The sequence below is a fragment of the Grampus griseus genome, assembly GCF_964374135.1.
Source record: "Grampus griseus genome assembly, chromosome: 2".
In the NCBI taxonomy this organism is placed as follows: domain Eukaryota; kingdom Metazoa; phylum Chordata; class Mammalia; order Artiodactyla; family Delphinidae; genus Grampus; species Grampus griseus.
This window is the reverse complement of record NC_139018.1, coordinates 39,823,898-39,888,755: the sequence shown is the minus strand read 5'-3', so window position 1 is coordinate 39,888,755 and position 64,858 is coordinate 39,823,898. Positions and strand designations below refer to the sequence as shown.

At 41.6% G+C, this 64,858-nt stretch overlaps 1 long non-coding RNA gene across 1 annotated transcript; it reads right to left on the bottom strand.

Annotated features, from left to right (window-relative positions):
- Positions 1-19,321: 19,321 nt before the first annotated feature.
- On the bottom strand, positions 19,322-53,868 carry LOC309818188. The gene is made up of 3 exons (XR_014296315.1): positions 53,748-53,868; positions 20,087-20,273; positions 19,322-19,417 (listed from the first exon to the last, which is right to left on the bottom strand). It is a non-coding gene; the product is annotated as an uncharacterized lncRNA (long non-coding RNA).
- Positions 53,869-64,858: the final 10,990 nt, after the last annotated feature.

Here is a 64,858-nt window from a genome sequence, read left to right as displayed (position 1 = left end):
GACAAAGATACTACAAAAAAAGAAAATTACAGGCCAATATCACTGATGAACACAGATGCAAAAATTCTCAACAAAATACTAGCAAACTGAATCCAACAATGCATTAAAAGAGTCATACACAACGATCAAGTGGGATTTATCCCAGGGATGCAAGGATTTTTCAGTATATGCAAGTCAGTCAGTGTGATACACCACATTAACAAACTGAAGAATAAAAACCATCATCTCAGTAGATCATCTCAGTAGATGCAGAAAAAGCTTTTGACAAAATTCAACACCTATTTATGATGAAAATGCTCCAGAAAGTGGGAACAGAGGGAACATACTTCAACATAATAAAGGCCATATATGACAAATCTATAGCCAACATCATACTCAATGGTGAAAAGCTGAAAGCATTTCCTCTAAGATCAGGAAGAAGACAAGGATGTCCACTCTCGACACTTTCATTCAACATAGTTTTGGAAGTCCTAGCCACAGCAATCAGAGAAGAAAAAGAAATAAAACTGTCACTGCTTGCAGATGGCATGATACTATACATAAAAAATCCTAAAGATGCTACTAGAGAACTAATAGAGCTCATCAATGAATTCGGCAAAGTTGCAGGATACATAATTAATACACAGAAATCTCTTGCATTTCTATACACTAACAACAAAAGATCAGAAAGAGAAATTAAGGAAACAATCCCATTCACCACTGAAACAAAAAGAATAAAATACCTAGAGATAAACCTATCTAAGGAGGCAAAAGACCTGTACTCCAAAAACTATAAAACACTGGTGAAAGAAACTGAAGATGACACAGATGGAAAGATATACCATGTTCTTGGATTGGAATAATTAACACTGTCAAAATGACTATCCTACCCAAGACAATCTACAGATTCAATGCAATCCCTATCAAATTGCCAACGGCAATTTTCACAGAACTAGAACAAAAATTTTTTTTTAATTTGTATGGAGATACAGAAGACCGTGAATAGCCAAAGCAATCCTGAGAAAGAAAAACAGAGCTGGTGGAATCAGACTCCCTGACTTCAGACTATACTACAAAGCTACAGTAATCAAAACAGTATTGTACTGGCACAGAACCAGAAATACAGATCAATGGAACAGGCTAGAAATCCCAGAGAGAAACCCACACACCTGTGGTCAGTTAACCTATGACAAAGGAGTCAAGACTATACAATGTTAAAAAGACAGTCTCTTCGATGACTGGTGCTGGGAAAACTGGACAGCTACTGTAAAAGAGTGAAATTAGAACATTCTCTCACACCATACACAAAAATAAACTCAAAATGGATTAAAGACCTAAATATAAGACCGGATACTATGTATCTCTTACAGGAAAACATAGGCAGAACACTCTAACATAAATTGCAGCAATATCTTTTTCAAGCCATCTCCTACAGTAATGGAAATAAAAACAAAAAAGAAACAAATGGGAACTAATTAAACTCAAAAGCTTTTTCAGAGCAAAGGAAACCATAAATAAAATGAAAAGACAACCCACAGAATGGAAGAAAGTATTTGTAAACGATGTGATCGACAAAGGATTAATATCCAAAATTTACAAACAGCACGTGAGCTCAATACTTAAAAAAAACAAACAAACAAATCAAAAGATGGGTAGAGGACCTAAATAAACATTTCTCCAAAGAAGACATACAGATGGCCAAGACACACGTGAAAATATGCTCAACACTGCTAATTATTAGAGAAATGCAAATCAAAACTATAATGAGGTATCAGTTCACACCAGTCAGAATGGACAGCATCAGAAAGTCTACAAACAAACAATAAATGCTGGAGAGGGTGTGGAGAAAATGGAACCCTCCTACGCTGTTGGTGAGAATGTAAACTGGTACAGCCACTGTGGAGAACATTATGGAGGTTCCTTAAAATATTAAAAATAGAGCTACCATATGATCCAACAATCCCAGTCCTGGGCATATATCCAGAGAAAACCATGGTTCAAAAGGATACATGTACCCCAATGTTCATTGCAGCACTGTTTACAATTGCCAAGACATGAAAGCAACCTTAATGTCCATCAACAAAGGGATAAAGAAGATGTGTTACATATATACAATAGAATATCATTCAGCCATAAAAAAGAATGAAATAATGCCATTTGCAGCACCATGAATGGACCTGGAGATTATCGTACTAAGTGAAGTAAGTCAGACACAGAAAGACAAATATCATATGATATTGCTTATATGTGGAATCTAAAAAAAAAAAAAGGATACAAATGAGCTTATTTACAAAACAGAAACAGACTCACAGACTTAGAAAACAAACGTATGGTTACCAAACAGGAAAGGTGGGGGGAAGGGGTAAGTTGGGAGTTTGGGATTGATATATACACATTACTATATTTAAAATAGGTAACCAACAAGGACCCACTGCATAGCACAGGGAACTCTGCTCAATATTCTGTAATAACCTAAATGTGAAAAGAATTTGAACAAGAATAGATATATGTAAATGTATAACTGAATCACTTTGCTGTACACCTGAAACTAACACAATATTGTAAATCAACTATAGTCCAATATAAAATTAAAAAATTTTAAAGAGTTCCAAATAATGGTCATAAATATGCACACCAAGATCAGGAGAACAATGCATGAACAAAGTGAGAACTTCAACAAAGAGATGGAAAATATAAGAAAGTACCAAACAAAAATTACAGAGCTGAAGAATAAAATAACTGAACTAAAAAATTCAATAGAACTGTTCAATAGCAGACTGTATGAAAGAAAAAAAAGCATCAGTGTATCCAAAGACATGGCAGTGGAACTCACCCAATCGGAGGAGTTAAAAAGAAAGAAAGAAAGAAAGAAAGAAAGAGTGAAGAAAGCTTAAGGGACTGATTGCATATATCAAGTGAACCAGTAGGCACATTATAGAGATCCCAGAAGGAAAAGAGAGAGAGAAAGTGTCAGGAAACTTATTTGAAGAAATAATGGCTAAAACAGAAGGAAACTTGGGGAAGGAAACAGACATCTGTATCCAGAAAGCCCAGAGAGTTCCAAATAAGATGAACCCAAAGAGATCTGCACCAAGATACACAATAAATTGCCAAAAGTTAGAGACAAGGAGAGAACAACTTATGTACAAGGGAACCCCCATAAGACTATGAGGAGATTTTTCAGTAGAAACTTCGAATATATGATGCCACTCTCTTCTGGCCTGCAAAGTGCTGGGGGGTGGGGGAAGCTACTAACTAAGAATACTCTACCCAGCAAAATTGTCTATCAGAATTGAAGGAGCGATAAAGAATTCCCCAGACGAGCAAAAGCTGAAGGGTTTCATCACCAATACATCAGCCTTACAGAGATGTTAAATGGACTTCTTTAAGCTAACCAAGTGTATTAATTAGTAGCAGGAAAACATATGAAAGTATAAATCTTGCTGGTAAATGTAAACATATAGTTAAATTCAGAATACCCTAATGTTGTAATGTTGGTGGGTTAATCACTTGTAAATCTAGTATGAAAGTTAAAAGACAAAACAAGCAAAAACAACTATACAATAATGTGTTAAGGAATACACAAGATAAAAATAAATTGTGATGTCAAAAACATAAAATGGATAGAGAAGGAGAGTAAAAATGTAGAGATTTAGAATGCACTTGAACTTATCAATATAAAATAGACAGTTACAAATATAAGATATTTTATATGAGCTCCATGGTTACCACAAGCAAAAACCTACAGTAGATACATGAAAGATAAAAGAATATAAGCATATCACTACAGAAAATCATCAAATCACAAAGGAAGAGAGCAAGAGAAAAAAAGGAACAAAGGAAATACAAAATAGCCAGAAAATAATCAACAAAATGGCAATAAGTCCAGGCCCATTAATAATTACTTTAAATGTAAATGTATTACATTCACCAATCAAAACAGAGAGTGGCTTAATGGATTAATAATGTTAAAAAAAAAAAAGTCCCAACTATATGCTGTCTATAAGAGACTCACTTTGAAGGACACACACAGACAGAAAGTGATGGGGTAGAAAAAGATATTCCATGCAAATGGAAACCAAAAGAAAGCTGGGGTAACTACACTTACATAAACAAAATAGACTTTAAGGCAAAGACTGTAATAAGAGGTAAATAAGATCATTATATAATGATAAAGGGGTTAATCCAACAAGAGATTATAACATTTGTAAAGATTTATGCACCCAAATAGGAGCATCTAAAGCAAATATTAACAGACCTAAAGGAAGAAATAGACAGCAATACAATAGTAGTAGGGGACTTCTATATCCCACTTTCATCAATGGATAATTCATCCAGACAGAGAATCAATATGGAAACACTGGCCTTAAGTAACATGTTAGATCAGATGGAATTAACAGACATATATAGAACATTCCATTCAAAAGCAACAGAATAGAGGGGGGACCTTCAAGATGGCAGAGGAGTAAAAAGTGGAGATCACCTTCCTCCCCACAAATACATCAGAAATACATCTACATGTGGAACAACTCCTACAGAACACCTACTGAACACTGGCAGAAGACTTCAGGCTTCCCAAAAGGCAAGAAACTTCCCACGTACCTGGGCAGGGCAAAAGAAAAAGGAAAAAAAAAAACAGAGACTAAAGAATAAGGACGGGACCTGCACCACTGGGAGGGAGCTGTGAAGGAGGAAAAGTTTCCACACACTAGGAAGCCCCTTCACTGGCAGAGACTGGAGGGGGCGGGCGGGAAGCTTCAGAGCCATGGAGGAGAGCGCAGCAGCAGGGGTGCAGAGGGCAAAGCGGAGAGATTCCTGCACAGAGGATTGGTGCTGACCAGCACTCACCAGCCGAGAGGCTAGTCTGCTCACCCGCTGGGGCGGGTGATGGCTGGGATCTGATGCTTGGGCTTCAGAGGTCAGATCCCAGGGAGAGGACTGGGGTTGGCTGCATGAACACAGCCCAAAGGGGGCTACTGTGCCACAGCTAGCCAGAAAGGAGTCTGGGAAAAAGCGTGGAACTGCCTAAGAGTCAAGACACATTGTTTCGGGGTGCGCGAAGAGAGGGAATTCCTTCCCTGTCTGCCCATAGAAGGCAGAGCACCGCCTAAATGAGCTCCAGAGATGGGTGCAAGCCACGGCTACAGACCCCAGAGATGGGCATGAAACACTAAGGCTGTTGCTGCAGCCACCAAGAATCCTGTGTGCAAGCACAGGTCACAATCCACACCGCCCCCCTGACCCAGGAGCCTGTGCAGCCTGCCACTGCCAGGTTCCCGTGATTCAGGGACAACTTCCCCGGGGTAACACACGGCATGCCTCAGGCTGTTGCAATGTCACGCCGGCCTCTGCCCCTGCAGGCTTGACTTGCATTCCAATTATAAATACCCCTCCCTCCACCGGCATGAGTGAGCCAGAGCCCCATAATCAGCCACTGCTTTAACCTCATCCTCTCTGGGCTGGAACAAAAGCCTGAGGGCAACCTATACGCAGAGGTGGGCCAAAGCCAAAGCTGAACCCCAGGAGCTGTGTGAACAAAGAGAAGGGGAAATTTCTCCAGGCAGCCTCAGGAGCAGTGGATTAAATCCCCACAATCAACTTGAGGTACCCTGCATCTGTGGAATACCTGAATAGACAACGAATCAACCCAAAATTGAGGCAGCCCACTGCCTCAATTTTGGGAGTAACTGTAGCCTTGGGGTTTGCTCTCTGTGACTGACTTTTTTCTGATTTTAATGTTTATCTTATTATAGTTTTTAGCATATGTTATCATTGGTGGATTTGTTTATTGGTGTGGTTGCTCTCTTCTTTCTTAAAAACAATTTATTTTAATAATTAAAAAAAAATTTTTTAATTTTAACAATAAAAAATTTTATTTTAGTATTTTTTTCTTTTTATTATTTTTCTTCTTTCTTTTTTCCTCCCTTTTCTTCTGAGCCATGTGGCTGAGAGGGTCTTAGTGCTTTTGTCTGATGTCAGGCCTGACCCTCTGAGGTGGGAGAGCCAAGTTCAGGACACTGGACCACCAGAGACCTCCCAGCACCACGTAATATCAATTGGCAAGAGCTCTCCAAGAGATCTCCATCTAAACGCTAAGACCCAGCTCCACCCAATGGCCAAGCTCCAATGCTGGATGCCCCATGCCAAACAACTAGCAAGACAGGAACATAACCCCACCCATTAGCAGAGAGGCTGCCTAAAATCATACTAAGTTCACAGACACCCCAAAACACATTGTTGGGTGTGGCCCTGCCCATCAGAAAGACAAGATCCAGCCACACCCACCAGAACACAGGCACCAGTCCCTGTCACCAGGAAGCCTACACAAGCCACTGAACCAACCTTACCCACTGGGGGAAGACACCAAAAACAACAGGAACTACAAACCTGCAGCCTGTGAAATGGAGACCCCAAACACAGTAAGTTAAGCAAAATGAGAAGACAGAGAAACACACAGCAGATGAAGTGGCAAGGTAAAAACCCACCAGACCAAACAAATGAAGAGGAAATAGGCAGTCTACCTGAAAAAGAATTCAGAGTAAAGATGATCCAAAATTTTGGAAATAGAATGGAGAAAATACAAGAAAGATTTAACAAGGACCTAAAAGAACTAAAGAGCAAATGAACGATGATGAACAACACAACAAGTGAAAGTAAAAATTCTCTAGAAGGAATCAATAGCAGAGTAACTGAGGTAGAAGAATGCATAAGTGACCTGGAAGATAAAATGGAGGAAATACCTACCACAGAGAAGAATAAAGAAAAAAGAATGAAAAGAATTGAGGACAGTCTCAGAGACCTCTGGGACAACAGTAAACGCACTAACATTTGAAGTATAGGGGTCCCAGAAGAAGAGGAAGAAAAGAAAGGGTCTGAGAAAATATTTGAAGAGATTATACTTGAAAACTTCCCTAACATGGGAAGGGAAATAGTCAAGTCCAGGAAGCACAGAGAGTCCCATACAGGATAAATCCAAGGAGAAACATGCCAAGACACATATTAATCAAACTATCAAAAATTAAAAAGAAAGAAAAAATACTAAAAGCATCAAAGGAAAAGCACCAAATAACATACAAGGGAATCCCCATAAGGATAAGAGCTGATCTTTCAGCAGAAACTCTGCAAGCCAGAAGGGAGTGGCAGGGCATATTTAAAGTGAGGAAAGGGAAAAACCTACAACCAAGATTACTCTACCCAGCAAGGATCTCATTCAGATTTGATGGAGAAATTAAAACCTTTACAGACAAGCAAAAGTTAAGAGAATTCAGCACCACCAAATCAGCTTGACAACAAATACCAAAGGAACTTCTCTAGGCAGGAAACACACGAAAAGGAAAAGACCTACAAAAACAAACCCCAAACAATTAAGAAAATGGTGATAGGAACATACATATCAATAATTACCTTAAATGTAAATGGATTAAATGCTCCAACCAAAAGACATAGACTGGCTGAATGGATACAAAAACAAGACCCATATATATGTTGTCTACAAGAGACCTACTTCAGACCTAGGGACACATACAAACTGAAAGTGAGGGGATGGAAAAAGATATTCCATGCAAATGGAAATCAAAAGAAAGCTGGAGTAGCAATTCTCATATCAGACAAAATAGACTTTAAAATAAACACTGTTTCAAGAGACAAAGAAGGACACTACATGATGATCAAGGGATCAATCCAAGAAGAAGATATAACAATTGTAAATACTTATACAACCAACATAGGAGCACCTCAATATATAAGGCAAATGCTAACAGCCATAAAAGGGGAAATTGTCAGTAACAAAATCATAGTAGGGGACTTTAACACCCCACTTTCACCAATGGACAGATCAACCAAAATGAAAATAAATAAGGAAACACAAGCTTTAAATGACACATTAAACAAGATGGACTTAATTGATATTTATAGGACATTCCATCCAAAAACAACAGAATACACTTTCTTCTCAAGTGCCCATGGAACATTCTACAGGATAGATCATATCTTAGGTCACAAATCAAACCTCAGTAAATTTAAGAAACTTGAAATGGTATCAAGCATCTTTTCCGAACACGATGCTATGAGACTAGATATCAATTACAGGGAAAAAGCTGTAAAAATACAAACACATGGAGGCTAAACAATACACTACTAAACAACAAAGAGATCACTGAAGAAATCAAAGAGGAAATCAAAAAATACCTAGAAACAAATGACAATGAAAACGTGATGACCCAAAACTTACGGGATGCAGCAAAAGCAGTTCTGAGAGGGAAGTTTACAGCAATACAATCCTACCTCAAGAAACAAGAAAAATCTCAAATAAACAACCTAACCTTACACATCAAGCAATTAGAGAAAGAAGAACAAAAAAACCCCAGAGTTAGTAGAAGGAAAGAAATCATAAAGATCAGATCAGAAAAAAATGAAAAAGAAACAAATAGCAAAGATCAATAAAACTAAAATCTGGTTCTTTGAGAAGATAAACAAAATTGATAAACCACTAGCCAGACTCATCAAGAAAAAAAGGGAGAAGACTCAAATCAATAGAATTAGAAATGAAAAAGAAGTAACAACTGACACTGCAGAAATACAAAGAATCATGAGAGATTACTACAAGCAACCATATGCCAATAAAATGGACAACCTGAAAGAACTGGACAAATTCTTAGAAAAGCACAATCTTCCTAGACTGAACCAGGAATAAACAGAAAATATAAACAGACCAATCACAAGCACTGATATTGAGACTGTGATTAAAAATCTTCCAACAAACAAAAGCCCAGGGCCAGATGGCTTCACAGGCGAATTCCATAAAACATTTAAACAAGAGATGACACCTATCCTTCTCAAACTCTTCCAAAATATAGCAGATGCAGGAACACTCCCAAACTCATTCTATGAGGCCACCGTCACCCTGATACCAAAACCAGACAAAGGTATCACAAAAAAAAGAAAATTACAGGCCAATATCACTGATGAATGTAGATGCAAAAATCCTCAACAAAAACTAGCAAACAGAATCTAACAGCACATTAGAAGGATCATACACATGATCAACTGGGGTTTATCCCAGGAATGCAAGGATTCTTCAATATACACAAATCAATCAATGTGATACACAATATTAACAAACTAAAGGATAAAACCATATGATAATGTCAATAGATGCAGAAAGAACTTTTGACAAAATTCAACACCCATTTATGATAAAAACTCTCCAGAAAGTGGTCATAGAGGGAACCTACCTCAACATAATAAAAGCCATATATGACAAACCCACAGCCAACATCATTCTCAATGGTGAAAAACTGAAAGCAGTTCCTCTAAGATCAGGAACAAGACAAGGGTGCCCACTCTCACCACTATTATTCAACATAGTTTTAGCCACAGCAATCAGAGAAGAAAAAGAAATAAAAGGAATCCAAATTGGAAAAGAAGAAGTAAAACTGTCACTGTTTGCAGATGACATGATACCATACATAGAAAATCCTAAAGATGCCACCAGAAAACTACTAGAGCTAATCAATGAATTTGGTAAAGTGGCAGGATACAAAATTAATGCACAGAAATCTCTTGCATTCCTATACACTAATGATGAAAAATCTGAAAGAGAAATTAAGGAAACACTCCCATTTACCATTGCAACAAGAAGAATAAAAACCCTAGAAATACATCTACTTAAGGAAGCAAAAGACCTGTGCTCCACAAACTATACAACACTGATGAAAGAAATCAAAGATGACACAAACAGATGGAAAGATATAAGATGTTCTTGGATTGAAGAATCAACATTGTGAAAATGACTATACTACCCAAAGCAATCCACAGATTCAATGCAATCTCTATCAAATTACCAATGGCATTTTTCACAGAACTAGAACAAAAAATTTTACAATTTGTATGGAAACACAAAAGACCCTGAATAGCCAAAGCAATCATGAGAAAGAAAAATGGAGCTGGAGGAATCAGGCTCCCTGGCTTCAGGCTATACTACAAAGCTACAGTAGTGAAGATAGTATGGTACTGGCAGAAAAACAGAAATATAGATCAGTGGAACAGGATAGAAAGCCCAGAGATGAACCCACACACCTATGGTCACCTTATCTTTGACAAAGGAGGCAAGAATATACAATGGAGAAAAGAAAACCTCTTCAATAAGTGGTGCTGGGAAAACAAGACAGCTACGTGTAAAAGAATGAAATTAGAACACTTTCTAACACCATACACAAAAATAAACTAAAAATGGATCAAAGACCTAAATGTAAGGCCAGACACTATAATACTCTTAGAGGAAAACATAGGTAGAACACTCTATGACATAAATCACAGCAAGAACTTTTTTGACCCACCTCCTAGAGTAATGGAAATAAAATAAACAAATGGGACCTAACGAAACTTAAAAGCTTTTGCACAGCAAAGGAAACCATAAACAAGACGAAAAGACAACCCTCAGAATGGGAGAAAATATTTGCAAACGAAGCAACTGACAAAGGATTAATCTCCCAAAAATACAAGCAGCTCATACAGCTCAATGTCAAAAAAACAAACAACCCAATCCAAAAATGGGCAGAATACCTAAACAGACATTTCTCTGAAGAAGACATAGATATTGCCAACAAACGCATGAAAAGATGCTCAACATCACTAATCATTAGAGGAATGCAAATCAAAACTACAGTGAGGTATCACCTCACACTAGGCAGAATGTTCATCATCAAGAATCTACAAACAATAAATGTTGGAGAGGGTATGGAGAAAAGGGAACCCTCTTGCACTGTTGGTGGGAATGTAAATTGATACAGCCACTGTGGAGAACAGTATGGAGGTTCCTTAAACAAGTAAAAATAGAACTACCATATGACCCAGCAATCCCACTACTGGGCATATACCCTGAGAAAACCATAATTCAAAAAGATACATGTACCACAATTTTCACTGCAGCACTATTTACAATAGCCAGGACATGAAAACAACCTAAATGTCCATTGACAGATGAATGGATAAAGAAGATGTGGCACATATATACAATGGAATTCTTACGCAGCCATAAAAAGGAACGAAATTGAGTTATTTGTAGTGAGGTGGATGGACCTAGAGTCTGTCATACAGAGTGAAGTCAGAAAGAGAAAAACAAATACTGTATGCTAACTCACATATATGGAATTTTAAAAAATGGTACTGATGAACCTAGTGGCAGGGCAGGAATAAAGACGCAGACATACAGAACGGACTTGAGGACACAGGGTGGGGGATGGGGAAGCTGGGACGAAGTGAGAGAGTAGCATTGACATTTACACACTACCAAATGTAAAATAGCTAGCTAGTGGGAAGCTGCTGAATAACACAGGGAGATCAGCTTGATACTTTGTGATGACCTAGAGGGGTGGGATAGTGAGGGTGTGAGGGAGGCTCAAGAGGGAGGACATATGGAGATATATGTATACATATAGCTGATTCACTTTGTTTATTGTACAGCAGAAACTAACACAGCATTGTAAAGCAATTATACTCCAATAAATATATATATTTTTTAAAGTGTAGTATTGGCACAAAAACAGACACACAGGTCAATGGACCATAATAGAGAGTGCATATATGGTCAGTTAATTTACTATAAAGGAGTCAAGAACATACAATGGAAAAAGGTCTCTCTTCAATAAATGGTGTTGGGAACCTGAACAGCCACATGCAAAAGAATGAAACTGGATCCCTATCTTCACCATACACAAAAATCTATTCAAAATGGATTAAAGACTTCAACATAAAACCTGAAACCACAGAACTCCTAGAAGGAGACGAAGGGAGCAAGCTCCTTTACATAAGTATTGGCAATAATTTCTTTTTATTTGACAACCAAAAACAAAGGCAATACAAGTGAAAACAAACAAGTGGGACTACATCAAACTAAAAGTTCTGAATAGCAAAGGAAATCATCAACAAAATGAAAAGGCAACCGACAGAATGGGAGAAGACATTTGCAAATCATATATCTGATAAGAAGTTAATATCCAAAATATAAAAACTCATACAACTCCATAGCACACGAAAAATGTCTAACTGAAAAATGGGCAGAGGATCTGAATAGACTTTTTCCCAAAGAATACATACAAATGGCCAACAAGTACATTAAAAAGTTGCTCAATAGCCTTAATCAGGGAAATGCAAATCAAAACCACAGTGAGATACACCTCACACCCCTTACAATGGCTATTATCAAAAAGACAAGAGAATGTTGGCAAGGATGTGGAGAAAAGACAGTCTCTTCAATAAGTGGTGCAGCTACATGTAAAAGAAGGAAATTAGAACATTCTCTAACACCATATACAAATATAAACTCAAAATATACTAAAGACCTAAATATAAGACCGGATACTGTAAAACTCCTAGAGCAAAACATAGGCAGAACACTCTTTTGACATGAATCGCAGCAATATCTTTTTGGATCGGTCTCCTAGAGTAATGGAATTAAAAACAAAAATTAAATTAAACTTAGAAGCTTTTGCACAGCAAAGGAAACCATAAACCAAATAAAAAGACAACCTACAGAATGGCAGAAAATATTTGCAAATGATGCTACTGACAGTGGATTAATTTCCAAAATATACAACTCATACTGTTTAATATCAAAAAAACCCAAACAACCCAATCAAAAAATGGGCAGAAGACCTAAATAGTCATTTCTCCAAAGAAGACATATAGATGGCCAATAGACACATGAAAAGATGCTCAATATGGCTAATTATTTGAGAAATGCAAATCAAAACTACAATGAGGTATCACCTCACACCATTCAGAATGGCCATCATTTAAAAGTCTACAAATAACAAATGCTGGAGAGGGTGTGGAGAAAAGGGAACACTCCTACACTATTGGTAGGAATGTAAATTGGTGCAGCCACTATGGAGAAATGTATGGAGGTTCCTTAAAATATTAATAAGAGTTACCATATGATCCAGCAATCCCACTCCTGGGTATATATATCTGGACAAAACTATAATTCAAAAAGATATATGCACTCCTATGTTCATAGCAGTACTATTTACAATAGCCAAGATGTAGAAGCAACCTAAATGTCCATTGACAGATAAATGAATAAAGATGTGATGTGTGTATATATATATATATATATATATACACACACACACATATACACACAATAGAATATTAATCAGCCATAAAAAAGAATGAAATAATGCTATTCAGCAACATTGATGGGCCTAGAGATTACCACATTGAGTGAAGTAAGTCAGAGAAAGACAAATATCATACGATATCACTTATATGTGGACTCTAAAAAAATTATACAAATGAACTTTACAAAACAGAAATACTCACAGACATAGAAAACAAACTTATGGTTAACAAAGGGGATAGCCCGGGGCAGGGCAGGAGATAAATTAGGTGTTTGGGATTAACATATACACAGTACAACAACAAGGACCTACTATATAGCACAGGGAACTATACTCAATATCTTATAATAGCCTATAGTGGAAAAGAATCTCAAAAAGAATATGTATATATATTCATTTATATATACATTATGTAAGTGAATCACTTTGCTGCACAGCCGAAACTAACACATTGTAAATTAACTATACTTCAATTAAAATAAGTGGTAAAAAAACACACAACACAGTAAGATATCACCTCACATCCATTAGAATGGCTTTATAAAAACAAGAGGAAACAAGTGTTGGCAAGGATGTGAAGAAAAGAGAACCTTTGTGCACTGTTGGTGGGAATGTAAATTGGTGCAGCCACTATGGAAACATTATGGAGATTCCTTTAAAAAGTTAAAAACAGAACTACCGCGTGTGATCCTGCAATTCCACTTCTGGGTATTTATCCAAAAGAAACAAAGTTACTAACTTGAAAAATATATACATTCCATGTCAATTCATTGCAGCATTATTACAATAGCCAAGACATGAATTTAACCTAATAGTCCACTATTAGGTGGATGAATGGAGATGTGGCATACACATATGAGGAGGGAATATTATTCAGTCATAAAAAGAAGGAAATTCTGCAATATGAAACAACATGGATGGACCTAGAGGGTGTTATACAAAGTGAAATAAGTCAGAGAAAGACAAATACTGTATGATCTCAAATATATGTGTAATCTTAAAAAAAAAAAAACAACTCACAGATACAGGGAACAGACGAGGGAGTGGCAGTGAAATGGGTGAAGAGAGTGAAAAGGTACAAACTTCCAGTTATAAGATAAATAAATTCTGAGGATGCAGCATGGTGACTATAGTAAACCATAGTGTATTGTATATTTAAAAGTTGCTAGGAGTAGGACTTCCCTGGTGGCACAGTGGTTAAGAGTCCGCCTGCCGATGCAGGGGACACAGGTTTGTGCCCTGGTCCGGGAAGATCCCACGTGCTGCGGAGCGGCTAGGCCCGTGAGCCATGGCTGCTGAGCCTGCGCATCTGGAGCCTGTGCTCCGCAGCGGGTGAGGCCACAACAGTGAGAGGCCCGCATACCGAAAAAAAAAAAAAAAGTTGCTAGGAGTAAATCATAAAAATTCTCATCATAAGAGAAAAATTGTAACTATGTGAGGTGACAGATCTTAACTTATTGTGGTGATCACTTTACAATACACACGTGTGTCAACTCTTTATGTTGTACACCTGAAACTAATACAATGTCATATGTCAATTATATCTCAATGATATATAGGAAAATGATCAATAGACAATAACCTTTTAAGTTACCAAATACTTCTCAAATTAAAAGTTTTCTTTAAGGGCTTCCCTGGTGGCGCAGTGGTTGAGAATCTGCCTGCTAATGCAGGGGACACTGGTTCGAGCCCTGGTCTGGGAGGATCCCACATGCCGTGGAGCAACTAGGCCAGTGAGCCACAGCTACTGAGCCAGCGCGTCTGGAGCCTGTGCTCCACAACAAGAGAGGCCGCGATAGTGAGAGGCCCGCGCACCGCGATGAAGAGTGGCCCCCGCTTGTCACAACTAGAGAAAGCCCTCGCACAGAAATGAAGATCCAACACAGCCAAAAATAAAAATAAATTAATTAATTAAAAAAAAGTTTTCTTTAAAAGAAAAAAAGAAGGCTTTGGCAACTTATCCTGAGAGGTTAAGACATGCTGCTCTGTTCATTCTGTTCGTCCTGTGTTACAGCACTGGGGCGAGCCCTGTGAGGACCACTAAGATTCTGGTCACCAATTCAGTGAGGCGGGGTGGGAAGGGTAAGTTCCCCACAACCAGCAAGTCCCTGACTCCAGCTGTGTCTTATAATTCAACTCAATTCAGACACCTACCTGGAGATAGTGGCAGATCCCTCAGGTTAAGTCCTACAACTCAGATTATCACCTGTGCTTCTGACCAACCACTTATAGATTATAGGAGGTTCCCATAACCTCCTCCTGGGGTTCAATTAATTTGCTAGCGCAGCTTACAGAACTCAGAGAAACATCTACTTACTAGATTACCGGTTTATTACAAAAGAATGTAACTCAGGAACAGCCAGCTGGAAGAGGTACTAGGGCAAGGTATGGAGAAAGGGCACGGAGCTTCCATGCTTCTCAGAGCACACTACTCTGCCCAAATCTCTGGGTGTTCACCAACCTGGAAGCTCTCTGAACCCAGTCCTTTTGGGTTTTTATGGAGGCATTATTACATAAGCATGGTCGATTACATCATTGCCTTCGGTTATTGAACTTAATCTCCAGCCCCTCTCCTCTCAGTGCAGAGGGAGGGGTGCAGAGGGAGGGGTGGGACTGGAAGTTCCAGCCCTCTAATCACATGATGACTCTACTGGCAACCAACCCCATCCTTAGGTGCTTTCCAAATTTGCTTCATTAATATAACAAGACATCTTTATCACTCTCATCATAGGAAATCCCAAGGGTCTTAGGAGCTCTGTGCCAGGAATAGGATCCAAGACCAAATGTATATTTCTTATTATAAATCACAATATCACAACCACATGTGCTTCTTGCAGACCGACACTGAGACAGAGCCACAGGCACAGCAGAATTTTCTGCTTGGTCTGTATCTTCTCAGAATGTTGGGGCCCTAATAAAGTTAATTCATGTATCAGGACCCCCCCAAATGGAAGCTGCCCCCGGGGGCCAGCCCACATCACAAATCTAAACCTAAGTCAGCCAGCACTTATGGGAAACACCTGTCAAGGAAACCTAACTACACCAATCAGAATCCTCCAACTCAGCTGTAGCTAGCTCACCTGAGCCTAGAAAAATAGGATCCAGTAGCCTTATAAGGAAGTCCCTGACCTCCTAGCCAACCATGCCTTGCTTCAGCGTTGCCTCTTCTAACACACTAAAGAACTCCCTCTTGCCCAAAATCCCTCAAGAGGAGCGCTTGGGGCACTGTCCTCCTCCAATCTATGGATGTTTCTCCCTTGAACAAAGCACATCAAACATGTTACTAGACTGTTTTCGTTTTATCATTTGACAGACCCCGAGTGTGATTCTAGGGACTGACTTTCTGAGGCTCAGAGCTGTCTCCTGGACTCCAAGGGGCTGCCAACAGTAACTGCTGAGTCTATACTATGGATCTTGAAGAATATGGACTTTGAGTCAGGAGACATGGATGTGAAACTTGACCCTGCATTCTCCCCGGGCCAGTTGTTAAACTCTCCCAAACCTCGCTCCCTTCATTGATTAAGCAGCAACAATACCCACTTTATATGACTGTGACAAGGATTTTTAAAAAGGACGACTTAAACTCTTACCTCTCCACACAAATTATAGTTACATTTAGCATAACGGAGGAATTAGGTTTAAAAGCAGAGACCTTTAGGGGCTTCCCTAGTGGCGCAGTGGTAGAGAATCCGCCTGCCAACGCAGGGGACACGGGTTTGATCCCTGGTCTGGGAAGATCCCACATGCCGCGGAGCAACTAAGCCCATGCACCACAACTACTGAGCCTGCGCTCTAGAGCCCTCAAGCCACAACTACTGAAGCCCGCACGCCTAGAGCCCGTGCTCTGCAACAAGAGAAGCCACCGCAGTGAGAAGCCCTCGCACCGCAACAAAGAGTAGCCCCCGCTCGCCACAACTAGAGAAAAGCCCGTGGGAAGCAACGAAGACCCAATGCAGCCAAAAATCAATCAGTCAATAAATTTATTTTAAAAAAAAATGCAGAGACCTTTAGCTAAGTCAGCATTTCCCCATCTAAAGGCTCCATAAGCATCAGTCAAGGAGGAGGGAGGGGGGAGGGAAGGAGGAAGAATCATGTTCCAGCTCATCCTAGAGGAGGTGTGGAGTTCAGTCACTGCTCCTAAGAGCAGGGCCTAGTTCTCAGCTCCATCTGTCTTATTCCCCAGACACCTCCACTCTCGTTAGCTCTCCACTTGCCGAGGAAGGGATAAGTGAAGTGGAACTAAGGAGCTCTATTTTTTGTTTCCCACTGCAATCTGTCTCAGAGGCAGAATGTGAGAAGCCCAGAGTTTCTCCTCACCCCTCCCTGCAACTCCCCAGCTGCACCCATAGGGAGTTCATCCCAAATAGGAGCCAGGACCTTCCAAAAGCAGGAGAGAGACTTGGATTCTCTTTGTATCTCTCTTATGGGGGAAACAGACACCAGGGTCAAGCAGGGGCACTTCCACACCAGTTCTTACTTCTGAGGAAAGGCCAAGACTGATCCAGCATGAGACATGGCGGCTTTCTATTCAGACAAGCTGGAGAGCTGGGCAGGACCAGACAGAGAATGGATCTTTGTGAAAGGCTAGGCAAAGCCGGTGCAAGGCCCTGCTCTTTACTCAGCTGACAGTCCCGTTTTGGGAATCAGGCCAGTCCTGCACTTCCTGGATGACCTGGAACCACACATGGACTTCCACATGACTCCAGGGCCAGCCAGACAACTGCATGGCCCCACTAAGAAAGTCCAGAGGCATGGGGTTGATTGGACCAGGTCTCAGGAGGGATATTAAGGCAAGTTGGAAACAGTGTGTCTGGAATCTCATGTCCTTGACTGCTCATGAATGCGTGGTTTGGGTAGCTTTCTGGTTTGACTTACAGGAAGGTCTGATGGGGATAGAGCAGGAATGTTGTAACAGCTCTGGATCACCTTGGAAAAATATCACTCATTTGCAGCCTGACACTGCAATTCCAGGAAGCTGCTGTTGGTGAATCAGCAACCTCCTCTTTTCCTGTGGTTTCAGGAAGCTTATCCAGGGCCTCACCCATCTCCTCTCCAGGAAGAGAAACACCCACCAGGCACACACGGGCTTTTCTGGAAGGGACTGAAAGGGGGTCTCCATGGCAGCTCCCCATTCCTAAAACTGGAAGAATAGGGATGACATGAGGAACCTCACAGCCCCAGACCCTACCTGAGTCTTTTTTTTTTTTTTTTTGCGGTACGCAGGCCTCTCACTGTTGTGGCCTCTCCCGTTGCGGAGCACAGGCTCCGGACGCGCAGGCTCAGTGGCCATGGCTCACGGGCCCAGCCGCTCCACGGCATGTGGGATCTTCCCGGACCGGGGCACGAACCTGCGTCCCCTGCATCGGCAGGCGGACTCTCAACCACTGCGCCACCAGGGAAGCCCCTACCTGAGTGTTTTGAAAACATTCTCAGGCTTTTGCTGTAGAAAATCTATCCCAGGTTTCTGATTCTCTCTTCTAGAGTTCATCACAACACAGAAGCTACGTAGAAGTCTCTGCATTCTGAGTGGCATGGTGTGCTTTTGCCTCAATGTGTTATCAGTCTCTTAACTACAGAGCCAGCCAGGGTCTGCGAAGCTCCCAGAAGCCTGTTGGTTGGACCTCTGTGGGTCACTAAGCAGCTGGACAGGGCTTAGGAAAAGGGGGGGGCGCACAGCTCCCACTGTCATCACCCTGGGCCCTCTCGTGCCTCTACCCCAAGTGGAGGGTTCCTGCTCTCTGCCTTTGCCTTGGCCAATCTCTGGCCTCCTCCTGAGGTTACTGCTAGCCCTGGCACAGCTTTGGGCCACTGGACATAACATTTGTGCCTTATTTTTCCCACAGCCCTGTGGAGGTCGGCAAACAGTGAACAGATTTGGAGAGGGGGGTCGCTCCTGGGTTTTCACACCCACACGAGAGCTAATTCTTTTTTCCTGCGTGTATATCTGGCTCCCCTCCATGCTATTACATTCAAACACAGGTTGAGACCTCAGTGACCCACATTCAGATCCAAGGATTAAGAAAGCAAGTCCATGTTCCCTGATGATTCAGAAGAACTTGAAAGATGAGCTGAGGCAACGCGGCTGTGGAGTTTATTTAATCCCTCCACCCATCTCCTTGCCATGTATGCACCTCCTTACCTTTCTCTGAGAGTCAGCAGCCTTGATCCGCCAGGGCTCATGTGAGCGCACCACGGAAGCCAGAGAGAGGTGACTGAGTTGTCCGCAACCACCTTCCAAGACTCTTCATTCTCATGGCCTTTGGGACATGAGCCCTCGGGCTTCAGGGGAGGCAGGTAGCTGTGCAGCCTGTAGCTACCTGAACAAGGAAGAAGCCGTGAGGCATGTTGGGAGAGCAGCCAGCTCAGGGCTTTTTAGCTCCAGCTCTAGGAAATCTAATAATCTAAGTGGAGGCTTAGGTTACCTCACCTGTGGGCCAGGTTCCCTCAGCAGTCAGGGGAGGGATTTAAAGGATACTGTGAAAACTTCTAGATAAGCCTGAAGTCAGGATGGACGAGGAAGAGAAAAACAAACCTCCCAAAACCATTCCGTGGACCTCATTTCTTGCCCTAATAAACCATGTCACTCCTACTCCTTTCCTTCTTCCTACTTTCCTTTACTCAGCTTCCATTCTTTCTTTCCCTGCTGCTTTTTGGTCATATATAGGCTGGTCCAGTGGTTCTCATCAGCTACACCCGGACACTTGTTAGAAATGCAAATTCTCAGACCCCACCACAGGCCTACTGAATTAGAAACCCTGGGGGAAGGGCTGGCAATCTGTGTTTTAACCAGCCCTCCAGGGGATTCTAAGCACTCTAATTTGAGAACCCTGCTCTAGTCTCTTCTTCCCCATTTGTGGTGGTCCTGGGAACCAGGGGCACAGTCCTGCCCAGAACCTGTAGTAGGAAGCAGAAAGAAGATCAAGAAGGAAACCTGGAAATAATCAGAACCTGGGTTCTGATTGGGTGGCCCTGGCCAGGTCACTCACCTCTTGGACTTTTAGGTTCCTCTTCAGAAGTGTAGACAGGAAGAAGTTAGTCTCTGAGGTTGGGTTGTTCTCACGTCTGTAAGTCCTGATCTGGCCAATGCCTGCTTCATTATTCTTCTCTTTCCTGCTGACTCCCTGCCTAGCCCTCATGGCAATCCTGAGTTTTGTCTTGTCCTTGGTCAATTAACTGTGAGAGAGACAGAGAAATCCAATCTAGAAATGAAGTAGAAACACATGTAGGAGAGGTCATAGCTTCCAACAGAAATGGGCCCATGCTTTGACTGTGTGCTCCCAGAAGGGAGGGAGCTGGAGGGGTCCCCCTGTTGGGAGCTCAGGTGGGAAAGAGCAAGCGGGCTATGCTGTCAGGGGTCCATGTAGCCAATTAAAGCAACAAGCTTTTAATCACTCACTGTGATGGCATAAATGAAAGTTCTACAACTGGAGAAAGTACACATCTTCCTGTTCCATTTTCCCTCATGGAACTGAACACCGGCCCAAGGTCGGGTGGACCAGCATAGATGTGGGGGTCATCTCTCTGTTGAGGGAGCCCCTGAGAAAAAGGCAGTTTTATGGATCCTAATGTTGGGTGGGGGGAGGAGAAGGGCTAGGTGTGGAAAAGAAGTGAGTCAGAGGAGGGGAAGAGTCTTCACAGTTTCCTCCTCCTCCCCACCGTAAGGAGGCCTCAGGAGAGACAGCACCTGAAGAGGACCTCTGCCCAAGGCCTCAGTCATAGAAACCTAGGAATGAAGGCGCTTCTGAGCTAGGAATGTAAATATGCGAAGCGCATGACCAGCGAGTGGGGCCTGGGTCCTTAACTGCACCTCTCGGGCTATGCACCAAAGCACGGGAAGCTGCCTGCAGGCCTGCAGGCAAAGCCTTTGTAATTGCTGATGGTCAGGCCTGAGAAATCACACAAATCACCCACAGGTTTTTAACCAGGAGCCAGACTCCTCACCTCCTCCCAGGGAGACATTAAGCGGCCTCTGCTCCCACCTGCCTCTTCTGAGTCAACTCCTCCAGTTTTCAAGCAAGGATCAGGGCACATGGCTCTGCACAGAAATGCCATGACTTTCTCCAGGTGGAAATCACTTTTCACCCACCTTTCTAGGCTTGAACCTCTTGGTTTCTGTCATTTTAAATCACAAGTATCTCTGGGAAATAATTGAGAGAACTAAGTTCAAACTGTAATGAAAAGTTCACATTATTGACACAGATAAGACTCTAAGATGAATCCCAAAGTCACTAGAACTGTCTTCTGAAAGATGTCTAGGTGTGGGAAAAAGATATTTCAAAGGAAAGAAATCATAAAGATCAGAGCAGAAATAAATAGAAACAAAGAAAACAGTAGCAAAGCTGGTTCTTTGAGAAGATAAACAAAATTGATAAACACTTAGCCAGACTCATCAAGAAAAAAAGGGAGAGGACACAAATCAATAAAATTAGAAATGAAAAAGGAGAAATAACAACTGACACCACAGAAATACAAAGGATTATAAGAGGCTACTACAAACAACTCTATGCCAATAAAATGGACAACCATGAAGAAACGGACAAACTCTTGGAAAGGTACAATTTTCCAAGACTGAACCAGGAAGAATTAGAAAATAGAAACAGACCTATCACAAGTAATGAAATTGAAACTGTAATTAAAAATCTTCCAACAAACAAAAGTCCAGGACCACGTGGCTTCACAGGCGAATTCTATCAAACATTTAGAGAATAGGTAAGAGCAGTCCTCAAACTCTTCCAAAAACTTGCAGAGGGAGGTACACTCCCAAATTCATTCTATGAAGCCACCATCACCCTGATACCAAAACCAGAAAAAGTTACCACAAAAAATGAAAATTATAGACCTATATCACTGATGAACACAGATGCAAAAATCCTGAACAAAATACTAGCAAACAGAATCCAACAACATATTAAAAGGAACATACACCACGATCAAGTGGGATTTATCCCAGGATGCAAGGATTCTTCAATATATGCAAATCAATGTGATATACCATATTAACAAATGAAGGAATAAAAACCATATGATCATCTCAATAGATGCAGAAAAAGCTTTTGACAAAATTCAACACCCATTTATGATAAAAACTCTCCAGAAAATGGGCACAGAGGGAAACTACCTCAACATAATAAAGGCCATACATGACAAACCCACAGCCAACATCATTCTCAATGGTGAAAAACTGAAAGCATTTCCACTCAGATCAGGAACAAGACAAGGATGTCCACTCTCACCACTCTTATTCAACATAGTTTTGGAAGTCCTAGCCACAGCAATCAGAGAAGAAAAAGAAATAAAAGGAATACAAATTGGAAAAGAAGTAAAACTGTCACTGCCAATGACATGATACTATACATAGAAAATTCTAAAAATGCCATCAGAAAACTAGTAGAACTAATCAATGAATTTGGTAAGGTTGCAGGATACAAAATTAATGCACAGAAATCTCTGGCATTCCTATACACCAACAACAAAAAATCAGAAAGAGAAATTAAGGAAACACTCCCACTTACCATTGCAACAAAAAGAATAAAATACCTAGGAACAAACCTGCCTAAGGAGGTGAAAGACTTGCACTCAGAAAACTATAAAACAAACACTGATAAAAGAAATCAAAGATGACATAAACAGATGGAGAAATATACCATGTTCTTGGATTGGAAGAATCAATATTGTGAAAATGACTATACTACTCAAAGCAATCTACAGATTCAGTGCAATCCCTATCAAACTATCAATGGCATTCTTCATAGAATTAGAAAAAAATTTTTTACAATTTGTATGGAAGCACAAAAGACCCTGAACAGCCAAAGCAATCTTGAGAAAGAAAAACAGAGTTGGAGGAATCAGGCTCCCCGACTTCAAACTATACTACAAAGCTACAGTAATCAAGACAGTATGGTACTGGCACAGAAACAGAAATATAGATCAATCGTACAGGATTGAATACCCAGAGATAAACTCATGCACATATGGGCACCTAATTTACAACAAAGGAGGCAAAAACATACAATGGAGAAAAGACAGCCTCTTCAATAAGTGGTGCTGGGAAAACTGGACAGCTATATGTAAAAAAATGAAATTAGAACACTACCTAACACCATACACAAAAATAAATCTCAAATGAATTAAAGACTGAAATGTAAGACCAGACACTATAAAACTTTTAGAGGAAAACATAGGAAAAACACTCTGACATAAACCGCAGCAAAATCTTTTTTGACCCACCTCCTACAGAAATGGAAATAAAAGCAAAAATAAACAAATGGGACTTAATTAAACTTAAAAGCTTTTGCACAGCAAAGGAAACCATAAACAAGACAAAAAGACAACCCTAAGAATGAGAGAAAATATTTGCAAATGAAACAACAGACAAAGGATTAATCTCCAAAATATACAAACAGCTCATGGAGCTCAATATCTAAAACACAAACGACCCAATTAAAAAATGGACAGAAGACCTAAACAGACATTTCACCAAGGAAGACATACAGATGGCCAAGAAGCACATGAAAAGATGCTCAACATCACTAATTACTAGAGAAATGCAAATAAAAACTACAATGAGAGGGCTTCCCTGGTGGCGCAGTGGTTGAGAGTCCGCCTGCCGATGCAGGGGACACAGGTTCATGTCCCGGTCCGGGAGGATCCCACATGCTGCGGAACAGCTAGGCCCATGAGCCATGGCCGCTGGGCCTGCGCGTCCGGAGCCTGTGCTCCACAACGGGAGAGGCCACAACAGTGGGAGGCCCGCATACCACACACAAAAAAAACTACAATGAGATATCATCTCACACCAGTCAGAATGGCCATCATCAAAAAATCTAGAAACAATAAATGCTGGAGAGGGTGTGGAGAAAAGGGAACACTCTTGCACTGTTGGTGGGAATGTAAATTGATACAGCCACTATGGAGAACAGGATGGAGGTTCCTTAAAAAACTACAAATAGAACTACCATACGACACAGCAATCCCACTACTGGGCATATACCCGGAGCAAACAATAATTCAAAAAGAGTCATGTACCAAAATGTTCATTGCAGCTCTATTTACAATAGCCAGGACATGGAAGCAACCTAAGTGTCCATCAACAGATGAATGGATAAAGAAGATGTGGCACATATATACAATGGAATATTACTCAGCCATAAAAAGAAACAAAATTGAGTTATTTGTAGTGAGGTGGATGGACCTAGAGTCTGTCATACAGAGTGAATTAAGTCAGAAAGAGAAAAACAAATACCGTATGCTAACACATATATATGGAATCTAAGAAAAAAAAAAAAGGTCATGAAGTACCTAGGGGTAAGACGGGAGTAAAGACACAAACCTACACAAACCAAATAAAGACACAAACCTACACAAACCTAAAGAGCATGGACTTGAGGATATGGGGAGGGGGAAGGGTAAGCTGGGACAAAGTGAGAGAGTGGCATGGACATATATACACTACCAAATGTAAAATAGATAGCTAGTGGGAAGCAGCCGCATAGCACAGGGAGAGCAGCTAGGTGGTTTGTGACCACCTAGAGGGGTGGGATAGGGAGGGTGGGAGGGAGGGAGATGCAAGAGGGGAGAGATATGGGAACATATGTATATGTATAACTGATTCACTTTGTTATAAAGCAGAAACTAACACACCATTGTAAAGCAATTATACTCCAATAAAGATGTTAAAACAAACAAACAAACAAACAAAAAGATGTAAGGATACCAAAATCTGTACTGGTTAGAGTTCTACAGGGAAATAGAACCAGTAGGATATATATATATATAGATATAGACACAAAAACACACATATATACATACATGGGGACATATACACTATTTTGCATGGAAGCTACATGGAACAACAAAATTATATTATTTAATCCCATTTTAAAATGCTGAAAATATGACTTCAGTTTGTCTTCAGATTAAAATAAAATCTCCAACAATGTAAAAATAAATTTAAAAAAATAAAATGATATACACATTGAAAAAAAAATGGTACTGATGAACATAGTGGCAGGACAGGAATAAAGACGTAGACATAGAGAATGGACTTGAGGACACGGGGGTTGGAGGGAAGCTGGGGCAAAGTGAGAGTAGCATGGACATATATACACTACCAAATGTAAAATAGATAGCTAGTGGGAAGCAGCAGCATAGCACAGGGAGATCAGCTCGTGCTTTTCGATGACCTAGAGGAGTGGGATAGTGAGGGTGGGAGGGAGGCTCAAGAAGGAGGGAATATGGGGATGTATTTATGCATATGGCTGATTCACTTTGTTGTACAACACAAACTAATACAGTATTGTGAAGCAGTTATACTCCAATAAAGAGGTATTAAAAAAAAAGTTTCAGAACAGGCCCTACTGATGCTAAAGCTAACATGGAATCACTCACTTGTCCCAGCCTATACTATTTTCTATTACAGTTTATACTGACATGTCCTATCTTCCCTATTGGACTGTGAGATTCCTGAGGGCAAAGACTATGCCTTACGTGCCTTTATATCACCCAAAATACATTGCTCTCAAATACATCCTGTGTGGATTAGTGGTCGGGATACAGAACTTCAAACAACAACAAAATCAGTTCTTCTCCTGTGGTCTGGAAATATCTAAACCTTATATTTACTTTTATATACAATTATGTCCTATCTTCCCAAGTGGGTTGTACATATTTTCATGTTTGAGGCTTCTCAGTGCCTGGGCCATAATTAGCTCTCAACAAGTAAATACTTAACTATTAGATGTTTCAGAAGAGTCTTCACCAAGAGGTGAAAAGTAGAACTGGAAATTTAATCCTCTCAAACCCCATGAAGATCCATCCTCCAGGGTGTGAGATTCCAGGCATGATCAGACAGGATCACCCCTTCCTGGAATCCCTCAGAGGGCAGCCATAAGCATATGGGGGATATTTCTGGGAACAGTGAGTTAACAGCCTCCCTTTGCTTCAGCTTGCCCCAATACTCAGACTTAACTGGTGGAGATTTATGGGTTTGTGTACAATGTACTTGATGTTTCTTTTCTATTAGTTGTTCATCACAGACACCATTGGAAACTACCGGGTGCAATCATCCCTAGCTCTTGACCATGATAATCAAGGTGGTCCTGAAAAGGAGTCAACAAGCCAGAGAGCTAGTCTCCTGCTTTCTAATGGATGATTTATACCATTTAGGTCAAGAAGGAGGCACTATCCACTCTAGGCAGGCATAGCCCAGCCCACCATCCCAATACATTCTACTCTACTCTTCCATTCATCCATCCCCACTGTCCCTCCTGCTTCATTGAAGTCACGTGAGCAGGTCCCAGACTTACAGCCCAGTTAGACTGAGCTTTGCCTGTCTTCCTCTGATGATTTCTGTCTTGTGGCCAACAGCCAGACTCTGGGTTTGTTCTCCCCATCAGCCATGCAGAGGAATGGCCACCAGAGAAATTCCAGTTCCGCATTCCTCTAAGGATCAGTGGTTCTGACTACTTCGCAATATTACCTGGGGGAGAGTTTCCAGAATATGGCTCCCTGGCACTTACCCCCAAAGATTCCAATTTAGTCAGTCCAGGTGATGTTCAATCAGCTGTATTTTAATGATTCTGATGCATGAGCAAATTTGGGAACCACTGGACAAATTCTAAGCTCTTTGAGATCAAGAAAGATGTGAATCTACCCTTCTGTATGCCCGCAGTGACTAGCACAGCACCTGGCACAGAGCGACCACTTATATTCATTGAATCAATGAATGCTGGAAACATGGTGGTGGCTTGGAAGTAGAGTCAACCTAGCATCTTACCTAAAGGCTAGGCAAGAGCCAGTGGGATGCAGAAGGCCAAACCAGTCAGAGTGGGGCTAGGGATAGGAATAAAGCAACAGGGCAGTGGTGGGCGTAATCGGAAGAAAATGGATAATTTGAGCCCCACGTGGGAGAACATGGCCCCTGCTCTGGAATATGCTACAATCTTTAAAGATGCTGCTGCCTCTATTCTGGGACTTAGAGGAGTTCTGCCTCCCCTCCCATTTAAGAAAGCAAATCCGATGGATGACTTCCCTGGTTAAAACCCTCCAAAGCAAAATGAAACTACCGAAAAACCCTGCAAAGGCCTGTATTGTCAGGATAAATTCTACACTCTTTTCGCTGACTCAGAGTCCTTTCCTAGCTCCTCTCTCGCTCATCACGCGGTACTGGCTCCCACCTCTTTACATATACAGCCACCCTTACAAGTCTCAAGTCGTACACTCTGCCTTTTCTCTCTGCGTGCGATGCTCATTCCCGGTCCCGAGACCATCGGGACCGGGTTTTTTGTTTGCTTGTTTTTTTAATTTATTTTTTTAACATCTTTATTGGAGTATATTGCTTTACAGTGGTGTGTTAGTTTCTGCTGTATAACAAAGTGAATCAGCTATACATATACATATATCCCCATATCTCCTCCCTCTTGCGTCTCCCTCCCACCCTCCCTATCCCACCCCTCTAGGTGGTCCCAAAGCACTGAGCTGATCTAGGGAGATCAGCTACGTGGCTGTTTCCCACTAGCTATCTACTTTCCATGGCATGGACTTATATATACTCTCATATCACAGTTTTAAACATCACCTTCTCTTCCCCCAGGAGACTGCCGGTTCCCTGAGGGTCGAGGTTAGCCTGCTGTGTCCAAAACCTAGCCAGCAGTTGTACTAATATTTCAAAGAAAGGAAATTGAGAAGGGAAACCGACAGCCGACACTCAGGATTGGCGTTTGCTTGTGTTGCTGTAAAACTGGATTCTGCAGACACAAACCAGCTCATTGATTTGGATCTAGAGAGCAACTGGGAGATGGGAGTTGTGTTGAGGAGAAAAGCAAGTGCAGGTGGGAGGATCAAAAAATAAAAAATACAACCAGAGAGAAGGGAGAGTGCGCAGTCCGACGCTGAGGTCAAAGGCCGTGGGAGACCACGTCCTGTGGGCACAATTGGCCAACGCAGACTGCCGAGAGGCTCCCCGCTGAGAACCCCAGCGGCGGCACAGGCGGGACGCGGGGCTGCAGGTGGGCGGGGCGCGGGGCGGGGCCGCGCGCGGACAGGGTCAGGGGCAGCGCGCGGGCGCCGCTAGGCCTGCGCTGGAGGCAGCTGATTCGCCTGCTTGACGCTCTGATGCCTTGATTTGGTCTGACAAGTGGAGGCTGCTGTGAGAAGCGGCCTGGATTTTTGACATTCAGCGAGCTAGAAATAACCAGCTGGGCTCCTGGCGCTGTGGTCACAAATGTCTTGCCCTTCCGAAACGACGGGCTGACTGAAGGGACTTTTCCGCAGTGCAGATCTGTTCTCTGTGTGTCAGCCTGGGTTCTAGTCCGGATTCAGCTCCCAGCTCGGTTTGGTGGAGTCACTTGAATTGGCTGCCGCTCAGCCTTCCCTCTGTTGTTGATAGCTGACCCCCTTCCGCCTCTGTTGAAAATGGTTCTGAGTGGCTGCCTTGTCCCTCCTAATCCCGTGGTCTGAACTTGATATTCGCCGCTTCTAGAAGCCCAGCGCTCCACATATCCACTCTGGGAGGGACTAGAAGATGATCCCGATTGCAAAGGTGCTGATGGACGTTTTGTGAACCCTGAGAGAGTGTTGAAATCTAGGAGCTCTCGCCCTAGAAAAATTTACACACCCATCAAACATTGCTTACAACTGCAGGGAGTTACTGGCGTAAATCACAGACCCCTGGTTTAACAGTCTAGTCCAACTCCTCCTCTTGCCGGTGAGGAGACTGGCCTGAAACAAGCCCTCAGGGTTTCCCCCCACCTGCCCATCCTCCTGCACCACGAGCACCCTCCTTTCCTTCTTCAACCATCCTCCCCACTGACCCTCCACACTTGGGCGCTCTCAAGAGGGAAGCTGTCCCATAAATATTTATAAAATGCGTGGGATGTCCTGAAGCAGAGAAAGTGAAAAATAACACCCCCAGGTCTGCAGAACTTCGCCTGATGCTTCTCTCCCAGCTTCCACTCATCCTTCGCGTGAGCCTGGGGAGGGGGTGCAGCTAGAGGGAGCTGAAGCTGCTGCAGCAAAGAAGTCCCCACCCCCTTCAGAGTCAGCGCCATCAACACACACTATCACATAAAACTTCCCGCTCCAGCAGCATCCAGCCGCTGCCTGGTAGTGACCAACAAGAACCAAAGCAGCTTTGCACGGTGGCTTGCCTGCCCAGAAGTATCTGGTGCAAGTGGGCTTCTTGTACAATGGGGAACTCCTGGGAGTGCCCTTTTGAATGTACTGCAAGAAACAGCTCTAGCAATGGATGATTCAGGAGGCTATAACTGGCCTTCACTCCTACCGCATAGTCTTGATAAAATAACATAGCCCAGCAGGGGGTAGGAAGGCAGTAAATAAAAACCTAAGCTCTTGCTACTCAAAGTGTGCATGGCACCAGTGGCATCGACGTCACCAGGAGCTTGGTAGAAATGCAGGCTCTGTCCCAGACCCACTAGGAGATCTGCGTTTTAAAGAGATTTTGAGATGATTTGCATATGGGTTAAAGTTTGAGAGACCCCACCCAAAGTCGGCTGATAGCGGTCATTATTAGAGTCCCAGTCATCCGCTGCTCCTACCTGGGAAAACCACAACAGGTGGATGAAATTCCTCCAAGCTCTGCTTGCAGGAGATGATGGCCACGCTTACAAGGAGAACCAGTACCCACCTCTACCCCCTCCCTCAACCAGAGACCTCACCCACCTGTTGGCAGAATCACCCACCTTGTTACTGCTATTCTATGATTTTATCTTCTGGGGAAACAGAGAAGTCTTCTATCTGGAGATGAAAATGACAAGAGACTACCTCCTAAATAAAATCCAATTTGGCTTTAGCTTTGGCAGTAGCTCTAACCCCATTGCTGCTGGAACCAGTTCCAAGGTCTAACTACCAAATACTTCAGGGGAAATGGGAGGAGGGTAAGTCTGCAATTGCCCATTTGTACCATCTAACACTATTTTCATTTGCCTTTGAAAAGAAAGGTGCAGAAACTATGGGCGGTGAGGACACAGACCGGTGACTTCCAGAGTGGGCCCGACAGGGGAAAATGGAAGAGAAGTGCAGAAAATTGCTCAGGGGAAGACAGGCTTCAGTGACACCTGCTGAAACAGAAACCTGATCTCACAGGACATCCTTCCCTGCCTGTTCTCTACACATATTAGGGGGCTTATGCAGTAAAAAAAAAAAAAAAGAGAGAGAGATGTTTGGCCAGCTTATAGAAAATGTAATGTGGGCACTTTGCTGTCCTGGCTTTTAAAGCCGTCAAAAGCAAACCAACTTCAAGGTGTCAGCCGCTCTGTTTGCAGCCTTAGAAAGACATCCTTGTTCTTTTATTGTCCTGCCTTTGCTCAGAGCAGCAAACTCTCCCTGGGGAAATGGCTTACCTTAAAAGAGATGCTATTATAGCTGAAGATGTTTTAGCTTCACTTCCAATCTCTGATTCCTTGTGGAAAGTAATGGCTGCTGTGGTATGCCCTGTGCCTTTTATTCTTACATTTTTGCTTAGGTAAACAGGAGCTAAGTGGACACAGCTGCTTAAAATTCGGGACTTAAATGTTTCCATGGAGAATGATTCAGACAACAGGAGAGGTAACCAACAGTAAGCAAAAGTGCACAGTCCTAGTTATAAAATTTAGGGGAGGGGAGGAGGCTGATTCAGCTGGTGGAACAAAGTGACTATTGGGATCCTGGGTTAGTGAGAGAATCAGAGAGGAACTGCTTTACATCCCAACATCCAAGTGAAAAGAAAAACAAAACTTCACCTCATCACATCGATGTTGGGCAGTTTATTATAGATGCTACAAAGGGATTTATTTTTCCCAAAACAGTTGATGGGAGGCATCTCAAATCACAGCTCGAACAGACTCTTAGCTCCAGGCAGCCTCGTAACTGTGGACCCAGCTTTTCACAGCTCAGTTCTCCCTGCCAATCCAATTTTGTTTTTCTTGAAACCTCAAACTTACCTTCTCCAGGAAGACTTCCTGAATGATCTCAGCTCACAGAGATCTCATCCCTGATGTAGAGGACATTCACTTCTCGGGAGCAGAGCCTACCCCCTTGTTTCTGTGTGACCTTGGAATTACACTCTGTTCTTGTCTATGTACACTGATCTGTCAGTAGTAGCCTTCAATGTTCTTCATCTCCTATTGTCTCCCAAGCTCTTACTATACCCAGTCTGTGCTTGACCAACATCAGTTGGGTGTACGGAGACGGTAACCTCTAAGTGGCAGGTCCTTGGCCCATCGGTCTGGTAAGCCTCACCCAGGGCCTCATCGGCAGACTGAGGAAGGGTTAGGACTATTGACTCAGGGACATTCTTGGCTGTGTATGAATGCTTTGTTTTTAAAACAAGGGGTTTTGCCTCCAGTGCATTGAAGAGACATAACCCCCACTGTCAGCATATTTCTAAGTATCTGCTTGTGTTGGATCCCACTGTCGGGCCAGAGTCCCTACACACAGATTCTCTCACTCTGCCCTGTTGCCCCCATCCCCAGAGATGGGGCAGCTGGTGGAATGTGTTCACACCAGGTCTACCATCCAGGAAAGTGAGCAGGGTAGTTTGAGATTTCCACTCTTCTCGAATTCCCCGTGTTCTTGAACAGCCAAAACTAATGAAAAGAATGGATTTGTTTTACTCACAGGTGTTAACACTCCTCCAAAAGTATTTGTTTGGCTAGCTGGGGTGTTGGTGGCCATTGACCAATCAGGTCTGCAGGTGTGGATCAGAGCAGAGCTCTGGATTTCTATAGGAATGTCACTGTCTTCTACTTCACATCACCTTCATCCTAATGAGATCACTGTACTGTGTGTCTGCTACGTTCAAGGCATTGTGTAGGCATTAGAGATACAGTGGTGAATAGACACTGCTTATAATCTAGTGGGAGAGACTGGAATCGATCCAATAAGTAAACAAGTAAGTATGTAATTATCGACTGTGATAAAGGCCCTAAAGGGAAAGAATAGGATGCTCTGCGAGAACATACAAGCACTTTCATCTGATCTAACGGGGGTGGGGAGGGGAGGATTCAGGGAGGGCTTCTCAGAGGAAGTGACATTTGAGCGGAACACCGAAAGAAAAATAGAAATTAAAAAGTAAAGAGGGGTAAGGAAGTGCTTGAGATTAGAGCCTGAGCATTGGAGACACTGAAATAAAGTCCTTGTGTCTGGATCAAAGGGAATGAAGAAAGCAGGGATCAGGAGAGGTAGACAGGGACTGGGACAGGTGGGGATGTGTAAAGAGTATTGAGGAGTCTGGCTTTTATTTTAGAACAATGGAAACCCATTTTAAGCAGCGATGAGAACATTAAATTTGTGTTTCCAGAAGATTGGTCTGGTGAGACAATGGTGAGCAAAAACGTCGTCACTCACATCTCTTCCAACTCTCCCATGAAGAGTCTAATGAATTGCCCAAGTCCCGCTTCTTAGCCTCTGAGCCCAAGTGTGTGATGCCCCCCCAGGCCCACTGAAAAGCCTAGAGGGCTTGTTGAAAGGTGTGGGAGTCCTCCTAAAACTCACTGCTAAGGCATTCAAATATGGGCTGCTTTATTTCCATGAACCTTTTGCCTCCACTCCCAAGGAGTAAATCCTTAAAATTAGAACCCTTGGGTTCCCATGCCCAGGCAGGCTCATTTCTGTTGGATCACAGTAATCATGGCTTTGACTGTGAATTCCCAATCCCAAATTAAATGATTAGCCCAAGGTCAGTGGACTAGTCAGCTGCCACACCAAGGACAGCTTTCCAGTTCCCTACACCCCAGGCAGATGTGCTCCTTGGGAATATTGTCGGGGGCATATAATATGGGTCACTTAGAAAGAGAAAGAAAGAATGTGTGTTCCCCAGACATTTGTTCTTTGATGTTCATGTTTATTCTAAGATTCAGAAGTTCCCAGGATCACCTTCTAGGGTGGTCAGAAATTCTCTTTGAGGGGAAAGTGATTCCTTATTTGAAAACCATGCCCATCCTTCGTGAATGATGCTAGCTTTCTTGTTGGCTGTCCCACCTTACCATTTCCTGAAGCTCCTGGTAAAGTTGAAACAGGCACATGAACACCCCCTGGGTTGCCAGAAAGACATCTTAATCCTCAACAGGTTTTGAGGATCTGAAAAGTAGTTGCTTATTCACTAGATTTGCTTTACAAATTTTGCACTGTTGGCACCTTGTGTCTGGGCCTTTCCCCAGCCTTCCGTGCAGATATGAACCCAGGGTGACTCATCCTTCTGCATTTTAAAGGAATTCCAGGAGAGCTCAGACAAGCCGCTGAAAAACCTGTGGTATTTCAGGACTTGTGAGCCTGGATGTTTCAGGCTCCAGAAATTAGAGATGACTCTTGTGGCCAGAGGTAGCATTCTACCTCCATCAGAAGAGGTGACAAGGCATGTGGGGTTTTGGGGGGGTTCCCGGTGGAAGAGAAGCAGCTTGAAAAATTGGACCTACATGTCCAGCTTTGTCCTTGCAGCCAAAGCTCCCTCCCATCAACCCACTTCTCACTCCATGAGCTGATCTGTCCTGACAGCTGCCAGATTAGTCCCTCACTCCTGGGGCTTGCTTTGGCACTGCTACAGATCTTTCCTTTCAAAGTCCACCCTTCATTTCCTCACAGTTTCTTCAGTCTTACTTCAGGGGTGAATTAAATTGATCTAAAACTCTTCATAGGAAAAGGTAGTTTCAACTAGCTAATAGAGGTTCTGAAAGATATATACATCTCCGGTGCCAGACCTTATCCACCAAATGCACATCTACATTTGGATATAAATCATCTACAAACAATTCTGAAGAACACACAGGTCAGAGGGAATTCTATGATGTCTGCTATTATCTTTCTATTTTTTTTTCTTTCTGATTCAGGCACCATTGGAATGTCTTCTCTGTTCCGTTCCTCCAAATTAGAACAGTCCCTCTGTTTGTGTCTGTGACATGTTTACTGAAGGGCAGAGTCTGAACCCAGTCTAGAAAGGCGTGTTCCTCCCTCAGTCACTGGTCATCCCATCTGTCACCAACCGATGAAGTGGCCTTGGGCAAACCACATGACCTCCTTCTCCTCTTTCCTTCTTTGTAGAATAAGGAGAATGCTGCTCTTATGCTCTCATAGAGTTATTATGAAACATTTAATTTGTAGTATGTGGGTGAACCGTGACAAGTTTTAAAATAGTATATTAATATAACCATGTTATTATGTGAAGTAGTGTTTTCTTATCCTTTCTCCCTATTCCCCCTGGAAAAAAACAAACCGAAAACAAAGAAGCAAAATCTTTGCCAAACTATGTGATGGCATGGCTAATTGAAGTCGTGGCCAGAGTGGAAACACCTGGCACTGCTGTGGGATTCATCCATGGGTTCCCAAGGATGCACATACCCTGCATCTCTGCTTTGTTTTCTTTCTTGCTCTACTGTCTTTATGGCCTGGGCCTCACGCTGGGGTGGAGGAGAAGTCATATGAGTTCCTGGAGGCATAGTCTGTTGCATATTAATATAAATGCCTCAAAGACTTTAGCCTGCCTGCCCGTATTTGGAGGGCTTGAAGAAAATACTTTTGTGTGTGTGCTAACTCTGACAGTGCCTATCTCACACTGAAAATTACTGGGGGCAGAGACTGGTCTCTGCCATCCATTTTTCATGATGCACTGACTTCTAGGCAATGACTAAATGCTTCTGTGGGTGAAAGGGCTCTGGTCCCAGTGCTGTCACCAATTAGCTGGCGTGCCTGGGGTATGGCTTTCAATTTCTCTGGGGCTGATTTTCTTTTCTTTTCACCAATTAATTTATTTTTGGCTGCATTGGGTCTTCGTTGCTGCGCGCGGGCTTTCTCTAGTTGTGGCGATCAGGGGCTACTCTTTGTTGTGGCGCGCGGGCTTCTCATTGAGGTGGCTTCTCTTGCTGCAGAGCATGGGCTCTAGGCACGCGGGCTCAGTAGCTGTGGCTTGCGGGCTCAAGAGCACAGGCTCAGCAGTTGTGGTTGCACGGGCTTAGGTGCTTCACGGCATGTGGGATCTTCCCGGACCAGGGTTCAAACCCGTGTCCCCTGCATTGGCAGGCGGGTTCTTAACTATTGCGCCTCCAGGGAAGCCCTGGGCCTCATTTTCTTAAGCTGGAGGTTTTCAACTGGTGTTCAGTGAAACCCTTTGGTGGGGGGAGGGGTAGAGGCAGGCTCTATTATTATTATTCTTATTTCTTAGCATTTGGAACATCTTTATAAATGTTGAACACTGCCATCTTCTAGCACTAACTTTCTATGGCCCTGAAAAATTCCACCAGAAAGCTCACTGATTGTTCCTATGAGATATTTATTTTCATCCAGTCATATTTTTCTTCTTCTTTTCTTCAAAGATAATAATTGTCAGGGAGCAGTGATTAGACAAGGTCCTCACACTTTATGTCTGGGAGATTAGGAATTCTCAGCTTAGCCCATCCAGTCTGGAAAGGTTTTCTGTAGTGAACGGCTGCTATAGGAGTGTGGTCAGGTGAAATCGGAACCAGGGCTGAAACCCCCATAGCACGGTCATCTTCCAAGACACGATGATACTTAGGCACAGCTTAGAAATCTGCAAGTTGCTCCTGACCCTCGACACTCGCCAGTCGTGAAATGTGCACTTCTGGAACTGGTCCCATGTTCTGCCTTCTGAAGTAGTTTTAATTAAAACAGACAGAGTCTGACATAAAAGGAACATAGAGAATTCGTAGAAAACCTAAACTGTGCTGTTAGAGGTGGCAGCATTTGCTAGTCTCCTTCTGGCTGTCGAGATGCTGTGAGTGCCATTGACCCAAAGGTCGCTATGACTTTGTCAGATAAAGCAGAGCCAAGACCATGAGTCCGATGGACCAGAGAGAGCAGTGTCCCAAACAATGCCCCCAAAGTGAATCTGCTGCAAAACGAGTAATGTGCCCAAACCATCCAGATGGCCCACTCTATCAGATCCACCCTAATCTACTGACTGAGTAAATAGTGACACCACGCATCTAGAACCTGCATTCTCCTCTTTCATCTCTGCCAAGTACTCTCTACCATGGGAGTACCCGAGGCCCTCAGTCTAGAACTTTCTCCTTGTTCACCAAAAAGTTTTATCTGGCGACAGAGAGACCTTGTGAACATGTAGGGGCTGGTAGACTTCCCCAAACCATCCTTAAGCCTCCTCTCAAAACCACGCGTTGACCTTCTCTTCCCTCTTCTCCTTCCTCCTCTGTCCACCCTCACGCTTACTCCTCGGGAGCCCCAACGTGTTTCACATATTCCTGCTCTTATCCTCCATCAGAAGACCTTTCTACGAATGCTGAGCATCTGGAAACAATCTCTCAGCAGTGTTGACACTTCAGCGCTCTTCTGAAGTTAAGAGGCAGATTTCTCAGGAAACATTTAAAAGGAGATTGGGTTCCACTGTTTTGAATTATGTGGAAAGAGGAACACAAAGTATTATAAAAGGCTGAGAGACATCCTAGGGTCAAAACTTCTTAAATAAATCTGATGACCTAGTTGGAACGTGGCACAAGTTGCCTTTCTGGCTTATTTATTTAAAACAATTGTGTGACATCACTGTTTAGTCACTAGTCTATGTTTACCCCCAAGGCAATTCCTGACGAATGGTGCCGCCAACCCTGAGATGCTGTTTCATATACAACAGGCATCGTGGTCTACTTTGCTCATGTGCAGAACACGCAGTTTTCTCACACAACAGGTTTTTTGTTTTATCCAATCAGTGAAACAGCGAACCCTCAGAAGGGAAATCATGTCTGGCAAATCACTATCCCTCTTAAAAGACACAGCTATTTAGATTTAAAGATAAAGTCTCCTTTAGCGTTAACTGCATCTTACAGGTTTTTTTCTTTGTTTAACTGAAATAACTTTCAAGCTTAAAAAAAATTACAAAAATAGTGTTAAAAAAAAAAACTCCTGTATGCGCTTCACCCAGATTCACCATTTCTGGGATAACATTTTGTTATTTCTCTCTGGATATCACCACCACCATCATCATTATCGTCATCATCTGATGCATTTGAGAATGTTTCATATGCCTGAATCCCTAAATATTTTAGTGCATATTTCTTAAGAACAAAGACGTTCATTCACAACGCAGTATAATTAGCAAAATCAAGAAATTTAATACGGTAGTATTATCTAATCTATAGACCTTATTCGCATTTTTCCAGTTATTCCCAAAATATCCAAAACAGCACTTTTTTTTTGGATGAGTTCTCGAGGTACTTTTGTTGTCATTGTGATGTGAGGTACTTCTGTTGTCATTTACTTCTTAAATATTTTATCATTTCAATTGTGAATTCCTCTTTAACCCGTGAGTTATTTAGAAGATTGCTTTACTAGTTTCCAAACATATGTTATAGTTATTATTGTTTTAAACTTCTTTTCATTGTTGATTTCAAATTTAATTGCACTATTGTCAGAGAACATGGCCTCTATCATATCCCTTTACATTTGTTGAGATGTCCTTTGTGATTTTCATAGGAGGTAAGATTATGTAAATATATGCTGTTGGGAATAAAGACTTTTTCCTGCATGTCTTGGAGATTTGTTGTTCAAACTTTTAAAATTCTTTCGAAGTTTTCACCTTACTTGGTCTCAGTAATCTATACTATGATTGTTGACTTGTTGATTTCTGCTTCTAATTCTCTCACTTAGGCTTTGTAGTTTTCAGAGATATGCTGTTAGGTACCTGCAGGTGCACGAATGCTACATTTTGGTGGATTGTCCCTTCTATGATTATGTAGTGTTTTTGTCTTAAATTCTATTTAGTCTGATATAATGTTAATGTGCCAGGTTTCTTTTTATTATTATTACATGGTACACCTTTTTAATTCCTTTATAGTCACACTTTCTCTTTTAGTGTTGTTTTAATTATGTCTCCTATAGGAGGCATATAGCTGGATTTTTAAAAAAATCTACTGTGATAACCATGTTAGTAGATACATATTTTATTGCAATATATTTGAACTTCTGCCCTGTTATTTTGGGTTTTCTCCCTACCATAATTTTTTTAGCTTTGTAAATTTCTCCTTTTCTATCTTCTACTCTACTAATAAGGTTTCCATATACTTTTAAATTTTAATAAATTAAAATTTTATTTTAATAAATACAAATTTATTTGTTGATTTTGGTGATTCCCTTTAATTTTTTAAACACACATAGTTAACCCTAAACTCTTCTAACAAAGGCTAAAGTTATTCAGAATTTCTATCCTTCTCTTTACTATTGCATAGCCCTCATAGACTGAGCATGGTTTTCCTTTCCTTCTATCTTAGTTTTGCAGTGTAGAGCTTGAATTTTACCCCTTTTAAATACTCCCCCTAAAAAAAAGCTTAATATGTGTGCCCTTATGGTCAATAATTAATTAAACTTACTGATAAATGTAGTCAATTTCTATTTTACCCTGATTTCTTATATTTCATGACTTGGGCTGACTTTTCTTCGTGAATACCATCCTTTAATATTTCTTTTCGTGGGGTTTTTGACTCTGTTCTTGTTGATAAGAAATCTGTCAATGCAGTTGTCACTTCTTTCTAGATAAGATAATATATGTTTCCTCTCTGGAAATTTCTGAGCTCTTCTGTTTAATGTTAGTGCTGTGCAGCTTTACTTCAATCTGTCTGGTAGGCATGGGTTTTTTAGCTGTCCATCTTAAAGCACTCCTTTGGTGTGAGGACTCTACTCTATTTTCAGTCATGGAAAAGTCTCTACTATCTATCTCTTCAAATCTTGCTTCCCTTATTGCCTTCTTCAGAACTCCTATTTACCACGTGTTGGAGCTATTCAAACTATGTTCCTTGTCCTTTTTTGTATTTTTTTTATCTCTGTCTTTGGATATGTAGGGGTAGATTCCTCAGTGCTGTTTTCCACTTCCATTAATTATCTATGTAATTGTGTTCAGCCTAGTGTTTATCCTATCTTTGAATTTTTAATTCAAATTATTATAATTTTCAGTTCCAAGATTTCAAATTGTTTATTTTCATGTTCACATAATCTTATTTCATTTCTGCCTACTTGTGTTTCTCATCTTGCTCTTTAAAAAAAGAAGCCAGTCCATTTTATTGCTTTGAATACTCGAAAACATGCTTATTTTAAAAATATTTTTCAGACTATTCTATAAAATAATTTTATTTGGAGTAAGTAATTTGTTGACTGACTATTAACATTAGATTTTTGAGGTGGGATTTAGAATTTTGGTTTGCAAGCTTTCCAAATTTTATTTAAAGCGAGTTTTACTTTTTTTCTCTTTCCCACCTCCTTCCAATAGTAGTTTTGCAGTTGCCTCACCTGGACCTGGAAACAGATGGGGCCCCCGTCTTCTGGAGAGATTTGGACACCTGAGATCTGGGCACTGAGCCAGCAGGTAGCTTTACTCATTTTCCATTCATGAGACTGGGTCCAAGTCCTCTCATTCCCCCAGGCTCAGGCTTTACCAAAAGCTATGATCCCAAATGATCAGATTCTAGTTAAATGATGAAGGTAAATCCAAAATTATTTCCTGGTACATTTGTTTAGAGAGATGAGAAAATGGTTGTATCAAGGTTTGGGGGCCTCAGGAACCAAAGGATGGAGTTACTATCACCTGAGATGGGGAAGATTGAGTGTTGGGCAGATGTTGGGGCAGGGAAAATCAGGAGTTCATCTGAGTTTGAGATTTCTGTTAGACACCCAAATGGAGATATTAAGTAGGCTGTTAGATATCTGCGCCTGGAGTTTGGAGAGAGATCTGAGCTAGAGAGTTAAACTGGAAGGGGTCAGAATTTGGATGACATTTAAAGCCATGAGCCCTGATAAGATCACAAAGGAGTGAATATGGACAGAGAACAGGACCAAGGACTGAATCTAAACATCCTCCAATATTAAGAGTTTGGGAAGAAGAGGGAAACCTTTAGAAAGGAAACAGAAAAGTGGCCAGTGAAGTAGGAGTGAAACCAGTCTAAGGGGATCACCCCTACCAAAGTCTGCTTAGTAAAATGAGGACTGAGAACTGACCATTGGTTTTAGCAAAGTCAGTAGGGGAGGCGGGGTGGGGGGAGATACCTGAGTGATAATACTTAGTAAGTATGTATAAGCCTCCTTTCATGAGCTGGCAAAAGTGAGGGCATTATCTACCCCCACCAGCTCCTGGCTTCAAGCAGTAAACTGGCTTTTATTCCCTGCTTCAGGTGGAACTCTTTAACTCCCTTTACTCTGCAGACACCAAGCTCCCAGCGACCTCTCCCTGCTTTCATTCTGGGAGCAATGTAGATTTCTGGTTGCAGAGATGTTCATCCATGAGCCAGCTTTACAGTTTTTATTTTCTGTTGCATCTCTTATTACTATGAGTTTAAAGCACCAAAATTGTATCAAAGCGTAAATTTGTAGAGCCATGTTGACTAACTGGAAGCTCCTTAGACTCTTCAAACATCTGAACATTTTGGATGGTGTGTTGGTTAACCATTTCTATGGGACAAACCATCCCAAAACTTAATAGATTAAAACAGCAACTGTTTACTTAACTCATGATTCTGCAAATCAGCAATTTAGGGTGGATCAGCTGTACATTCTTCCAGTCTTTACTTGATTCTTTCATGCATCCGCGGTCAGCTACAGGTCAGCTAAGGAGCTCTGCACCTGAGGAAGTAACTGGTTGTCAGCTAACGCCAACAGGGCTGACAGGGTTGACTTGGCCATGTGGTCATTCACTATCTAGCAGGCTTGCTCAAGCTTGTTCGCTGGTGGCTGAGCAGAGTTCTAAGAGAGAGAATAGGAACTCACAAACCTCTTAAGGGCTAGGCTTAGGAAGGGCACAACATCACTTCTGCTGTGATTTATTGGTCAAAGCTGGTCACATGGTCAGCCCACACTTAAAGGGTGGGAAAACGGATTCCGTCTCTTAATGGGAGGAGATGGTAAGCCACATTGCAAAGGAGCATGGATACAAGGAAGAGAATGATTTTGGCCATTTTTGCAAACAATGTACTACCAATGGAGTATGAAAAGTCAAATTATTGTGGGATTAATTTCGGTTAAATATAAGGAGAAAATACATCAACAGTAGAGCCTACGAGTAATTTCTGAGGGTAGAGGAGGTAATGGTAGAGGCTCTGCATCGGATTCAGGACAACCAGTTGAGTATTTGCCGTAATCAAGGTTTGAGCTGGGAGCCATGGGAAAGTCACAGAGGAAGGGCTTCCTGCTTTTCAAGTAGTGATTACTTGAATAAAGAGTGCAGGGCAGACCTCCAGCTCTATAACAAGGCAGAATAGTAATGCGTTGAGATGACTGGACAAGGGAAATCTTCGGACTGAGGTAGACTTCAAGTGTAGGCTGAGAGCAGGAAGCCATGGAAAGATTAAAGACTCAAAAGAGACAAAGATTATAGGCGGTGGTTGCACTTTGGCCAGCACCCTTATTTAACTGGTAGAGGCCAAAAAGCTCAGGAAACAAAGGAAAAAAGAAAAAGAATCCAAGTTCTCCCAACTAATTTTTTTTAAGTTAAACCAGAAGGAATTTATTGCTTTTAACTTAAAGAATACTTGTATCAACAAGAATTCTGTACACCTCAGCAAAGATGGGTCCTAGCTTGTGGTAGCTCTTGCAGATTTTCAGGGTGTTAGCAAGACACCCCCTTCATACCATAGCCATCCGATTTTTTTTTTTTTTACATCTTTATTGGAGTATAATCGCTTTACAATGGTGTGTTAGTTTCTGCTTTGTAACAAAGTGAATCAGTTATACATATACATATGTTCCCATATCTCTTCCCTCTTGCGTCTCCCTCCCTCCCACCCTCCCTATCCCACCCCTTGTTGGTGTTCTCAGTGCCCAGGCCAAATGAGGCCAGGAAGAAAGCCCAATGGCTGGTGCTCAGAGGGCATTGACCTGTGGGTCCTTAGTCCCTGACTCCAGAAATCCCAAGAGTTTCTTTTTTGTGGAATTAGCTTGTTCTATAGAACTTAAGGCCCCACTGAAAATGTCCTTTGGCCACTTTTTCATCTGTCTACACCACCCAGTGATTTTTTTCAGGCTTTCAAACTTCAACTCAAATTTTGATTCACAGAAGTTATTGGCTTTTCTGACTAATTCTTAGGTTGAAGGCAGGATGTGGGCTGGTCTTCAATGTGTCTTAAAGGGCCTGAGGACCATGGCCCACCAAGGGAGCCAGTTCTATCCAACCTGTTGCTCCTCACCAAGCTTTTGTTCTATTTGGAAACCACTAGAACTCCACCCACTGGAGCAAAGTGAATCTGGCACAGGTAAGCCAGGCATTCCCATAATGCTCAGTGTTTTTACCAAGGGTGGAGACAGATGATGCAGAGATTAGTCAATCATCCCAATACAAATACTAGTGAACATTTTTGGAAATAAATGGGAAATATTTAACAATTGTGTTATTTATACTTCTATCCCTGAAATAAATTCAATCCAATGCTGCATTATGCGTATGGATTTTTGTTACATGATAGATTCTATTTTGAACTCAGGGAACAGTGAAGAGATGGAAACAAATATATTTAAGTGCTACCCTGCTTTAGACACTATGCTTTATTTTTGCTCATTCACCACATCTAATCAATTCCCCTTTCAGTTCTGACTCTTTGATATTTCTAGGATCCAATCCCTTCTCTGCATTCCCACTGCCACTACCTTAATTTGCAACCTAATCATCTTCCAGTTGGGTATTGTAAAAGCCTCTGTTATGGACTGAATTGTGTCCTCCCCCCAAATTTTTACTTTGAAGTCTTAACACCCAGTACTGCAGAATGTGACTGTATTTGGAGATAGGGCCCTCAAAGGGGCAACTAAGGTAAAATGAGGTCATATCAGTGATCCCTAATCCAATATGACTGGTGTCCCTATAAGAAGAGGAGATGAGAACACGACATGCACAGAGGGAAGACCCCATGAAGACAGAGGGAGATGACAGCTACCTACAAGCCAAGGAAAGAGGCTTCAGAAGAAACCAACCCTACTGGCACTTTGATCTCTAACTTCTAGCCTCCAGAACCATGAGAAAATTAATTTCTGTTGTTTAAGCCACTCAGTCTGTGTTATTTTGTTATGGCAGCCCTAGCAGACCAATATAGCTTTCTATCTGGGTTCCCTCTCAAGTCACTTCTAAAAGTGGAATTATCTATCTCAATCACTAGCCTGACTGTCCCTTGCCTGCTAAAATCCTTCAGTAGCACCTCACCTCTCACTTAGTGTTTTCCACATTAAGTTTTCTGGAACAATAGTTCTATATTGTGTAAGTTGTGTAAGTCTGGGAACTCTGCAAGTTCCCAGCTTGAGGAGTCAGTGTACATTTGCATTGGGTTGGCCAAAAAGTTCGTTCAGGTTTTTCCTTATGCAAACAAAACCCCGAACGAACTTTTTGGCCAACCCAACATGTTAAAGGCTCTGAGAAGTTTTATAGTCAAAAAACCTGGTTAACTTGGTTTCACCTAGTGTTTACCAGATTTATTTGACTATGGAAATTTTTTTCTTGGTATAATACCCATTATATCCACTGCAACTTGTGTTCTATAATACAAACTAGGAAATGCTGCCATATACAATCAATACTTTGGCATGTCATGCAGAATGAGGGCCACCAGATTTATTTATTATTATTTTTTAACATCTTTATTGGAGTATAATTGGTTTACAGTGGTGTGTTAGTTTCTGTTGTATAACAAAGTGAAGTAGCTATATATATACGTATATCCCCATATCTCCTCCCTCTTGCGTCTCCCTCCCTCCCACCCCTCTAGGTGGTCATAAAGCACCGAGCTGATGGGCCACCAGATTTACCAAACAAAAATACAGGATGCCTCGCTGAATTTGAATTTCAGATAAGTCTAAAAAATTATTTGTTGTTTATCTGAAATTCAAATTAACTGGGTGTCTTGTATTTTGTCTGGAAATCCTATACAGAACCCTTTGTGACCTATTATACGGTGCACAGACTGAACCAAAATGAATTTGATAAGAATTTTTTTCTCCATTTAACATACTCGGAAAGGATGAAGCCAAGGTCGATGCTTGGCTTTCAGTTGGATTCCTTCAATTTGCCACCAACCCTTGTTCCCTTAAAGCAGTGTCTTTCCATCCTGGCTGCATATTAGAATAAGTTGAGGAGATTTAAAAAGATACCTACACCCCATCCCAAACCAAGTGACTGAGAATTGGGGGGTTGCTGGGTGGGGAGTTTGAAAGGCAGGGCCAGGAGGAAAGTGAGGCAAATGGGGCCTCCAGGTAGCAAGATTTAAGGTGGCCCTCACTCTCAGGGCTGACCCTGTACTTGCACAACCCCTGCTGGCCTCACCCCGGTCAGACCCTGTTAAAAGAAGTAGGTGCAGGATTGTGGAGAAGAACTTGCAGGGGGGTTCTGAGCTGCCCTGAGTCCCATCTCCACATCTTGTTGCTTTACAAGGAAATGTCAACATTTTTGAGCAACTGGACATGAGCTCCAGCCCATAAGCATGAGTCAGGAGAGGCTTCAGCAGGCCAGGTTTTCCTGAAATGTAAACTTGCAGCTGACTCCAGTTTCCTCTAGAAAGCCACTCCTAAAAGTTACAAAATGCTTGGGTTCCTCATTCTTTTTCCGTCCAGGCTGGTGATGTTTGAGTAGCCGCTAGTCCCTGGCAACTGTTTTGTATTCAAGAATTGTTTTAACTTTCTGAAAATGGAATGAAAGTATACGCTTCATTTTTCTCACCAAGGTTTTACAGATGCTTATCCCCACTCACTCTCCCTCCTCCTCCTTGCTTTTTTGTCAGTGATTTCACACCCCATCCCTGGCAGTCTGGTCACAAAGGCACATGTTAATCCTCACTGGAGGTAGCACTAGGACAGCTCTGGACCTGTCCCTTCCTTCACTGGCCTCTGAGTTCTGTGATGTGTGAGTGCTCTGCCCCTGCCTCATTGTTACTGGCTGATGGGCACATCCTTAACTGCTGATTCCCAGAGGCTCTGAAAGTTTTAAAACACCAGGGAAAGAAACTTTGTAATTTTCCAGTGCTGGGAAAAGATGGGAGTGGTTGATGGGAGCTCCCCACGGAGCCAAAATTAACTTCTTTCTATTGTGATAAGTGAATGATTTTCAGGGATGTTCTTCTTATAATTGGATTCAAAACCTACCTCCTCAGAGGCAAATTTGGAAGAGAAAAATACAAGGGAAAGGGTCAGATAAGGCAAAGTTTGCGACAATTTCCTGGTAATATCAAGATCACGGAATCCTGTGGGTGTATCTCACTTGGGTATTAGCCCTGTCCCTGTAAAGTTCACATAAATGGAATTTTTAAAAAATTAAATCATTGTAACTGCATAGGAAAGATTGCTAAATGAAGGAAGCCCAAAGGGCCATACTATATAAAGTGAATGGTCTTTACATAATGCATACATCCCTCCCACACATATACACTGATTTTTTTTTTTTTTTTTTTTTTTTTTTTTGCGGTACGCGGATCTCTCACCGTTGTGGCCTCTCCCCTTGTGGAGCACAGGTTCCGGACACGCAGGCCCAGTGGCCATGGCTCACCGGCCCAGCTGCTCCATGGCATGTGGGATCCTCCCGGATCGGGGCACGAACCCATGTCCCCTGCATCGGCAGGCGGACTCTCAACCACCGCGCCACCAGGGAAGCCCTACACTGATATTTTTTATAAGCTTGCAATTTCTCGCAAGCTGGATTTTCATGAGGTAGGGGTGCCTGTTACTTATAATGATGACTGGTCTGAGGTCACAGCTGTTCTCTGAACCAACTTTTCATAATGCTCTCTGAGGAGTATGAACAGCTACCAGGGTTCTATGGGAAATTTTAGCTGAGAAAATCATTCCTGTGGGTAAGCTAACCCAGAATCCTCCTGGCCTACCTCCAGACTGATGTGGACTCTGGGGTGCCCAGAAAAATTGTCAATGATTGGACATTGGAAGAGTCGATGGGGGACACGCTGAGGCTAAATGTTGCCAAATGCAACAAGAACAGCAGTGTGGTGTAATGGATAGAATCATAAGCTCTGTGGCCAGACTGCTCTGCCTCTGCCCCTGTCCTCTAGCTGGGTGACTGCCTGAACCTCAGTATACTCATCTGTAGAATGGGGTGATATCATGGTACCTACCTCAAGGGAGCACCTAGCAGACAGTAAGTGCTCATAAAGTATTAGCTATTTTTAAACCGCCTGGTTTAGCTCTAGTCAGATAGGAGAGAAAAAAATCGAAAGACCAAAGATGCTTATGGCTACTGGGTGCTGGTCTATGCCAGGTACATGCTTTTATTTAATCTATGTGTCTCTCACTCATGAAGGCACTAATGTTATCCCTACTTCTCAATGAAAACTAAAGTTCAGAGAGGCTAAGCAATTTTCCTAATGTCACACAGCAGATAAGGGGCAAAGCAGATATCTGAGGCCAGTGTTATGGCTCTTTGCATCTGTCTCAGGCCTGAGGAGACCAAAGCCTGAAAGTGACTTCAAAGATGATGGCTTAGGGCTTGGAGGGTTTTGGGATTTAAAAGTAAAACTAGTTCAGGAAGTTACATCAAGGAAAGAAGGAAGGGAAATTCTTTTATTTATTTCACAAAGATTTATGAGAATCTACAGTGTGCTGGCACTCCAGTTACAGAGGTGACTAAGGCCTCACCCCTGACCTTAATGCCCAGTGGGGGAGACAGTCAACGTAAAACTACAAAAAACACCAGCCAGTGTTAGGATTTAGGTGTGAAGAATGTGCTATTGGATCCCTAAGTGAAAAATGACCAACTTTATCTGAGGAAGGTTTCAAAGGGAGGTGACGGCTTTACAATTATTATCTTATTCACTCCCCCTCGTACTTGGGCAGGTGGGCAATATTATTACCCTGGGGCAGGGACAGCTAGTTACCAGGATCTAAAGCCCCTTCGTACTTATGAAGAGAACCCTGACTGCCTTGGGTAGGCAATATGGCCAGCTCCAAGTCTACTTTTTCCAGACTCCTTTGCAGGCAACTCTGGCCCATTAAATGGAAGCAGAGGTCATTGGGTTAGACCTCCAAAAAGGCTTCTTAAAGAGGGTAAGGGCTGCTTACATGGGCTTTTTCTTGCTCTTTTCCCCTGCTTCCTGCCTAGAGTACAGATTTGATGGCTAAGGCTCCAACACTAACTTGTGATCTTGAGAAAGGAGACCTCAAGCTAAAGGTGGCAGGGCAGGAGGACAGAAGGAGCCCAAGTCCCTGATGACAATGACTTGCCGTCCCAGCCTCAGACTGTCTCCCTCCAGACTTGTTTGTTTAAAGGAAGGCAAAACAAACTTTTATCTTATTTAAGCCTGTGTTGTTTTTGGTCATTGTTATTAGCATCTGACCCAGTGCCCAACTGGCATGAGGCCCTGGGGCTATTAGGTGGTGGTGCCGGGATCTGAACTCAAGCAGCCTGACTCTCCAACCCACATTCTTATCCACTGTTGGGGCAAGCCTGTGGGCCTAGGGCAACCCAATAGCCTAGAGAGTTTCCTTGAAATTTTAATCCCTTTTGTCAACTATTCGGCCCTGGCATCAAGTACCTGTTCTGTATCTAAGCAGCACTGAATAATGTATGTTAAACGAGTACAGCAAATAACTGCCCCTCGACCATTTCCCCAAGGAAAATGTTTTTCTGAGGGGTTGTAGAATGATCCTTGCTTCTCCCAGGCCAGCATCCGTATGAAGCTTGTGAGAAATCTGAAGTGCTTTGACATGTTGAAAGAAGGGGAATGATAAACTAGAAATGGTAGATAATGAAAACTTAAAGATATAGACAAGCCTCATTTAGTTAAGTAGGATTCTTTTCATGGTGAAGCAAAATTGTATAATTTTTTGTAGGAAACACTAAAAGTATAATGAAATGGGCTGAAAGCAAGAGTTGCTATCCCAAGTGCTTTTTAAATTTATTTTTTACTGATTACAAAAATATCAAATATGACTTTGTATAACTCCTTCTATGCATAAAAACACACTAAATATATATTTTATATATGAGCTTATGGTGTATATACTATTTTGCAACATTTACTTTTTTCACTTAACATATTTTGGCCATTTCCCCATGTCTTGCCTTTAAATTAACTTGGCTCTGTTTAAAGCAGCGGAGTATCCTTTACCCCAATGCCCTCTTTTAAAAAAAAACGTGTTTGGCTGTATCTCTGACCTTGCACTGTAAAGTGTCATCAGGTGTTTATAAGAGGCGGTTGATGAGAAGGGCATCAGAGATTAACTCGCCCCCAGCTGGAGTCAGCTGGGCTCTGGAGTAGTCAGGCTGAAAAGTGTCTGGCTCTAGAAAGAAAAATATTCTGGATCAATGTTTTGTGGGTAGAAACTGCTGAGGCTCCGAGTCACAGCAAACAACTTAGGCCTGTCAGGATGGTCGATAAGCTTCTAGGATCCCTGATGAAAGCTCCCTCTGACCCCTTCCTGGCATCTGCAGGTCTGGGGATGGGATGGGGGAGACTGACTAAGAAGCAGGTATCATCTGCAGCCCCACAGAGAATCGGTTCTTTGACTGGCCTTCTCCTGGAGCATTGAGAGACTGTGGGGTGCTGGGCACTTACCGTTTTGGACTCAGGTATTAGAGAGAAAATGGTCCAAAAAGGAAGCCAGCAGGTGTGGCCTCTACCCTGGGCGAGTTTAAGCTCTAGATGGGGAGATGAATGCTATGAATCTCACTCCCACCACCACCCCTAAATCAAACATACTCACTGTCCACAGGATTATCCCAAACCCACCCATCAGCCCACTCCGCTACTGTAACCTGAGCTTCTCAGTTGAGCCCGAGAAGACAGGTGCGGGGGGCGGGGCGGGGGAAGCGAGTTAATCAGCAAGCAGGGCTTTGAAAGAGGAAAGGAGACCCAGAAGTCAGAGCCCCTGGCGGCTCAGATGCACATACCTGTGGCAGAGGTGTAGGCTGTGGCTGTGAGGTGGAGTGTGGAGAGGTGAAGGAGATCCACAAGGAGATTAATTCAGGCAGGAAGGAGAGCTCAAGGTGGAAGATAAGAAGCTTGGGGAATGGGCAGGGAAAAGAGCGGAGGTGTGAGAGACTTTTGAACCTCCACTGAGGAGATTGACTTGGATAGATGGGCAACAGGGAGCAGCTGTGCCTTGGGACGAGGCATCCTTGAAGAAAGCCAGGCAGGCCACAGCTGCACCTGCTGGGCCCATTCACTCCCTACACCTGGAAGGAAGCAGCTCCACGAGGAACCTCACCAGCCCCTCTCTTGTGCAGGCTGGGTAATAGGCGCCCACGCTTCAGCCAGTGTAATTATTTCATTGGCAGAGTGGTTCAGGATGTTCTAGCTGTCCAGCTGGCCCAACTAGTATTTCTCGCTCCAAGATGGCAAAACAGCTGGGCCTGCCTTCCAGTCCACAGTGTCAGTGCCCTCCAGGCAGAGACCCCCAGGATCACTGGAGTTGAACAATGTTGGGTCCACAGATTAGTTGCAGTGAGGGAGGGCACATGCCAGGGGAGCCATGGGGCATCTCAATAAGAGGATATGACAAAGACCTTACAGGAGCCACATGGAGGCAACTAGAGATTATCATACTAAGTGAAGGAAGTCAGAAAGAGAAAGACAAATACCATATGATATCACTTATATGTGGAATCTAAAATATGACGCAAATGAACCTGTCTATGAAACAGAAACAGAATCACGGACATAGAGAACAGACTGGTGGTTGCCAAGGGGGAAGGGGTTGCGGGAAAGATGGAGTGGGAGGTTGGGATTAGCAGATGTAAGCTTTTATATAGAGAATGGATAAACAACAAGGTCCTACTGTATGGCACAGGGAACTATATTCAATATCCTCTGATAAACCATAATGGAAAAGAATATTTTAAAAAAGAATGTATATATATATATGTATAACTGAATCACTTTGCGGTATAGCAGTAATTAACACAACATTGTAAATCAACTATACTTCAATAAAAAATATTGATTGAAAAAAAGGATTTAGGCTCAGGTTTGGTGATTTGGGGGAGGGTTCAAAGCAGGGCGACTTGCTCTGGAATGGGTGTTATCAAGAAGCAGGGGTAATTCCATGATGGGGTATCTAAATCATTCTTACCTAGAAGGCAAGGAGGAATGAGACAAGCCTCAGGCTATAAATAGTAAAGAAACAGCAGTCACTCAAACTAGCCAGGAAAGGGACATCTTTGGTCATTTTTGTGGTTTAGACAGTGTTCTTATTTTTGTCTGGGTTCAGGTGTGATTATGAAGTAATCCTATTTTTGTTTTGCTCCCTCATGGTCACAGAGCGGCCTTGTCTGATGTCCTATGGAAACATTTATGTTTAGTAGGAGAACACCATGACCCCACTGTGGGTACCAGGTTGGGTCCTGGCTCTTGGGATTGCTTTCTCTTTCTCAGTAAGAAACAAGGCCCATGTCTAAAGGCAGCCAGGAACCCTGGACAGAAAAGAATCTGAGGGCTCGCAATGCTCATGTCTAAGCAGAAGCTCCTCCTGGAGGGCTGGAGGAGAGCCCTGGGAAGCCAGATGTTCATGTTGTAAGGCTGCCCCTAGCCCACTCATTCAGCCGTCAACAAACATTTACTGAACAGCTAATATACTTGGGCACTTGAGACAGAGCTGTGAGCCAGAGAGTCCTCCTGGAGTGTCCACGTTAGTGAGAAGCCCACACAATGTGAGTGAACAATAAAGAAGATAGTCTCGGGTAGTGATGGGTGTTATAAAGAAAGTAAAGGTAGTTGATGGAGTAGAGAATGACTGGGGGAGGGGGTACCATTTTGGAGAGGTGGTCAGTTACACCCTCTCTGAGGAGATGATGAGAAGGTACCATGTGAAATTCTGGGGTGAGAGTATTTTGAGCAGATCAAACAGGAAGTGCCAAGGCTTCTAGAAACAGGAGGAAGGTGCATGTCTCTGCGGTGTGGCGAGTGAGCGTGAGATGGGCCAAGACGAGGTCAGGGAGGTAGGCTGGGTCAGGGAGTCTGGGTTTTCTTCCCCGTGTCCTGGAGGCGATTAGAAGATCTCCTCTGAGACAGCAGAGGTGTGCAGCTTATTGACGTCTCTCTGCACACCAAGGTCTGTCTTACCTACTGCAGCCCTTCCCTCCAGGCCTGGGGTTTAGGATACACCAGAAATAGCCTGATCTTCTCCTTACCTGCTAAGGCCAATCATTGTTTAGAAGCGTGTGTTAGTTTCCTATTGCTGCTGCACAAAAGCCACAACTTAGTAGCTTAAAACAGCACATTTTTATTACAGTTGTGGAGGTCAGAAATCCTAAAATCAAGATGTTAGCAGGGCTGTGTTCCTTTTGAGGCAGAATCTGTTTCTTCTGGATGTACCTGTTTCTTTTAGAGGCCACCTGCATTCCTTGGCTTGTGGCCCTTCTTCTAGCTTCAAAGCTGACAGCATAGCACCTTCAAATCTCTCTCTCTGTGACCACTACTTCTACCATCGCAGCTCATTCTCTGACTCTGTTCCTCCTTCTCTTATAAGGACCCTTGTGATTATATTGGGCCCAGCCAGATCATTCAGGATAATCTCCCTATCTCAAGGTGCTTTAGTTAATCACATCTGCAATTGAAAAATTACGTTTTGCTATGTAAGGCAACATACTCACAGGTGTGAGAGATTAGGACTTAACACATCTTTGGAGAGCCATTCTGTCTATCACAGGTAGTCACCTAGACAGCAGAGAATGAAATCTGGCCCAAGCCATTCTACTAGTTGGATGTGTCATTAAACTACTGTGGGTCTGTTTACTTGCTGTAAAAATAGGATGAATACTTGCCGCATCTACTTCAAGAAGTTGTTGTGAGTATCACGTGAATTAAGGTAGCATATTCGAAAAAATAAGAAATGCCATAAAATATAAAGGGTGATTATGAAGTATTACCAAGCCTATGAAACATGGGTACAAAAGCAATGTTATATCTTAATATAAAACACTGGAATTAAAAGAGCTGTGTTTGAGTTCTGCTCTCCAAAATACTTGCTGTTACCTTGAACAAGTCACTTAATATCTTTGGGTTTTATTGTGTATAAAATTTGGAAAATGCTATATTCTCATTAATATTATTGTAGAGTTTAAATTAAGTAACATTGGCAGTGGCTCTTTGTGAAATGCTACACAAATGGTGTTTGTTAAATATTCCACAGGCAGCCACCCAAATACTTCTTCCTCGATGCATGATGAATCCAGGTAACAGGGACGTACCTGTCAGACCGATGCCAACAGGTTTTGAATCTCCACTGTATGAAGTGAAAGAGAAATGAAGAGGAGGTAGTAAATAAGGGCCTCTCTCTTCCCTCTCCCTTCAGCTACTGAGGGGCCCGAAGGCAGCAGGAAGAAACTATGGCATCTAAAATGGTTATTCAGGAAAATGCAAAGTATGCCTATTGAGAATATAGAATCTTCCTGCAATGAACAGGTTTAGGTTGAGGCCGACTTTCTCTGGAAGAATCATCTCTGGTCATGTTTTAGACATTAAAATAAGTTACTCAAGAGCTGCCTTATTCATTCAGCACCTATTACCTAACCATGAGCATAGCACTTGTGGGCTATGTGAGCATAGGTGGGTCTATAGCACCCTATAGCTATAGCACATAACTATAGACCCACAAATATTTATTCAGCACACCATTTCTGAGCACTGAACTACGCGCAAAACACTTTCCTTGGTGCTGGGGACAGAGTGGGAGGTGAAGACAGAAAACCTCCCTGCCCTCGTGGAGCTTGTAAGTTAAGGAAATGAACATTAATCAAACACTTCCACAAACGAATGTAAAAGTACAACCAAAACTCCTCCAAGGCAAGGTTCATGGTGCCAGGGGAGCTTACCATGAGGGTCCTAACTTGGCCTCCAAAAGGTAACAGTTGAGCTGAGATCGGAAGGCTGAGCAAGTGTGTTTAGAGGAAAACGAAGGGAAGAGTTTCCCAGGCTGAGGGAACAGTGTGTACCAAGGCAAAGAGGAAGCATGGGATGAGGAAGCATGAAGACCTAAGAGAAGGCCAGCATGGCTGGACTCCGCGAGTGAAAGGTACAGTGGTCAGCATAGAGAGCTGGGCAGGGTAGCTCCAGCCACAAGGGTCATTATGTGGGCACACATGGTGACTGACAAAGTCAGGACACAGTGTTTTACCAAGTTCCAGGTTTTGTTTTTATTTTAATGTTCCCAGGAGTATCCTATCATTGCATTTCCATAACCTGAAAAATCCTTTAAATGTGTAATAATAAATTACATAATTCTCACTAGGATAAGAGAGGCATATTAAGTCACCTTGTGTAGGTACATGAAGGATACCCTGCAAACTGGCTCCAAGACAGGATGCAAAGACCAGACCAGATACTATGGAAGCTCACTGTTAACAACTCTTGTCTCACTCTTGTGCTTTCCCACGCACCTCACACAATGATTACTCTTGACTCCCACAAAAGCATTTTAACAGTGGGGAAGATGTCCAATGACTTGATTTACATCCCATAGGTACAGAGGGGACACTTGAACCCACATTCACTGCTTCTAGATTGAAACGGTTTTTCCCACAGACCACCCACTGAGTCACCTACAAACTCTCTCTGACCTTCTTAACGTCACAGAACTCTAGAATTTTCCAAGTTGCAGTGAAACTTGACCATCAACCAACCTGTTGAATTCTCTCATTTGGAAATTGCAGGAAGTTTGAAAAACATGAGAAGGCATAATATTTCAGAAAAAGACTGAAAGTGGTACATTCCACTAAAGGAAGAGGGAAGTCATTACCTGGTTCTGTCTAGTGACTCACTGTTGGCTCCCTGGCACACACCATGCAACAGAAAGACTCTGCTCCCATCACTAGGGTAGCTGTGACCTTAGAAGGCCCATCACTTTCCTCGGGTACCTTCTGTTTTCTCACTATAAAATAAAAACATAAAGTGACTACAGCTGATGATAACAAATCATCTTACATCATAACCCAGCACACACACACACACACACACACACACACACACACACACACACACACACAACTGAAACAAAAGTTCCAAGAATCTGTACTTAGCCTTGCTATTGGGTTGGCCAAAAACGTTCATTTGGGTTTATTCTGTAACATTGAAAAACCCGAACAAACTTTTTGTCCAACCCAATAGAACAATATAAGCTTTTCTATTCTACTTTTTCAAAAAAAAAAGGTCTTTGCAATACCCTAAATTGATGTTACTACCCACTAGAATTTGAAATCCTCGGGTTGACAAACTCTGGACTGGATACCCTCTGAGGCACCTTCCGGCCCTAGTTTCCTGACATTCCTCAGGGCTGCCCAGAGCCTCTGTGAGGTTTCTTCCTAGCAAGGTAAGTGGCTAGCTCTCCCTGGACCTGGCAGCTCCACTGGTGACTTGGAGTTCTTCGGCCTCACCAAGGGGCATTGGCCTTGTGGCAGTTTATCCCTGCATGGATAAACTAACACGGAACATGGCCTTTGGGTCACAGACAGCTGAGATCTGGTGGAGCAAGATCTATATTCAAACTGCTGAGCTAGAGAACTTGGCCAGTCTCTGCCATCTCCCAGCCCAGATGCCGACACACCACACGCACCGCATACACGTACCACGCACCTTACCCACGCACATACACCACACAGTTGTCCACACGCACTCACCATACACACCACACATGCACACAGACCCCCCACACACTTTATACATGTATGCATACCTTGTGTACACACACACACTCACCATATACTGCATACATCCCACACAACACGCACGTGCACATACGGACCACACACACACTGACACTTCAACAATGACACCACTGAAGCACTTTGTTTTTACAAACGGTACTCTTTTTAAAAAATCAAATAATATTATATGGTGTTTCAATTATAATTTCTTTCAACTTTAATTACATTTTCACTTTAGGAGTGCTCATTTTTAATGTTCTATTGTTAATTCTTCTACTAGTTTGTAATCACTTAACACTATATTCATGTTTATATCTCTAACAACTTCCACATTTCCTTCATGTTTTGAAAGAGGCTTATCAATGTGTGCTTTTGAAAAGTACTGAACATGTTGTTTCACTGATGGTTTAAATGTTACGAATTCTGAATATTTTAAACCATAATAACAGTATCAGTATCGCAAAATCCTGGTATCACCATTTTGCCTTGGAATTGCCATCACCCACAAGGAGCTGGAGAGAGTACTGGTTCTCATGCCCCCGTGACGATTCTGAAGCTGCTTTCAGCGCCTCGCCCAGTGCTGGCATCTGGAAAGCTCTTAGGAAAGGTCTGGTGAGAGAGTGGCTGAAAAGGAGAAAGCGGGGGAGGCAGGGGGAAGAGGAAAAGAGAAAAAGAAAAAAGAAGAGAGAGAAAGGTAAAAGAAGAAGGGGAGGGAGTGAGCCGTGAGTGGGGCAGCTAAAGAGAGTGAATGAGATAGACAGAAAGGAAAACGGTATATTGCGTCTGCCTTAGATTTCTTTCCTTATGGAAAATGGAAATCAAAGACCATTTCCATGACGTATCTCGTTCAAAATATTATTTCTGGAACCCACCTGGTGAAGTGGCAATTTTGTAGGATGTTCATGGAAAATTCAGCTTTCCATCTGCTAGAGGAAGCAAATCTTGCTGAGACATTTGACAGACACACAGTTGTTTAGTCTTGGACATGCACTTTGCCATGGTAACAAAAGCCATGTCACGGAAATACATGCATCACCCATTTAAATGGTTTTCTTTTCATCTCTACAGATCATAAGTGAATTTTGGAAGGAAGGATAGGGTTTTATTGTTTCTCCTAACGATAAAAATTTTTAAATGCTCATTATTTTTGAATGATCAGAAGATACAGATAAGTATAAACAAGAAAATAAAGATTACCTATTAGTCAAAACATCCGGAGACGATAGTTATTAACATTTGGTGTTCCAAATTTTATTTTTAATACACAAAATATAGCTATATATGATCATATATATACTCCGTTACATAATCTTTTGTCTCACTTAATATGTTGAGGACATCTCTGTCCATTTTTTTTACGTTATTACACAGCTTTCTGTTCCCCTATGGACAAATATTTAGGTTTGCCAATCTTTGGTTATTTTAAATGACACACTAAAAAACATTCTTATGCAGGCATTTTTGTGCATTTATCCAGTTATTTCCTTAGGATATATTCTTAGGTGTAAGCATTTAAATGTCAATATGCACATTTTAAAATGCTATATCAATTTGCCAAATTGCCCTCCAGAAACTTTGAACCAATTTATATTCCCTTTAAAGTGTATGAAAATACCGGTTATCTCACACCCTCATCAACACTAGTTATTATCATTCTTTTCAAACTTTTCCAGTTTTATAGGTTAAAAGGCACTTTCATTTTTATTTTAATTGGCATTTCGTTTATTACTAGTGAGGTAAAATAATTTTCACAGTCTTTTGGCTATTTGCATTTCTCCTTTTTTGTGTAACTTGCCTGACCATGTTTCAGCTGTAGTTTTCTAATGCATTTTTTGTCTTTTCCTTAATTTCTGAGTTCTTCATAACTCAAAAACATTAACCCTTTCCTGCCATATATGTTGTGAATTCTTTTTTTCAGTTTTTCATAACTTTGAATATGTAATTAAGACATACAGAGGTTTTGTTTTGTTTTAAGGAACCAATATACCTATAATTCTCTTGTTGTTTCTTACTTTTGACTCATGGTTAGAAGAGTATCCCTCATTCCAAGATTATATATACTTTTTTAACCTGTGTTTTTTCTGTCCTCTTTTGTTTTTTACATTTATATTTTTAAGTCACCTGGGATTGATTTGATTTGTAGCATGAGGCAGGGATCTAGATTTTTTTCCTAACTTGCTAATGAGTTGTTTCATTAACGCTCGGACTAAAGAGTCCATATTTTTCCTATTGATTTGAAATATCTTGTTTACCATACTCTAAATTCTTACAGACACCTGAGCTCTTCCGTTACTTGCTTTTTCTAGTCTTCTTAAGCCCTAAATCCACGTATGTTAAGTCTTTTAGAACTATCTATCACTTTAACTATCTAGATTGAAAGTTCTTATTCCACAGACTCCGTAAGGTGGTTGAATAATGGATGCTACTTTTAATAGAAAGAACAAGGTCTATTTCCGTCCTTAGGAGCTATGGGAAAGGAGAGAGTTTTCCTCCTAGGTCATAGAGTTTCAAAATGGAAAGACATAGACTGTCTGTTCCAAAGCCATAATTTTACAGGTGAGTGCTAGAAATATTAATTGACTTGTTTATGGTTAACATAGCTAGCAGTGCCAGGTTGAGACTAGAACAAAAGCATATTCCCCTAAAACCATGCTGGAGGAAGATGGATGGAGCGAGGGTCTATCAAGGACAGGAAAAGCAGAATCAATAAAAGGATGAGCCTTTCTTTTCTACATCTCCAGGAACTTGGAGGGAAATGGGAGGTTTCTGGAGCACCACCTTGAGAAGGGAGTTAAAGGTATAGGAGCCCCTGCCGTTACCTGACTGAGTCGTTAGAAAATTCAGCATAGAAAGGGGACATCACAGACGCACCAGAGTGAGCACACAAGCACACATGCGCAGTCAATAGGAGCAGCTTACCCAGCTTTGAGCTTTCAAACAGAAGTTTCAGGCATTTCTCAAGAGCGCCACTCTCACCATGGTTGACTCTGTGAAGGTCATTTAGGTCAGACGCCAGCAAAAGCCAGCAGCAGAGAGGCAGGAAATGTATGGGGCTCTGTGAGCACAGCAAAGGAGAAAAGCTTTTTGTAGCCAAGGCATGGGAGGAAACACTGATAACGTGAGGAGGGCTGTGTGTATGTTGTGTTTTCTTTTCTCTGTCGAGAAAACTCTCAAACTGTGCTCTTTCTTTCATTTTATTATTGGAGTATAATTGAGTTACAATATTAGTTTCAGATGTACGACATAGTGATTTGATATTTTTACAGATTATATTCCATGTAAAGTTGTTATAAAATATTGGCTATACTCCCTGTGCTGTACATTACATCCTTGTAACTTATTTTATACTTAGTAGTTTAATCCCCTTCTGCTATCCTGCCCTTCCCCCACCTCTCTCCCCTCCTGTAACCACTTAGTTTGTTGAACTGTGTTCTATAAAAGCCATCCAGGTCCCCTCCTACCTCCCATCTGGTGAAAATCCGTTCTCTAGCAAACCACCTTCTATCTGACATCAATGAAGTTTTAAAAATATGTTTAGTTAAAAAAAAAAAAAGAGTTTAGTTTTTAAAAGATGTTCTCTACTTTAATTTTTATTAGGAAAATATAGCCATATGATTTAAAATGCAAGAGGCACAAAAGGATATATAGTGAGAAATCTCCCTCCCACCTGTGGTCTTCAGCTACCCAGCTCCCTGTCTAGGGAAAACTAAGTTCTAGTTTCTTATATACACTTCGGGAGTTGTTTTCAACATATTCAAATACGTAAGTACACAGATATATTATTCTGTGAGAATTTTTACACAAAGGGTAGCATCCTACACATACTGTTTTGCACCTTGACAATTTCACTTAATTCATCCTGGGGCTGTTTGGTTCTGTACATTAAAAGCTACCTCATTCCTTGTCATAGCCGCATTTCATTACACTCTATTGTATAAATAGAAAGATATTTATTTTCCAGATTTTGCCATCACACACAATGCTGCAGTTAGTATATTATTATTATTGTGTGTGTGTGTGTGTGTGTGTGTGTGTGTGTGTGTGTGTGTGTGGCTCGCTGGCTCTAGAGCACAGGCTCTACAGCTGTGGCCCATGGGCCTAGCTGCTCTGAGGCATGTGGGACCCTCCCAGACCAGGGATCACATCTATGTCCCCTGCATTGGCAGGCAGACTCTCAACCACTGTGCCACCAGGGAAGTCCCTATTATTTTACACATCAACAATTTATATCAAGAATAAAGTCCTAGAAGGGGAAATATGAGATACAAGGAGATGAGCATTTATAATTTTGACAAAAATTGCTAAATTTCCCCCTTTAGAGACTGTACCAATTTAAAGCCCTCCCAGTAATGTTGAAAGTGCCTGTTTTCTCACATCTTTGCTATATATAGTGTTACCAACTTTAACCTTTGTTACTATGATAACTGAACACTGGTGTCTCAGTATAGCTTTAATTTGTATTTCTCTTATTATGAATGAGATTGAGAATCTTTTTGTATATTGGAGGGCAATTTGTATTTCTGTCCTATAAACTATTTATACCATTAGTCTTTTTTGTCTAGTATGTTACTGATCTTCTTCTTATTTTTTTTTTTTGATTTGTAAGAGCTTTTTATACAGTAGAGCAACTAGTGATTCATCTGTGATTTTATTTGCACGTATTTTCCCCAGTTTGTTACTTGTCCTTTGACTAAACTATTGGCATTTAGAAATCCTTTTATTTTATGGGTTCTGTGTTTTCTGTCAGGCTTTCCCAGTCTAAGATTGTTAAAAAAATACCTTATAGCTTCTTTTTACAAATTTATGGTTTATTTTTTACTGTTAAATATTTGATCTATCTGAAATTTATCCTGGTCTGAAGTTCTGGTTTGGATACATTTTTTCCCAGATGTCTAACCAGTTATTCCAACACTATTTATTAAACAGGTTTATTCCAACACTATTTATTAAATAATTTTTATTTTTTCTACTAATTTGAAATACTATCTTTATAATATCTGTATTTTCAAGGTATTCACATGTTATAATTTATCATAAAACTTTTCCCTTGTAACAACTCTCCTCAAAATCTTTATAAATCTTATAATGATTTTATATCAGTCTCTTACAATCACTGGAAAAATCACATTTTCATAATTTTCTTCCCTTTATTTTCTCTCTCTTTTTGCTTTAAAATATTACACTTTATTATGATAAAAGTCCCCAGTGGACCAGGAGTAGAGGAGAACTTCCCCAACTTGATAAAGAATATCTACAAAAACCTACAATTAACATCATACTTATGATGAAAAACTAAAAAATTTCCAACCAAGATCAGGAAAAAGGCAAGGATGTCCCCTCTCACCACTCCTTTTCAGCACCGTACTGGAAGTCCTAGCTAATGCAGGAAGATGAGGAAAGGGAACAAAAGGTATCCAGATTGGGAAGGAAGAACTAACATTGTCTTTGTTCACAGATGCCATGAACATCTATGTAGAAAATCTGAAAGAATCAACAACCACAACAACAATAAAAAAAACCTCCTGGAACTAGTAAGTCATTATAGCAAGGTTGCAGAATATAAGGTTAATATACAAAAGTCAATTGCCTTCCTATATACCAGCAATGAACAAGTGGAATTTGATATTTAAAACAGAATGCCACTTACATTAATACCTCCAAAATTAAATATATAGGTATAATTCTAATATGTGCAAGAACTTTATGAGGAAAGCTACAAAACTCTGATGAATGAAATCAAAGAACTAAATAAATGGAGAGATATTCCATGTTCACAAATAGGAAGACTCAAATATTGTCAAGATGTCAGGTCTTCTCACTTGATCTGTAGATTTAACACAATTCCAATAAAAATCTCAGCAAGTTATTTTGTAGATATTGACAAACTGGAAAAGTTTATATGGAAAGGCAAAAGACTCAGAATAGCCAACACAATATTAAAGGAGAAGAACAAAATTAGAGGACTGGCATTACCTGACTTCAAGACTTACTATAAAGCTATAGTAGTCAAAACAGTATGGCACTGAGGAAAGAATAGACAGCCTAGAAATAGGCCCACATAAATCTAGTCAACTGCTCTTTGACAAAGGCAATACAATGGGGCAAAAATATTCTTTTCAGTGATAGTGTTGGAACAACTGGACATCCACATACAAAAAAAAAAAAGATTCTAAACACAGATCTTATGCCCTTCACAAAAATTAATTCAAAACATATCATAGACCCCAATGTAAAATGCAAAACTAGAAGATAACATAGGCGAAAACCTAGATGACCTTGAGTATGACAATGATTTTTAGGTATAACACCAAAGCCATAATCCATGAAAGGAATAACTGATAATTTAGACTTCACTAAAATTAAAAACTGCTGCAAAAGATGTCAAGAGAATGAGAAAACAAGCCACAGAAAGGAGAAAATATTTGCAAAAGACACATCTAATGAAGGACTGTTATTCAAAGTATACAAACAATAAAGAAACAACCTAATTTTTAAAATGGGCTAAAGACCTTAACAGATTCCTCACCAAGGAAGATACACAGATAGCAAATAAGTATATGAAAAGGTACTCCACATCATATGTCATCAAGGAGATGCAAATTAAAACAATAATGAGATATCACTTCACTCCTATTAGAATAGCCAAAATTCAGAACACTGACAACACCAAGTGCTGGCAAGGATGTGGAGCGACAGGAACTCTCATACATTTCTGGTGGGAATGCAAAATGGTACAGCCACTTTGGCAATCAGTTTGGTAGTTTCTTACAAAGCTAAACATACTTTTACTATATGATCCAGCAATTTCTCACATTGGCATTTACCCAAAGGTGTTGAAAATTTACATCCACACAAACACCTGCACACAGATGTTTATAGCAGCTTTATTCATAATTGCCGAAACTTGGAAGCCACCAAGATGTCCTTTAGTAGGTCAATGGGTAAATAAACAATGGTACATCTAGACAATGAAATGTTATTCAGTGCTAAGAAGAAATGAGCTGTCAAGGTGTGAAAAGACATGGCAGAATCTCAAGTGGGTATTACTAAGTGAAAGAAGCTAATTTGAAAAGGCTACATATTGTATAATTCCAGCTGTATGGCATTCTGGACAAGCAAAACTATGGAGATAGTAAAAATATCACTGTTTGCTGGGTGCTGTGGGGAGGGATGAATAGAAGAAGCACAGAGGACTTCCAGAGCAGTGTATGATACTATAATGGCAGATATATGTCATTATACATTTGTCCAGACCCATAGAATGTACACCAAGAATGAATTCTAATGTAAACTTTGGGTGATTATGATGTGTCAGTATAGGTTCACCAGTTATAACAATGTACCACTCTGGTGGGGATGTTGATAATGGAAGAGGCTATGCATAGAGAGTGACAGGAAGTGTATGGGAGATCTCTGTACCTTCTTCTCAACTTTGCTGTGAATCTAAAACTGTTCTAAAAAACCTGTCTTTATACCAAAAAAAAAAAAAAAAATATATATATATATATATATACTCTGCAGGCCAATTTCTCCTCTAAACCTCTCTCACATTCTTAGCATCAGCGTTTCTGCTTTCCCAGACAGATATTACCCCTACTTTTAGGATTATTTGTGCCTCTTCTTCCCTTTTAAGAAGAGATTGCAAATTGCTCCCCTTCTTCCCCACCCCCACCATAAATCCTTACTCTCATCCAGGTGGTTATAGGTGAGTGGCTATTAAGGTAAGACTGGAGTTTCAGAGACAAGGCAGGGCTCTTAGCCTAGAATCAGAGGTTATCAACACAGAGGTGGCTGCTGAAGTCCAGAGAATGCTGATTTACAGGGAAGAGTATATAGGTGAAGAAGAGTGATGGGTTGCAAATGTTTTAATACACAAAGAAAAGTGTGAAGGAGGAGCTAGAAGAGAAACTACAGGGGAAGCAATGGAAGAATAAAAGATGAAGAGTGCAGAGTCTGAGGAGGAGACAAATAATACAGAAAGATCAATGAGGTTAAGGATAAGGAAAAAACAAAAACAGTGGATTTGGTGACGGGAAGATCATTGCTGCTCTTCAGAGCAGGTCACTTCCCATATTCAAATCCATCCACCTTTTCCATCTCAATTACTTCCACTTCTGGGTGGATAGAATTGCTGTCAGCAGAACAGCACTCCCAATAGAAGAATTAGAAAAGGCAAATAACTGAAATATAGAAATTATCTCTTTGAAGGAAGCTAAGAGCTGCTGAAGCAAAGAATACTGGAAAAGCTAAGGCACTGGAAAGGGAAGAATGAGAGGAAAGAGCTGCTTCTGCAACCATTTTTATACTCAGGGCTTTTTCAGGAGGCTAAGAATTCCAGGGCAGGATGTGGTGCAAAGTCTGGCAGAGGGCTGCAAAGGAGCGAGAGAAACCAGCAGAGTTTTGGTGAAAGACTTGGGAAGCCTTCAAGTATACAGCCTGTTTTCCTCTGAGAACTTTTGCCAAATACTGGGGCTGTTCAGAGAAGGGGTTTTAAAATGCAAGTGGAAAACCTGCCCCTGAAAAGCTGAGTGAAGTTTTTCAGCAGTCCTGTAAGACTAAGATCAGAGTTTAGTATCCACAGTGGGTGGGGCCTTGCAGAACACAATAGGCTTTTTGTTGAAAGTCCAGGAAGTCAGAGATGAACCAGTGGAAGACTGAGACTTACCAGAGCTATAATTCAACCTTGACTCAACAAATCCCTAATTGGAATTAACATGATCAGCTACTATTCCATCTGGACAGCATGGAGATGGTAAACCCTCTCGGAAAGAAGAGATCGTCCAAAGTCTCTGTGACTTATTATACATAATGTCCTGCACTCAGTTCAAATGTACTAGGGCTACCAAAAGACAGGATCACATGACTGAAAACCCAAGGAAAAAGAGACAGTAGAAACAGACAGGTGATTCAGATGTTGAAGTTAGCCAACAAGCACTGACAACTCACTACTATTGGATTTGAAAAAGGGAAAGATGGACAACAGTGATGAAAAGGTGGAATAAATTGCTACCTCTTCAATAAGTTTTCTTTTGTCCTCCATTTCTAGAAATCATCTTTTCCTCCTCCACATAATCCTGAAAGTTTACCTGTACTTCTTTTTGCACATACCACCTTATAAAATAGTATCTTATAAGTGGTTAAAAGCAAGAAGGTTTGAAGTCACATTGGGTTCAAATTTGGGATCAGCCACTTGTTAACAACATGCCCTTGAATAAGTTATTTATCTTATTTAAGCCTCAATTTCCTTGTCTATAAAATGGATTCAATAATAGTACTTTCCTTACAAGGTTGTTTTGAGGAATTCAAATATACTCACACTAACTCAGTTGCAGTGAAAATGTGTTTAATGTTTTAGTTATGCGCTCTAGTTTTCCTCACAAACAGCTTCTGCTGAGCAGCATAGAAACAACTTTAATTTTTGTCCAATCCATTCATTTTATATTGACCTAATACCTGGAATATTTCCTAAGTGATCTCAGTTCTTTGGGAATAAATGTTAGGCCTTTGCTTCTTTCCTCCGAGATGGTATCTGGGTACATGAGGAGAGGTCTATGGGTCAGGGACCTTGTAGCAGCAAAGGAGATGCAAGGTCCTAAACCCATCCAGTGTCCCCTGGATCCCTTTGATCTCTGCTGTGGAGTAGCTGGACAAGTCTGCTAGCAGGCTGGTAAGCAGTATTGTGCCCTTGGTCCTGTATGGCTATTTGGGTTCAATGGGCTGGTACCCACCATTGAACTCAGAGCCCCAGCCACTTGCCTCAAGACTCCTCTCCTTTCACAGCAACCTTAGGCTTCCCCTAGGCCCCTAAACTTCTTAGCATCTATGTCTCCTCCATAGGATGTGAAAGAACTATTGCTGCTTCAGAATGGGTGCCCTTGTTATCTACTCCCTTAGTTCCCTGTTCCTGTCCTTCATAGAACTTTACTAAACTGATAACTTTATATTTTGGTGGGAACATTCATTTAACATTTCCTCCCACACAACATTGCAACATTACAATTCCTGTCCAGTGTCGCTCATCATTGTATTTCCAGTGCCTACCATAATAGGTACTTGATCAAAACTGCTAAATCCATAAATGAGAAACTCCAACTTCAGGGCCCTAAGATTGAAGAACATGGATGATATTGCCTCAAATCTTTTCCCATCCACACCACAAACCTTTGTTAGTTTTCTACCCAGTAGCCATTCCCCATGTGTTCTTTGC